The sequence below is a fragment of the Pinus tabuliformis genome, chromosome 3_2, assembly GCF_031772625.1.
Source record: "Pinus tabuliformis cultivar Carrire ecotype Pingquan chromosome 3_2, CPIR1, whole genome shotgun sequence".
NCBI lineage: Eukaryota > Viridiplantae > Streptophyta > Pinopsida > Pinales > Pinaceae > Pinus > Pinus tabuliformis.
In genome coordinates this window covers 521,281,885-521,353,973 of record NC_142302.1, presented here as the reverse complement: position 1 = coordinate 521,353,973, position 72,089 = coordinate 521,281,885, and positions in this window count along the sequence as shown.

The following is a 72,089-nucleotide window of genomic DNA, read 5'->3' as shown; positions in this document are numbered from 1 at the left end:
GTCCGGAATTGTTGAGCACATTCATATAGGTGCCTCGTGTTCAGATGATGAAATTCTAATGTCACCATGACTATTTGCAGTTAGTATGGCTCCATCAAATGTCATACTATCCTCCTTGGCAAGTCTCATACCTCTGCTCTCCATGTCAAACTCCAAGAAAGAGAGAAAGTCTTTAAAAATCTATATATCTCTGGGTACGTAGTTTCTCTTAGCCTTACCTGCGTGTACGCACCCCAAGTTCACAATACCTGCGTACTAGTACGCTCTGTTTGTAAAGGGGAGGGTGCGTACTCCTGTAAAGGTCAAAAGGCGCAAGTTTCACTCCAAAAAAGTTACTTGTGGTCATTTCTAGAGCATTCTAGAAGCTTGTTTGACATGTATGGAGCGCCTCGAGATGGTTCATGTATCCCTATGAAAGAGGAACTTATCCCATCAAGAGGGGAGCTATCCCATCCAAAGAGGGGCTTATCCCATTGATGGTGGACCTGATTAACTTCCTCTAGAGCACTATAAATACAGGCATTGGACCAAAGGGAGGGGAGGTTGAAAGCTGAACATTCCTAAGGGTAGATGCTGCTAGAATTAGGACTCCCTTGTAAGGCTTGAGAGGAGAGATTCCCATCCTTTCCTAGCCTTATTTGGAAGTGGGTGAGCTGATCAAAGTAAAGGAAAACTCTTGCTGGACCCTAGGAGGGACCTGCACAACACCAAGGCTCAGGTTGTAATGGTTTCTTTTGTTTCCACTTAATACAAATGAACTCATTTTTCTCAACAGATTGTTATTCATGGTTTGTTTCATATACTCCTTGGTCTGTATGATGGATATGTGTTATTTTATAAGTTTATCAGGTGTTATTTAAACTTTTGGCTTGTTAGTGAATGCAGGTTTCGAAGAGAAGGAGGAGCTCATCCGGATCGGCGAGGCTAGACTACTACAAAGCATTGGACTAAAGGTATGTTACAATCACCTGATTACTTGTATTCTAAATGCATGTTTAGAGAAAGGTAGTGTTTATTTGTCTTGTTTGTCACTAGAAAGCCTTAGCTTCTAGGGAGGTCGGTTTTGTCCGCAAAATCGACTCTTTCCGCGTGACACTATGTAATTTTCTATTTTGATAATGAGAATGAGCATTTCCTTGATCCAGCAGTGAGTTAAATCATAGAGTTGAAGCTCTTGGGTTAGGGCCCAACCCTAAAAGCAAAGGCTCCTCTTCTTGTATTTGTATGCTTAGATTTATTTCATAACTCAATGGTTGAACTGTCTTTAGGATTGTTCCATTGCAAATAGTGTAGATTTGATTAGGTTGCTTATTAGTTTTCTTCCATTTTTGCTTTACTTCAACAATAGTTTAGAAGAGATAAAGGAACATAAAAAAGTTGTCAATAGGTGTTTTGGCGTCACTTCTTTGCTCAGGGATCATGATTTGTGGAAAGAACTCCTATGCAGCCCCAAAAAGAAAAAATTCTAGTTTCCCATTGAATTTAGGGTTTTTTGTACTTAGGCCAGCATTTGATCAATTTGCAAGAGTAGGATTTAGTTATAATTTCTTCCATATTTAGCCTTACATTAGATCTCATCAATGATTCCATCTTACTTTGTAAGTTTTCTTCATGCACGAAGTAGACAGTTAGCTAATTAAACTCTGTTTTCCTATATCATTGAAATTCTTCTTGCTTACATGATTTTTGTGTAAATGTCAATGTTTGATGCAGTGCGGGTGTTTCAAAAGTATAGAGAGATCTCATAATGAACAACCTCCTTCCAACTTCATCCATCCATGATCTTTCCTTGCTTTCACTAAAACCCTCGCCAATTTCATCATTTCACAAGGAAACTTATTCAAACTTGTTGAGAAAATCCAACCATCTTCCAACTTTGGTTTTGAGTTCTAGAGTGATCCTACATATTTCCTTGCCTAATTCCATCCACCAACCACCTTCCCTAAGCCTTCCATCTCCTTCAACACCTATCCTTTTTCTCTCGGTTGTATCCTGTACAAATACAAGGAATCTTGTAGTTTTTAGGACATCCTATAGGTTTTCCTATAGTGGCCTGTTTTGAGGCCGAATTGTGGGAGAAGCCTCTAGGAAGATAGAAAAGGTCACCTGCTGGTCTCCCTAATCTTCTAACCATTCACCAGCATCCCCAAGCCACCTGCCACATTACCAAAAGGGATTAGCTTTCACATTTTTCCATAAAAAAGACAAAAAGAAAAACATATTTATTTTAGTCATTTACATGCATAGTGGTAGAATGTTTGATGTTTTGAATTTACCTGCTTAGGACAGTAGGATTTCATACATGTTAACTTAGCATTCTTTTTGAAGCATAGTCTCTTAGCAGTTAGTTAGGAAAATGATGTGTTTTTAGAAATTGATTTCAGTTTTCTTCCTTACTGCAGTAGACAAGATTTCTCTTAGAGGAGATTTCTCTTTCTCTCATGAGTAATCAAGCTTCCTTGAATCCATAGAAGTTTGGCTCGAAAAACCCTAGTGGTCTATCACTAGGTGAGCAGTGAAAAAGAGTAGACCCATCACTTTTACTTGTGTATACAACATTGTTACCTCCAAGTTTGTATGAATCTCGGGTTGATAAAGTAAAGTTGGTAGCCCCAGAAGTTGCAACATTCTTGCTACAATACTGGTGCTCACCACCATGGAACCTTGTTTAATCATAATTATCCCTTAATTTCATCACTCACTTCTTTGGAGTCTCCATACCATGGTTTTGATACCATGTGAGTTTTACACAACATGAACAATAATACATACAAGAATGATAAAGAGTAGATTAAATCCTATGTATTAGATGATGTAATGTCTCATTACATAGTAGGAGGAGGAATATAATACTACCTAACTATTAATTACTACAATAATAATTACTCTAAATGTCTCGTAATTACATTACTTTATTAGTGAAACTTTATCACATGCCAAAGTACTAATTAAGATGCTGAAGTTCTAAATATGACCTTTATCTCTAATGAAATTTAGTTTGAAGAGTCCACAAAAAAATTAGAACTTCAACATTTATCACCATAAGATAAAACTCAATCACTTGTACAAGCTTGTCTAAGTGGTTAACATCAACAACTAGGGATGTATAGGTGGATGAATCCTTCACAAAAAATGGTTTGAAGAGAAACTTTTGGGTATTTTTCATGTCATTTCCTTGCAACCTTGATTGAAATCTCTAATTATGAGATCATAATAAGATCTACCCAAGAAATATAAGAGGGAGTTTAACTAAGGAATACATTTCATATGGAGCTCGATGAACTGATTATATATATCAATATTAAGCAATGTAAATCATTGTCAACTGACTGCACCAATTAAGACTACCAAGATCCTAATCTTTTAGTCCAAATTTTTGGTCATGTTGACACAAATTTTTTTCACTATGCCAACAATGGGAACTAACCCGATCGTAGGCCCTGATTAGATCTGCTTTCGTTTGGAGTGGCTAGTTCCAACGGGTTTTAAAGGATCCCGTAAACTGTTATAGGTGTTGAAATATTGCTCCCCAGAGGAAGACTTCAGTTAAATCAAGAAAAGAAAGAACTAACCTATATGTATTAAGTCCTATCTATACTAATTCTACCTACTTATACTAATCTTAACTATTGTAATCTATCCTGCAGGAGCATAATAAAAGAGATTAAACATCATATATAGATTCCAAGTCCAAACGAATCAATTATTGAGTTCACATATGAACAAGGTTGTATTAAAGCTTAACTGTAGTCTAATTATTCATACAAGAATTCACATTACTATTTGTACAAATAAACTTGCAACTAATTTTTAATATAGTTTTGAATCGGGGACCGCTCATGAGTTAACCATGATAAAGAATTACATTCAAATAACCAAGAGTAGTCATAAGCTGTATCATTATCAATCTGCACAAAACAAAACACATTTATATTTATGCCAGCAACAACACCCTGATTCTAAACACATCAAAGAAGAGGAAAATAAATCTGAAAAAGGCTCCTTCTTGACCCAAACAGTCTTCTTTATTAACACAATAAATCAAAATCCATTCTGCACAAAAAAAGGTCCTCTACCCATATCCGAAGGTAATACTTATGCAAAAAAGACTGACCCTCCGTCTTCCCCCTTGACTTTCCACCTTCCTACTCTTTTGCATATACACATTAAAATATACAGACGTAGAATCGATCGGTGAAACAGCTGACACATAGGGGGAATATCTGCTAGAGCTCTTCATTTCCCAGGGAAATGAATAGATGTTGATTAAAAGAGAATGACTACATGTCATCTCTTCGCACCTATATTGAGCAGATGTTATAACCTATTATTTCCTTAAGGAAACTGAAGACACTGCACTCATCATCCCACATCTAGCATGATTGAAGGTGTGTTTGGAGGTAATAACATCTTGATGGATCAATGCTGTCACAAGTGATTCTTCTTCACATAGAGCATGCTTCCATTATGCACTATGGCAGTTTGTATCCCTTTCTTGCAAAGTATGTCTTTACAATATCAACATTGGTGGTGCAGAGGTGTCGTTTTGATATAAATCGCATTTATCCATTACCAGGTCCACTCGAACTCACCTTTCTTCTCTCAGTCCTTGCCTACAGAAATAGTTCATATTAGCTATGATTATGAGAAATATGACAAACATGCCCACAAACAAACCTTGCATTCAGTCAAAGTTTCTATTTAATCTTGCAACACAAAGCAACTATAATTATTAAACCACTGAACCTATTGTAACATGTATTCTCATTGCCCATAATATTCATTTTTATTCAAGAATCGCTTGACAATGCTTCAAAAGAAAACCATTCACTCTATCGGATTTTCTTTTAAAAACCTAGAACAAAACACTTTATCAGAACAAATGGGAATACATAGGATAAGTCGCAGGTGAACCATAAGGCCGGACTTCGAATACTATGCACCCAGATCTATAATTATCGGTAGGTCCGCTCATTGCCCATTCGCATATCGCATGTCGCTTCACTTTCTCTGACTTCCGATTGCGATTTTTGATTGGCCAGACCCGAAAATATATAAGTTGTGTTTAATAGTCCCAACGAGTCTGCCATATCGCATCGTGCCTTATGTATAAGCCTTGGGCTCCACTGATTGTGATTTGTGATAGGTTGGACTAAAAAAATATATGCATTGCGGTTAATAATTCCGGTGGGTCTCCCATATTGCATCGTGCTTTATGTATAAACACTGAACTCTGCTGATTGCGATTTGTGATTGGGGAAGCGGACCTAAAAAAAATATCTGTTATGTTTAATAATCCCAGTGGGTCCGACATATCGCGGTGCGCCTTATGTATCAACGTTGAAAGTACCAATTTGTGATATCCGATGTGATCAGAGACTTGATAGCATCGTAGTAACTCATGGGAGATAGAACTTAGCCCTTTACCAATAAGAAAAGCGATATGCAATGGAGGAGTGGTCAAGCGATTGCAATAAGTGATGAAGGCATGCATCGAGAGAAGTGTAAAGGTTGAGGAAGCGTGAAAAGGGTAAGTTATTCATATTTGTATAGTATTTCTATTATCAAAGCATTGATATAGAAATAAGGACGCGATAGAAGGTTTTGAGGGTTGAGTCCATATACACCCATAGTAAAGAGTAGGGGTTGGTTATATGTGTTGGAATAGAGCACCATGAAGGTTTATGAGGACTGAAAAAGTCCCGATGAAGGACATGAATGAAGGGCTAGACTAGGTTATAAACGAATCATGCCACAGAGACTTATTCAGGGGGTCTTAACCATTAAGAATTGAAGATTTAACTCGACCAAGAGTTAAAATCCTTGGGAGAAAAAATAGATCATTTCAAGAGTTATCATTCGGAGAAATGAAAGATCAAAATTCTAGGGGACCCATTCAAATTTGCTACCAGAGCAGGTTTTAATATGGTGGTGGTTGTGGCCACAAAAAATGGCGAACTGCTGGGTGAACCAGTTATTTTTGTTGCCAAATAAACTTTGGATCAGTAGAACATAGAGATGTTAAGATAAACTTGAAATGCAAACTAGATAGATGGATAGGCATGGGTTCCACTTCAACATTAATATCTTTACGTAGGATAAATACAAATAGCTTCTATTTATTGATAGGGTTTTAACAGGAATTCTCCAGTGGTCGTATTATGGGATTTACTGACCTTCCTTTACCTATTTTCTACTTTCAAAATCCTTTCAGGGCCATCACCAGTTTGTCAATACCTATTTAGGTGTGTACCTCAACTCTTTATCACTCGTCAAACTTGATGTAGATATGTTTATCTACACTTTATGTAATAATTTTAGTGCTATACTTTCGTATGATTGAATGGGGTGCAGTCATGGATCATGCCATATTTTTAAATTGCTTAAGCAAGGTTGGGCTTGCTGTGTCAGCCAATACTCTAAGTCTAGCAACAGTCCCTACTCCAACTGGCTTCCCAAACAACCTGTCCTTCCAGATTGGCACAAGGACCCAACATTTCATTTTCTTTTACATAAGTCCTTCTAGTTTCAGGCACAAGGACTAGAGCACAATTAAATTTGCCACATGATTTACAACAGCGAGCTTATCCCATGAGAGGAGGTTTATTTGCGGATGACAGATATTGGAAATTTTAGTGTGGTGGATGGAACCAATGGAGAATGACTGCAAACCTCATAGGAAAGTATAGACTAGGTCTAGATGGGATTTTAAAAATGCAACGTTCCACCATGCCAGTCCAGCTATGGTTACACATTTTTCATTTTATAAAGATGCCCCTACATGCTCTGGGTATCCAGGTTATCAATAGATTCTACCTAGTTCACAATAGATGCCAATGAGTGGCTTTGATTTGAATTTCCCTGCTGATTTTCCAATTCCCATAGGCTCATTGAAAGTTTGCTTGATTTGCAAGGTAACAATGAATTTAGGATTGGCATACTCATCAGCAGCTTACTGGGGGAGGAAAAAAGTTGAAGGTGGGGAATGAGGGCAATTTGAAGAGAGTTATAAAGGTGAAAATGAGACTGAAGGACCAAAATCAATTGGCTAAAAAGGATTGAAATTCAAAACAGAAGGAAAATGAACTTTGCGAAAAAACAAGAATGGACGGGACAAAAATATAACTTAAGCTGACAGCAAAATAAAATGAATCCTAACCTACTCACGAGGTATGCACCATGTGGTGGCTACTAGAAATATCTCTTAAGATGTTGGCCATTAACAGGGAGTTTTTCAGTTTCTCCTTGTAAAGTTTTCAATCTATAAGTTCCCTGGCCAAATTTTTCCTCAACTTGGAATGGGCTTAGCCATAAGTGTTGGAATTTCATGTTCTTACCTTTTGGCTCACTCAACTTGTCCCATTTCAAGACTATATATGCTACATGGAAATCTTTATCTCCTGCCAGATGGTGATCAAACAATCTCCTCACAATCATTTGGTGATTTCTAAATTTATTCCTATCTTTATCTCTCAATTCCTCCAACCTCACCAGTTGGTTGATCCTTTTTTGAAGTAACGCTGAAGGGGTCCCTCTCAAAGCTTGGGAGAGCGGTAAAGAGGGAAGTGTAACATTAGGAGGCAAGATGACTTCCTATCCATAGATGAGGAAGTATGGGGAGTTTCATAATACTACTTTTGGGGTGACCCTATCAGCGAAAAGGGCGTTTGTCAGAGCGTTGTGCCAATTCATTTGGTTGTCGGCGACATATTTACGGATTATGTGTATGAGGTTTTTGTTTTAGGACTCTGCAACTAAATTTACTTGGGGCTAATAGTTTGATGCATACATTATGCGAATTGATTTATCGATAGCAAATTCAGTCAATTTTAGTGATGAAAAGTAAGAAACATTATCAAATATGAGAGCGTTAGGGATGCCAAACCTATTGATAATAAATTTCTCAATAAAAGATATTACCTCATCTTCTTTAACCTTCCAAAGCAGGATGGATTTTTTCTATTTGGTGCAGTAGTTGGTTGCCATGAGTATATACTTATGTTGTTGTGAAGAGTTCAAAGTGATCTCACCTATGACATCTAGGCCCCATTGCTGGAACAAGCAATAAATCATAATGGGCCTCAAGGGAATGACTGGCTTTCTTTCTTGTCTTGCGGCAGTTTGACATACCTTGCATTTCCAAGTGTAGGCATGCGAGTCTCTGAACAATGTGGGCCAATAATATCCAACTCTTAATATTTTGTGTGCAGTGGTCTCTCCTCCATAGTGAGCACCTGCTGGGTCGTCGTGCATTTCTTTCAAGACATGATCGACACCATCCTTTTCCAAAAACCTCAGCCAAACTCCATCATAATTTTTTCTATATAATGTGTCATTGGCCAAGTGATACTGATTAGATTTCAATCTAAGCACTCTCCTTTGTGATGTGTCGATGTGCTCAAGACATGATCCCTGTGTTAAATAAAAACGTATGTCGCAATACCACGACTCAGGGTCCAAAGGGACTTTTGACATTTGGTGCTCACACATCAGTGTCTCATTAATCCATAGAACTCCTCCTTGAATTCTACTTGTGGATTTTCTATGCTCTGTGTTTCTGGTTCTTCAGACACCCCTTCTTTATCTACCAAGGCTTTTGTCACGAGCTCACACAATCCCTGCCCTAGAACTATCTTCGCCGGCTTAATCTCGAGGTCATATTCTTAAAGGTTGGTTATCCAATTCCCTCTCCATTCACCCATTTCTTTCTACATGAAGATCACTCTTACAGCAGGGTGGGGAACGATTACTTTAATCCTAGCCTTTAATAAATAAGGGAGGAAATGTTTTACAGCTTTAAAAACTGCAAAACCTTGTTTCTCCACGTCTGGCTAGTTTAGTTTTTCTCCCTAAAGATTAGAGCTCATATAAGAAATAGGTACTTCGTTGCCATCATCATTTTTTTGGGTGACGATTGCGGCATATGAAACATTAGAAGCGAAAGTGTAAAAGAAGAATTCCTTGTCGAAATTGGGGTTAACCAATGTAGGAGCTTCTGCGATGGCCTCCTTAATTTGCTGAAATGATTTCTTAGATTCATCTCTCCACCTATACACAATGTCTTTCTTCATCATTAGCTACATGGGATGCACTATTTATGCGAAACCTGAAATGAATTTCCTAACGAAATTAATTTTCCAGAAGAAAGATTGCATGCCATTTTATTTGCAAGGGGTTGTATTCTCATGATGGTCTCTATTCTTTCAGGATCAATAAAAATCCCTTCTTTAGAAAGGATATGACTGAGTAGTTTCCCTTCTATAACCGAGAAGACGCTATTCTTGGGATTCAGTGATATTCCATATCTTCAGAATCTTTCGAAAATCTTCCAGGTGATAAATATGATCCCTTTTGCAATACACATACACAATAATGTCATCCATGTACACTACTACTGATCTGTTAATCAATCCTTGGAAAGCTATGTCCATATCTCTTTGAGATGTGGCGCCGACATTAATAAGTCCAAACAGCATTTTACGATATGTGTAAGTGCCGCATTTAGTGTTGAAGGTTGCCTTAAGCTGATCTCCATTGGATACCAACACTTGATTATATCTCGAAAAACCATCCAATAGGGACAACATTTCAGAAACATAAACACACTGAAGAATGTGTTCCATAGAAGGGACAAGATAGTTATCTTTTTGTGATGCTTTGTTCAGGTTTATGAAATCGATACATAACTTGATGTCTCCATTTTTCTTTCATACTGGCACGAGATTGGCTACCCAGTGGGTGTGCTTGATAGGAAAAATGATTCGGCATCCAACATTTTCTTTAATTCTTTCTTCATCAATAGTTCTAGGCTTCGATGCATCTTGTGAAGCTTTTGTTGGTATGGCTAACATCCTTCTCCAATGGAATCACATGTCGCATAACGCTAGTGTCGAAAGTATTTAAGTCACCATATGTCCATGCAAATACGTCCTTGTACTCTTTAAACAGCTTAACAAATGTAGCCTTTTCTCGTGGAGAGCATCCCAAGCCAAAATTAACAAATTTTGGGTCTTCTTTGGTTCCAAGGTTGACCGATTCATACTTTTTTGCAGTTAGTCGGCTTCTTAAATTTATCATGCAGGTCATACAAGTACTCCATCTTGACAACTAACTTGGGAGTTATATTGAGCTCCTCCTTTTCCTCATCTTCACTCCCTTTCATAAGCTTGTCATGCTCTTTTTCATCAATGAATGCATTTTTGAATGTTTTTTCACCATGTAGGAACTCAAGGTTTTGCTCATCACCTTCAGACACCTACCAATTCGAGATGTTATCAGGCATGGATGGTCTGAAAATCAATTCAACGTAACATTTATTCTTGTTTAGTCTAAGATCAGGCAAAGGTTTCGCAGCCATACCAACCATCAGATCGACATATTGGTTTTTCCCTCGAGGTATGTATGTGATATTAAAAGAATCAAAATTGTCAATTAAGCTCCATACCTTAGGTTGGTATCTTACTAGGTGTGGCGAATTGCAGTGTTTCCTTTTCCCTACCTAGTCCACAATTATCTGTTAGTCACCAAAAAATTTAAGATTTTTTACCTTCCTATCAATGGCCTTTTTCAGGCCCTGCAGCAAGCCTTCATATTCTGCCATGTTATTGGTGCATGTTAACTCCAACCGGCTAGCCATCAAATGTTGGTTCCCTTGTGGCTCAATGAGAATGCTCCCAGCTCCTGCATCTTCAAGGTAGTTAGAGCCATCAAAGTAGAGTGTCGAGAAAATAGAACCTGATGTTACATTAAATGAAATGCTTCCTACGAAATTGGTTCTATCATCTACTATATTACAGGGTGGCTCATCAATTGGACTATGGGGGAGAGCTTCCAACTATGTGTTTATCACAGTTTCTTCAACTCTCTCTGTATGTAATTCTCTGAAACAAGTTTCGATGGCACAAATGTCGAAACTATAATTCCCAAGGATAGATTTGGTAAACATTACAGGTTCAGTGGGGCCGTTTAGTTCCGTCACCACATACTTCATGTATCTTTCTCGATCAACTCTCAGCATATCACCTTTTCCCTTCTGAGGCAGCAAGAGATGGGACCAATCAGTTGAGAAATATCCATTCAGTTTCGTTGACCAGTCCCTACTAAGCAACATTCCTTAAGCCTCGGGTATGTCGACTACCACTATGTCAATGGATTGTGTGTACTGTGGTTTGGTAGCCATCCGAATCAACACATCTTTCAATTCCCCATTAACTTTCACATTCGTTATATCCAATTGAATAATTTTAGTTCGAGTTTTCTCGGGTATCGCATGAAGTCTTTTAGCGCAACATAAGGCATAACGGTGGATGAGGCACTGAAATCACCCAAGAAATTGTGTACGTCCATGTTGAAGATTTCAAATGTGATAAGGAAAGGTGGAGTCATGGATTTTGATTTCCTTCCTATCATGGCCACACTCACATCTTGGGGGGTTCGATTCATTTTTGATAGAGTGGCTTCCATAGCTGATGGTGTTTGGGTTGTACTGGGGGTACTAACAGTTCTGGACGCTGAATTCTTGGTTTGGCTTCTCGGAATATAGGGAGATTTGTAATTTCATTCATTCATAGCTTTCAAGAGTAGATCTCTTTGTTGCGTTAATTTTAGCAAATCGAAGTATGTGATATTAGCTCGATATTTCTTAAGATCATCCACAATATTGTAATCAATGTTATAAACAGGGTAGGGCAGAGTAAACATACTAGTTTTTCCATTCTTAGGTGGGAGTGTACCATTTTGAGTCACCTTCATTGTAGTCGAAGCTGTATTATCTTTCTCTTGATAGTTTGCAACTAGAGTACTCTTGGAATCACCACTAGGTCTACCCTTCTCAGCAGGAGCTTTGGGAGTGGATACCTTCAAAGGGCGAACATCTTTCTTTTTCTGGTCTACGGGCTTCATCACGCCCACAAGTGGCCCTTTACTTCGTGTGTGGATTTCATTAGTGTGGATTTCTGCCATACTATCTCCTTTGTCGTCATCATTCTCATTTGTATAGAGATCCCACAATACATTGATTTGGGATTCCTCATCCAAAGGCTCTTCTACTTGGTATTCTTCCTCATTTTCTTGTTCTAGCTCCAGCTCCACTATAGGTTCTTCTTTGGTAAGGAGCGATCCAATAAGAGCCAGCTCTTCTGTATTTAAAATCCCTTCATTGGGTGGAGCAGGTAGCACAAGTTGGCCATGACCACCTTCTATCTTCTTACGATAGAAAGTTTGAAGGATTTTCTGTTTTTATAATCTCCTCCATTCCCATATGTACTTTATCTAGAGTTCCTTTTCATATCGATGACTGTGTTTGTCAATTTCTTAATTTTCTGATGCAAACCTTCCACATATGTAGTATCCTTTTCTTTGATCTTAGCCACTTTGTTATCACTCCCATTATTCTTCTTGGATGATTGAAAGGCTTTCTTTTCTTCAGTTGTATGATGACATTTTGTGAGACCGATAATTTCATTCTTGAATTTTACTGCTTCATTGATAGCACCATGTAAGGTTTGTGCATTACTCCTTTTGACCCAAATCGCAGTAGGGATAGGGAGAGCAGTGATGTAGAATTCCATGAGCACCTCATTAGTAGGTCTAGCATTAACCAGGATTCTGTTGAACAAAGTGTTGAACCAGATGTTAAAATCCTTGACCTTCTGTTTGGTTTCCATTTTCAGATGGGATAGTTCTAAAACTAAGGCCACAGGTGTTTTGTCATCGCCAAACTTATCTAAAAAGACCTGTTGAAAGGCACCCCATGAGGTGACTGATCCTATTCTCAAGCTAAAGTACCATGTGGAGTCCGCACCAATCAGAGTAGAAGGGAATAAGTGACATACTACATCTTCATTAACTACCCCCAACATGTGCACGACTAGGAAGAAAGAGTGAATATGGTTATCAACAGTGTCTCCCCGCTCAGGGTCGAATTTAGGCAATACTCTTTTTGCATTCTATGGTAAGGCATGCTGCTGCCCGGGTACCGCTACGACATCCTGAGCAAGCCAGGGAGTGTTGTGGGGAAAAATGCCTATGCAGGATGATCCTATCCACCTAAGGTATGACAACGCCTTAGCAACAAACGAATACAGCTATTATGATTTCTTCCTTTATGAAATGTGAAAGAGGGGGAGATCGGCAGACTTACCGTTGTCTTCCGGTTGTCCCTCGAACTAGATCCTCTTCTCTTTGTGTGTCCACAACTACTTGAATCCCACGAGATCACAAGAGAACAGCTACCTGTGACAAGAGAACAGCTACTTGCGACAAGAGAAGAACACAATACAAAGGCAAATATACATATTCATAAATGATTCAGGATTAGAGGCAAATCAAATATACTAATGCAATCATACAAAATACACCAGCATATAGGAAAGAATCAAGATAGCTTTATTGAAAGTAACAGGGTTCAGGAAGAGATACAACCCATGGGGCTCCAATCCAGCATCTCCTTCCCAGCAGAATGGAATTCCTTCTTCAGCTCCCTTCAAAGCATTACACACCCAATGTTCCAGCCACAAACCAACAACAATTCTTTGCAAATACCAAATTCCAGCCTCCCTGATCTCATGTAGGAGAGATCTATATATAGGGATATTGGAGAGAGGATGAATCAGCTTGAGGCTGGTATGAAACTGACTAGTGTCCTCTCCCTCTCTCAGTTCTTGAGTCCACTTGGAGGTTCTTGCTTCCACTTGGAGATTTGGAACCTCTTACTCATCACCAGTCGAATTCCTTGATGCAAGTGTCATTTTGGAAGCTTCCTGGGCATTGACACCTTGAGGAATGACTCTGCCACATGTCCAAACTCGCTCAGTGCAGGTAGCCTTTGTTGGAGTTGACATTCAACGCAGGTAGACAGTGGAGCAGTTGACATTCAGCGCAGATGCTCAGTGGAGCAGTTGACATGATCCAGAATTGCCTTGTTTTTGAGTGTTTTCAGGTGGAGAACTTCTGTGAATTGCTGTGGTTTGCTGGCCTTGTTCCTCTAGGGGTAGGAACAACATGTTTAGGGACTTTGGATCCCTTGATTATTGACATTTCATGCTCAGTGATGCAAGGCACAAAAATTTCTATAATAGTTGCCCCCTAAAGTATGAGGCCGTTTATCAGGTGAAATGCTTTATCCAGGAGGGTCCGAAGTTCATCCATCTGCTGGGAGGAGACCTGTAATAAAATACAATACAATACATTATGATTCATACTGCTTTCATGATCTAGCTGAGGTGGGCATTCCCATGCTCAGCTTTATAAATTCATTTTTGTACATAGAACAGACGATCGTCTGATGGTAGACTGATAATTTTGGTGAAATTATCATCCTTTGAGTAGGATGATCATCTGCTGCAATGATGTACATGTCAAATGTCTTTATTTTTCCTGAATATATATCGCAGCCCGGATGGATGAAACTAGATCCGGGGTCTTCAAAACTCGTTCGATCTTCACTCTAAGTACAAGTCAATCCATGTGAGAAATGCGCTGAAGTCGAACATGGAAAGACATCGCTTGATTACCGGTCAATGATGTAAACCGTTAACAAGCGCGAGAGGAATCACCGATAATGATAATGACCCTCAAGGTACTGCAGTACAATTCACGTGGTTTGAATAAAGGACTTGGCGTCGAACACCATGCAACATCTTCTGGTCGAAGGTCATTGATGTATACCTGTCGCCGGAAGTGAGAAACTTGCCATTGAGGCATGCAAGCTTCAAAGTACTAAAGGGGTTGTTCCTAGATCAACTTCTTGGATAATGAGCTGATGTCGACAAGAAGCAATCTGTCAAAGGAGGGCCTTGATGAATCCCACATCAGTGACACAGAACGGAGCTAATGATTTTAATGGAGGTGAAAACGATCTGTGACATATGATTCAGGGTGGCGGTCATGAATGGATGAAGGATAATGTATGGCAGTGGATGGGACCCGGTTGACTCTTTCTGAACGACTTCTCTTGAACATATGGCGAGACTGATGCGATGGATCGGTAGCATTACCCCAAATATGGATGGTATGGCGAGACCATGGTGATGTGACCGGTGAATGAAACAACCCAACCCGAATGTGGTACGGAGGAAAAGTGTCATGTTCAAGAGCGACCTGCTACCATCAAAGTTTTCTTTAGTTTCTCCCAATTTTTCCCCAGTCATTGCTGACCAGTCCCTCTTTATTTTTGTCAAGCTTGAGGAGGATAACATATGCTTGTTCTATAACCTGCCCTTCGGGCAAGCCCATCGCTATGTTTTAACGAGCCTAGCGATTGGGAAACTCGTTCTCGTCTAAAGACAAGTTTGTCGCTATTTAATAATTTTAACGAGTCTAACGACAAGGATAACTCGGTCCTTTTCATTTTTAGAGAGTCTGAAAAGGTACATAAAGTCAACTCCAAAATTCCTTTTTCGTCATCTAATCCCTTAAGTCCGAAAAAGTATAAAACAATACAGAAGGGATGAGTTTTCGATAGTTTTAACGAGCCGAACAAAACAAGCGCTCGATCTTTTTGTGCAATAATCCCTCAGGTCCAAAAAGATTAAAATCTAGAGGAGGGATAGCTTTTCCGGTTGCTTTAACGAGCTGGAAGGCCAAAACTCGACAATCTTTTCACATTTTACGAGTCAATCGAAAAGAGCTTAAAGAAGACTCGTCTTTTGAGGAACGAGTGATGAACAGGGATAGCAGCTGATTCTAGGTACAGGTTGGAATTTTCCAATCACGGCAGTGTCACAAGGATGGCTAGGTGAAATCACTCTTCGCAGCTGTTCCTCAAAATGCGTAAACAATCATATGGAGGTGAACGATCGGCCAAATGAAAAGTGGACGTGACGGTGCAAAACACGACCAAGGCTTTTATGGCTGATAAATTTACGATCACAGCGGTTATTTACCAGTTCATTTTTTCTGGATGAGTTTGAACTCTAGGGGAAAGCTTTGCTCACTGCTTATATTTATTTTTTAACGAGCATGAAGACCACGTTAAAACTGCTCGGATCTTGCGTTTATTTTTTAACGAGCATGAACTTTGTGCTAAAACTGCTCGAAATAAGTTTGCATGCCCCCAGCATAATAATGCAAATCGAGGTGCATGCCCCCCAAGCTTCATTGCATTCAACTTGGTGGTTGGAATGAAGGTTTACCTCCGAGATCTTTGAAAGACTCTAGTGGAGTCGCCAATTTGTTGTGGGGAAAAATGCCTATGCAGGACAATCCTATCCACCTAAGGTGTGACAGCGCCTTAGCAACAAACGAATACAGCTATTATGATTTCTTCCTTTATGAAATGTGAAAGAGGGGAGATCGGCAGACTTACCGTTGTCTTCCGGTTGTCCCTCGAACTAGATCCTCTTCTCTTTGTGTGTCCACAGCTACTTTCCTCCTCGCTTGATCAAGAGAACAGCTGCTTGAATCCCACGAGATCACAAGAGAACAGCTACCTGTGACAAGAGAACAGCTACTTGCGACAAGAGAAGAACACAATACAAAGGCAAATATACATATTCATAAATGATTCAGGATTAGAGGCAAATCAAATATACTAATGCAATCATACAAAATACACCAGCATATAGGAAAGAATCTAGATAGCTTTATTGAAAGTAACAGGGTTCAGGAAGAGATACAACCCATGGGGCTCCAATCCAGCATCTCCTTCCCAGCAGAATGGAATTCCTTCTTCAGCTCCCTTCAAAGCATTACACACCCAATGTTCCAGCCACAAACCAACAACAATTCTTTGCAAATACCAAATTCCAGCCTCCTTGATCTCATGTAGGAGAGATCTATATATAGGGATATTGGAGAGAGGATGAGTCAGCTTGAGGCTGGTATGAAACTGACTAGTGTCCTCTCCCTCTCTCAGTTCTTGAGTCCACTTGGAGGTTCTTGCTTCCACTTGGAGATTTGGAACCTCTTACTCATCACCAGTCGAATTCCTTGATGCAAGTGTCATTTTGGAAGCTTCCTGGGCATTGACACCTTGAGGAATGACTCTGCCACATGTCCAAACTCGCTCAGCGCAGGTAGCCTTTGTTGGAGTTGACATTCAACGTAGGTAGACAGTGGAGCAGTTGACATTCAGCACAGATGCTCAGTGGAGCAGTTGACATGATCCAGAATTGCCTTGTTTTTGAGTGTTTTCAGGTGGAGAACTTCTGTGAATTGCTGGCCTTGTTCCTCTAGGGGTAGGAACAACATGTTTAGGGACTTTGGATCCCTTGATTATTGACATTTCATGCTCAGTGATGCAAGGCACAAAAATGTCTATAACAGGAGGGTGTGATCCCAATGGAGGTGGGGGTTGATTCCAACCTGGAGGAGGTGGTAGAGGCGGATTCCCACCTAGAGGGGGAACATTAGCCATATTATTGATAGGGAGGTTCTGGTTGAATGTTTCTTCGAGGCGTTCTTTGTTAGGATTTTCCAAATCAAGCCAGGGATTACCTTTAGAGGGGGAATCCTCATGAATTTCTTCCCAAGGAGTGTCGATACTTTTCAAGGACTCTAGCACAATATCTTCAAGGGAAGGGGATGCAAATGTCTCTTCACTTATAATAAAGATCCTTGGTCTTCCTTTAGTTGTTAGAGGTAAAGTGTGAAATATGGGGAGCTGAGAGAGGGAACGAGCATAAGCCCAAGTAAGTAATCTGACTGGTTGTACCTGAGTGACAAGATACTCCCACAGTCTCTCTTCTTTGGGTGACCCAAACACGGGACTGAGAGGGATCTCTGCTTCTTCGAAATGAGAATCTTCCAAATGTGCAGAAGGATCTTTCTGACCTTTGCAATCCATACATTAATCTTTTCAAATCCATGCGCAACATTTATAGATGAAATCCTGGAAAGCTATGGACAGTGGTTTAGGCCCTCCTTCTAGCACCACTTTGTTGATGTGGCGAATTTTCGTTATGCCAACAACGGGAACTAACCCGATTGCAGGCCCCGATTAGATTTGCTTTCTTTTGGAGTGACTACTTCCAACAGGTTTTAAAGGATCTCATAAACTGTTATAGGTGTTGAAAGATTTCTCCCCAGAGGAAGCCTTCAGTTAAATCAACAAAAGAAATAACTAACCTATATTTATTAATTCCTGTCTATACTAATTCTACCTACTCATACTAATCTTAACTATTCTAATCTATCCTCTAGGAGCATAATAAAAGAGATTAAACATCATATGTAGATTCCAAATCCAAATGAATCAATTACTGAGTTCATAGATGAACAAGGATGTATTAAAGCTTAATTGTAGTATAATTATTCATACAAGAATGCACATTCATGTTCCTACAAATAAACTTGCAACTGATGTTTAATATAGTTATGAATCGGGGACCGCTCATGAGTTAACCATGATAAATAATTACGTTCAAAAAACCAATACCAGTCATAAGCTATATCGTTATCAATCCGCATAAAACAAAACACATTTATATTTATGCCATCAACAACAGCATAATTATAAACAAATGAAAGAACAGGAAAATAAATTTGAAAAAGTCTCCTTCTTGACCCAATCAATCTTCTTTATTAGAACAATAAATCAAAAGTTATTTTGCCCAAAACAAGGTCCTCTACCCATCTCCAGAAGTAATAATTATGTAGAGAAGATTGACCATCCGTCTTCCCCCCCAACTTTCAACCTTCCTACTCTTTCGCATATACACATTAAAATATACGGACGTAGAATTGATCGGTGAAACTGCTGACACATAGAGGGCATATCTGCTGGAGCACTTCATTTCCCGGGGAAATGAATAGATGTTGATTAAAAGAGAATGACTATGTGTCATCTCTTCACATCTGTATTGAGCAGACATTATTCCCTATTATTTCCTTAAGGAAAATGAACAAGCTGAACTCATCATCCCACATCTGGCATGATTGAAGGTGTGTTTGGAGGTAATAACATCTTGATGGATCGGCATTGTCATGAGTGTTTCCTCTTGACATAGAGCATGTATCCATTATGCATTATGGTGGTTTGTGTCCCTTTCTTGTAGAGTATGTCTTTGCAATATCGACGTCGGTGGTGAAGAGGTGTCGTCTTGATATAAATCGCATTTATTCGTTACTGAGTCCACTCGAACTCGCCTTTCTTCTCTTGGTCCTCGCCTGCAGAAACACTTCATATTGGCTATGATTAAGAGAAATATGACAAACATGCCCACAAACAAACCTTGCATTAAGTCAGAGTTTCTATTTAATCTAACAATGTAGAGAAACTATAATTATTAAACCACTGAACCTGTTGTAACATGTATCTCATTGCCCATAACATTCATTTTTATTCAAGAATTGCTTGACAATGCTTCAAAATCGGACCATTCACTCTATCGGATTTTATTTTTAAAACCTGGACCACAACACTTTATCGGAACACATGGGAATACACGGGAAAAGTTGTAGCTGAACCATAAGGCCAGACTTCAGATACTATACACCCGGATCTATAATTATCGTCAGGTCCACTCATTGCCCCTTCGCATATTGCATGTTGCTTCACTTTATCTGACTACCGATTGTGATTTGCGATTGGCCGACCTGAAAATATATAAGTTTCATTTAATAGTCTGGGCAGGTCCACCATATTGCATCGCACCTTATTTATAAGCCTCGAGCTCTGCTGATTGTGATTTGTGATAGGTCGGACTCAAAAAATATATGCACTATGGTTAATAATATGGTTATGTATAAATACTGAACTCTGCCGATTGGGATTTCCGATTGGGGAAGCGGACCCAAAAAATATATGTGTTATGTTTAATAATCCTGGCAGATCTGGTGTATCGCAGTGTGCCTTATGTATCGATGTCGAAAGTGCCAATTGCGATAAACCGATGCGATCGTAGACTTGATAGCATCACAGTAACTCATGGGAGATATACCTTAGCCCTTTACCAATGAGAAAAGTGATATGCGATGGAGGAGTGGTCAAGAAATAACGATAAGCGATGAAGCCATGCATTGAGAGATGTGTAAGGACCAAGGAAGTGCGAAAAGGGTAAGTTATGCATATTTGTATAGTATTTCTATTATCAAAGCATTGATATAGAAATAAGGACGCGATAGAAGGTTTTGAGGGTTGAGTCCATATATACCCATAGTAAAGAGTGGGGGTTGGTTATATGTGTGGGAATAGAGCACCATAAAGGTTTATGAGGATTGAAAAAGTCTGGATGAAGGATATGAATGAAGGGCTAGACTAGGTTGTAAATGAATCATGCCGCAAAGACTTATTGAGGGGGTCTTAACCATTAAGAATTGAAGATTTAACTCGACAGAGAGTTAAAATCCCTGGGATAATAACAGATCATTCGAAGAGATATCATTTAGAGAAATGAAAGATCAAACTTCTAGGGGACTCGTGGGCTCCAGTATTGCACCAATGATGCTGCAACTCCTGGGACTCCCTTCTTTACTTTTATCAACCTCGTAGTTCGTAACAAACTTGGAAGGGACGGTGCTATATGCACAAGTACTAGCTTTTGCTGCAGGCTGTCACTTGATCAGCTGGCACAAGTCCACTAGGAGCTTAAGCCAAATTATATGAGCTCTTAGAAGAAGCTTTTAACTATCATGGATGAAAGATAACTCAAAGGAGGCTAATCTATTTGTAGAAAGAAGCTGAAATCTGAAAGGAAATGCAAACCCTAGGAAACCCTAATTTTACCGACTAACCCAACTGGTGCATGAAAAGAGATGAAAGCTATTGAAATGGATGCCATTGACTCTTGGAAAGTTGAAATGCATGTGACTAAGCTACTTCTAAAGTAAAATCTGGAAAAATCATCTTTTTGTGTTTTTGAGTAAGTTGGTAGAATTATTATGCATGTGCTTTAACAGTTTTTGACTATGTAGAGGTTGATTGGCGAAAGGAAATGGAGTGGGCACTTGCAGGAGGTTGGGAAGGTAAGAAGAGGGTCTAAGGGGTCCCTAGCACCCTTCCAGAGAGTTTCACAACGATCAAATCTCGAGAAACTGCTCACGTGACCTTCTACAGGAAGTCTGCAGGGGTTCTACAGGATGTTCTACAAGATGTTCTACAGGAAGATTTGAAAGAGGATTTTGGAGGGCTGATGATGGGAAAACGGTGCGAAAGTGGAAATGGAGGTTGGATGAGGATGTGGAGGGTCTAGGACCTGGTGAATGAAGCTAATGAGTGATTAAGGTGATTGGATTTGTTCAAGGATAGAGGGAGCAATGTTGCACAAGAATGTAGAAATTAGGGCAAAGTGGGAAAATGTGGCAAATGAAGGGAATGAATCTTGTATTAGGGGTTGGAGCAGGTTGTATGATGGAGGATGGGTAGGCAGGGAGGTATCATAGGTGTTCTACACAATATTTTCCAAGACTGATCAAACAAAGACTAGGAAAACCAAAGATCTAGCTATTTTGATCTAATTTGACCTAAAAACCAAAAACATGATGAACAAAAGTTTATTGGCAGAAAATAATGCAAGATAACTATGGAAACTAAGCAAGAACATATTCTAAACATGCAAGTACAACTGGTATCAACTTTCCTAACTAAAAATCTAACACTAGAAATTGCATGAAGAGGCAAAAACAATGTTTTTGTGGCAGCAAGTACGCCTTGGTCTTAGCTCATGGTCCCAAGGAGGAAGAGATGAGATCAAGGATTTATTGATGGCCTTTTTTTAGGTTTTTTTCTTTACCAAACTATCAAATCAACCTGAAGCATGAAAAGCTATTTCAATAATAAAAAACAACCTAAGTAACAAAGCAAGATTTTAATCTAAATAGCAAACATTATTCTATGAATGTAGCAAAAACACATAAAAGTAAACAAAGGAGGTACTGGCCTTTGGGTTGGGCCCAACCCCAAGAGCTACAACCTCCTAAGAAATATCAGAGCTGGTGCAAGGCTGGATTCATCTTTATTGATCAAGAAATAATAGTTACATCCCAAAAACTATCTATAAGAAAAAGCTCGAAAATGTGCTGAAATGCAGAGCTAACCTATTGACTAAAATCTAACTAACATCTGACTAACTCTTGCCTAAAAAATGACTAACTCAAATGAGGCCCTAAGCCTTCTTATTTATACAAATTGAGGACCCCAATAGTCCTCCTAAACTTTAGGAACTCGGCTGCCAAAACTTGCAATTAACAACAACTTTACTAGCCCTGCTCAGCTTCCCTTGTGATCATTGATGTGGTGGCCCTTGGATTCCAAGCTGCTGGTGGAGAATTCAAGTTAAGGGCTCATAACTGAAGGGGACACCTTCCTACAAATCCTCTACCTTGTTCTTCCACGAATTTGGCTGCCAGGCTCATTAAAACCTTTGATTTTGTCTCAAAATTGACCAAAAGTCTGCATAAAGCACACATTAGACATTTTGGCATAATGACTAACCCAATTCACTCTATTATCATAAATATAATAAAAAACATGCAATAAACTAATGAGGATGGTGGATTAAGTCGAATTAGGAGGCTAAATGAGCCCATATAATAACCCATTTCTGGGGCTCATCAGGGACCCATTCAAATTTTCTTCCAGAGTAGGTTTTAATAGGGTGGTGGTCGTGGCCACAACAGGACCAAACAAATCCATCACCATTTCATTATTAAAGGATAAAAACATCAGGAAGAAACCATGCACAACTTTTGGTTCTTGAAATCGAGAGTAAGAAAAGACAAGAGTACCACTAAATAAGGAAGAAATGGTGGGCACAGTAAAATTTCTTTTGTTTTATGTAGGTGAGGGGCAAATATGTTGCTCCAAGTAGCGAGATGCAATAATCAATATAAGCTTGAATCCGAGGTGAATTTTGTAGTTTTTAGACACATAGGAAACATCAAATGTGATTCAAACAATGATTGGTTAAATGAATTAATACAAAAAATTTACAAGGAAGTAGTTTAGGATGACAAAATTTTGATAATTGACCAATTTCGAGGGATGTGAAAACCTTTTTTATACACCATTTTGAAGCAGAACACAAGAGTTTGTATATATATATATATATATATATATATATATATATATATATATATATATCTAGATATACTTAAAATATCAATATTTCAAAAATAAAATACCATATCAAAAATACTTAAAACCTATATATGACTACATTCTTAATTTGAAAATCATATCACATAAATAAAAGAACCACAAAATTAAAACCCTAAAATATCCAATTTTAGTGTCACCAAATTGGTATATGAGACCCCCTTGTTTATGGGACAAGTGACCCACGTCCACACATCGATAAATTAAAACTAACATATAACTACATCCTTAATTTGAAAATCATATCAGATAAATAAATAGCCACAAAATTAAGACCCTAAAATGTCCAATTTTAAGGTCACGAAATTGGTGTATAAGAAAATTCACATAGAACTACATTCTTAATTTGAAAATAATATCACATAAATATAATAAACACAAAATTAAAACCCTAAAATAGCTCACTACATTGGTGTATGAGATCCTGTTGTTCATGGGACAAGGGACCCACTGACCCTGTTGATCATGGGACAAGAGACCCACCTCCATGAAATGACTTGATTGCTAAAATCTATAAAGGCATACATACTCTACCTCTTCTAGTTTCAAAACCTGTGACTTCTTACAATGTAACACATGCTCTTAACCATTAGACACCATTAAACCCACTCAAACTATATAAATACTTTCTCAATTTAAAAATCATTCGTATAAACAAAGTAATATTTAAAACCCTAAACATATCATACAAATAAAATAAGAACTTTGTGGGAAAACAAGACTCATAAATGAATCCCCACCTAATTACTTTAAAAACCCTATAAGATGGCCCCACCCTTAATTCACATCATGAGTCAACTAAAACACACTCTCTTTAACATAATCAATCCTAGGAGGGTTGTTGGGAATGGGATCCTCCAAGGACAGTTTTGGGTCTAAAATCCCATCTTTTGGGTCAAATTTTGTAATAAAGTTATAAAGTCTCCACATTTTGTGGTCGCGGAGTGCGAAGGTGTCATGAGTCATAAAGGGTTGTCTGCCCTTATTTTGTAAAGTGTAAAGTCAGCTGTAAATATATACCCATGGTCCTCGGACCATGGGATTGTATAAGATGAGCTAAGTAAGATAGATCTAAGTAGCTTTAGAAGTAAGTAATATTAAGTGATAAAGAGGAAGTCTTTAGAGAAGTCTAAGTTTCGAGTCGTAGCATAGGTAGAGGCTCTACAGCTGAGTGCGCAGAGGCCTGGGGTGGAAGTCCACAGCTGAGTGCGCAGATCCCTATAGCTGTGTGCGCAGGGTGGATAGAGTTTGTAATAATTTGGAGATATCAATAAAGAAAGGAATTCTACAAATTATGTGTCTTTGTTTCCTGTTAATGCATGTTGTCATATTGTGTATGGATTTCATTTACAATGCTTATGTGATGAATAAATGTATGTAATTACGTTGGTTAATTGAATGCAAGTAAGGATATATATTTACACAGTGATAATTGTGATTATTTAGTAAGCTAAATAAACCACTTAAATATAACTTGGGAACTCGTACAATACTCTATCATAACAGCACAAAAGTACCTAAACTATAGGATAGGGTTGTGCAAAGGCCAATCGTACTCCTTCGTAGAGGTACTGAAGGGCAGAATAAAGGGATATATTGACAAAGCCATAGAACTTAATGACCTGCACGAAAGTAGGAAAAAAAGGAATAAACCGACCTCACGACCATCTCAGGGTGTGAAACATGGTTCCGGTATCCCCCCTTACTACTTCGAGTGAGATTTCGGTCTGCGCTCTATGCGCTAATGCCAAAGGGACCAGTAGTGTAGGGATTTGTTTGGCTAACTAATGGTGAACCTGAGTCAAGCCCCACACAGCCAACAAATGGTTCGATTGCCAGGACCAGAATCTACATAAGATATGTGTGATGTTGTATCACTGGAATCCAACTAACAAAGAGATTGGGTACTAGTTGGATAGGAAGATCCACAAATTCATGGCGCAGGAGAACAAAAATCCATGACTGATACAGGAACAGTGGCTAGATACATACCTATATACAGAGATCCACGAGATCTTTTTCTGGTCCTTACCGGTTGAGCTATATGAGTGGATCGTGAAGCTAGTAGATGGCCAAGGAAGGTGGAGACTTGACAGTCCTATTGTCTAGACCCCGGAGTTAGTATAGATATTGGAAGCCTCTGAGGATAAGATCACCCGCATTTTCAATCATTGGTTCGATCGCACCATAGGAGGATTTGTGACTGAATTCGCGGTCGATACCTCAGTTATTTATAGCGAGACGGAGCAGCTCTTTTTCAAAGGTCTACGAGGTAAGTACTTGAAGTCTTTGAATACCTGGATTAAGATGTTATTGTGAAAAAATGGGTTATGCAGCTACGTTAATGTTTGGAGCTACCCAAAGCGGAAAGACTTATAGGAATGAAGGGAGAAAGGGGCCTGAATATAGTCCATTGGTGTCACCTCCATTGGGTGACGAAGAGGGAGTATCACAGGCTTCTTTGCAAAGTATAATTCAGTTCATAAGACAAGGATTTCCGAAACTACCACCTCCACCTAGACCACCTCCAACTTCGCTGGAAAGATGTGTGTGAAGCTCAGGGTGTTACAAATGATCACATGAAGAAGGAAACATTGGTTAGTTCTCCGCAGGATCACACACTAACCTGGTACATTAAATACTCTAATGATAATTGAAATGCTAGAGTGGCAGACATCCAGACCATGCTAAATAAAGAATTCAGTAGGCCTAAATCTGAGGCACAGTTGATTGTGAGTTTCAAGGAAATCGCGATGAAACTAAGGGAGAGACCTTGGAAATTAGATCAAACATTGAAGTGTAAAATCCACGAAGCTAATATGATCTTAACAAATGGACAACACCACGAATGGTTCGTGGCTTCGCTCTTGCCACGCCTAAGGGTTGCGTTGTCACAACAGAAGGTAACGACTCAGGTAGAGGCCTTGGAGTTTGCAATGAGACTGCATTAAACACCAATGCAGGATCCAAATCTAGGGGTTCAGTAGATCCATGCATAGTTGAAAAATGTTTTCCTTGAAATCCTAAGTTTGAAGTAGGATAGAACAGTTGGACCAAAGGTGCATGAAGAGGTATGGCACCTGAAATGCAAGGGTCAGGGGCATGACAAAGACCATTGCCTGGTCTTTGTGAACTATATTGCAGGAGGAGGACCAATTCTTGTGAGTCTAGAAGCTCAAGCAGGACCAAGCACCTAGCCTGCATTGTGGTACGCTATTTGTCAGGTAGCAGGAAAACATATGATGGATAATTGTCATTTACTATAGAACTTTGTACAAACACCGCAACAACTGTTGTGCAACTTCTGTAGGTCGGTAGGGCATGATGAGCGCAACTGCAGAAGTTATGAATTGATGATGGACAAAACACCTGCCTATAGGGTTCAGGTAGAAACACAGCCCCTTAACCAAAGCACAGGGATAGCGTGAACAAGCTTTTAGGGGCGTGGACTAGGACGAGGCAGAGGAGGACCTGGCAGAGGTTGGGGATAGCTAATCTACTAGAATTTTGGAGGACCGGGACACTACGCCCGTGATTGGACTAACCCAATGCGTCCGTCGTGAAAATATTGCACCTTGTTTGATCATGAAATGGAGGATTGTCCTATGCTAATAGCAAGGCTACATGAGAAATGCGTGCTACCACCTCAACCGAATCATAACCTGAAGATGATGAGGTATGATCCTCACGAAGAGGATCTGAATGTGAATATAGTTTTCCGAAGTGGAATTGCAACAGGGGATGATAAGGGGAAACATCCCGAAGAAAGTGAATGGATTTGCAAAGCTCCAATGAAGGAGGCTAATTTTGATTTGGAGCACGCACACAAAACTTTCATGGAATCAAAGAAGAGCTTCGCTAAGGCCTCCACCTCAGTTAGAAAGGATAAGCCTAATAAGGAAATGGACCCTTCTATGCTTATGACCTTTCTAGAGACCTGCATGAAGTTGTTGCACGATATCAAGGCTGTGATAGGGTTACAAGATCTTATAAATAAATGTGCCGGAAACACTCTGGGTGAATCACGCGTGGTATGAAAGATTGGTAAGAATCAAACAAGGATAGGATGAGAGATGAGGCTGACCGTGCAGATAGGAGAATACAAAATGGATCAGGTCATTTTGGATCTATGGTAAGATGTGAACATCCTACCAAAGAAGACTTAGGAATGGATGCGAAGACCCATGCTGTAGTGGTCTTCGATTTAGTTAAGGATGGAAAATCAAGAAAAGATCATCCCCATGGGGTGGCTACAAGGGGTGACTATAGATATTGAAGGCGCGAGCACGTTGGTTGACTTTAAAATAATAGAAATTGTGGATGAAAACAAACCATACCTTACACTCCTTGGCATTGATTGGGCTACTGATATGAATGGGGTAATCAACCTAAAGAAGCGAAAGATGATATTTGAAAAGAAATCGCTCCACATAATAATACCCCTAGATATTGTTGAAGGATCGCACTATACTGAACTAGTCTGGGATTATTAGAGGGATGACGATCTAGATTGTATCTATAAGATAACAGCGCGAGACCAAGATTGCTAGGTGAATCCAACAACAGATGGATGAATTGCGTGGGATCGCGAGAGTTCCTACACCTCAAACTCTGATGAAGAATTAGAGTGCTTGAAGAATCAATTACATGAAGTAACCACACTGAACTGTAACATGATGACCCAGTGACTATGCCGTGTGTCATCAGAAGTAAGAAATCTACCCACTTATGATGGCCTGAATGATGTAGATATATTCTTGGATGCATTTGAGAGGGAGGTACCAGAGAAGTAGCGCTTCTAGGCTTTGGACTGGGCACTCCGCGCTATGCTCGCAAGATGGTGGGGTACGCACAAGGGTAGCTTTGATGACTGGCATGAATGTAGGAGGATGATGAAAACATGCTTTTGGAAGCTGGAGGTACGAATGACAGACATGTTTTATGGGAAGGACGATCCGCATGCACACTTGGCCAAATGGGCTGAGGCTTACGGAGCGAAGCCCCAACCTGAATGGGTGCACTTGTTTTGTCACACCTTGGATGTCATCTTGATAAACTGGTACTTGGAAATAGAGCTCTGTCATGGTACAAGTGAATGGGATATTCTGCGCGAAGGATTCATATTGACATTCAACTTTGAAGATGGGTTTTACTGTATTGATGAGGCACTACAAGAGGTGAAAGCAATAGCCTTTAGGATATCACAGGATCCTTTGCACCTAATTCAACCCGATTGGACTACTCAAATGAGCCACACGTTGGAATTCTATAATGCCACTGCTGAAGAAGAAGATGAGAATCCGCGAAAGGTTAACATCCCTGAAGCAGAGGGTCACCGCGAGGTTGAGGGACCGCAGATTGAGAATCCTGATATAACCACGCCACTGAAAACAAAGCAGGTAAATATTGGTATGGAGGCAGAGCCCAAATTCGCGAAGATTAGAGATGACTGGGATGACGTGACGGTGGATAAGGTCACTGAATTGCTCCGCAAATACCATGATTTGTTCCCTACCAAGTTTATGGATCTAAAAGGGATAATAGGAGACCCGGGTGTTATGAAGATCACGTTGAAGCCTGACACAATGCCGGTTAAGCAGAGACCCTACTGTCTCAATCCGAAGTATAAGGAGAAGGTCTGCTTAGAGCTAGACAAGATGTTCACGACAAGCATCATTGAGCCTGTAGAAGAATCCGATTAGGTAATCCTTATGGTGGTATAGGAAAAGAAGCATAAGGATGAAATAAGTATATGCGTAGATCTCAGGAAGTTGAAAGATGCTTGTGTACATGATCCTTTCCCGACTCCATTCACTAATGAAGTGTTGGACAATGTAGGTGGCGAGGAAGCATATTCCTTCATTGATGGGTTCTCTGGGTACCATCAGATCAAAATTGCACCGAAGGACAGAAGCAAGACGACCTTCGCGACTAAGTGGGGATGTTTTCAGTACACTATAATGCCATTCAAATTGAAGTGAATTTGCCTGCGATTTTTTCGCACGTAGTTATTGCTATGTTTAAGGAATTCATTCACAAGTTTCTGAAATTGTACTTTGATCACTGGACTATGTTTGGGTTGGTGAAATGCCATGTGGAAATTTTGCGCCTGATGCTAGATACCTGTCGAACATACTAGATCACGCTCAACCTGAAGAAGTTCCTGTTTTTTGTTCCTTTTGGGACCTTGTTGGGTCATGTGGTTTTTAGATAGGGACTGATGGTAGATCCCATCAAGATCGCAGTGATACTTAACTTGGAAGTGCCGATAAGTGTGAAGCAGTTGTGCGCCACCCTGGGACATACTAGATATTACAGAATGTTTGTCAAGGGCTATGCCTAGATCACCACACCTATGGAAAAGTTGTTGAAAAAGGATGTCACATTGTGCTGGAAGAAGGAATGTAAGAAAAGCTTGGATATATTGAAAGAAAACATGGTCACCGTGCCAATTCTAGTCTTCCTGAAATGGAAGAAGGAGTTTCATGTACATGTTGATGCATCATGTATAGCGCTGGGAGCAGTACTAACACAAGCTGTTGGAGGAGACTTGGAACATTCTATAATGTTCGTAAGCAGAAGGTTATACAAGGTGGAGAAGAACTATTCCACCACCAAGTGCGAAGGGTTGGCCATGGTATACACACTCTAGAAGTTTAGACACTAGTTGTTGGGTGGCCATTTTAAGATGTATATGGATCATTCCATGTTGAAGTACCTAGTCAATAAGCCTGTGTTGGGGTGGGGGGGGGGGGAATCTGTAGGTGGTTGTTATTGTTCCAGGAGTATGATTTTGAAGTTATTGTGAAGCCTGGATGGCTGAACGCGGGACCAGACCATCTGTCATGCATTGAAAAAGGGGAAGAGCCCACTAATTTCGAGGAAGGATTTCCTAATGCGAAATTATTTGTAACGCGTGTTACAGATGGTCATTTTTAATATATCATACACTTCCTAATGATAGGAACTACCCTGAAAGGTTACACTGTCCAGTAGAAGAAGGAGTTGGTGGTGCAAGTAGTAGATTTTTCCTGTCATTCCTGGTCATTTGTACAAAGTGGGGTCCGATGAGATATTGTGAGTATATGTACCAGAGTTTGAAAGGAATAGTATCCTCACGGATGCTCATGGGGGCACCGCGGGAGGTCATTATGTAGGAAGAGTGATTGCGTAGAAGATTCTATGTGCAAGGTTGTGGTGGGAAAATCTCCATCAAGATTCAAAAGCTTACTGCAAGGAATGCGATGTATGTCAAAGGACGGGTAGGCCATCATAGAGGGATGAGCTCCCTCTGAATCTATAGATGATGTTACAACCCTTTGAGAAATGCGCAATAGATTTTGTGAGACCAATTCAACCCCAGGGGAAGAAGACGGGAGCGATACATTATCACCGTGATAGAATATTTGACTCGATGGGTGGAGGCACATCCTGTGAAGGATTACATAGGTTCGACTGTTGCAAAATTCCTATTTGAGTGTGTACTAATGCAATTTGGGTGTCCAAAGATTTTGATGAGTGATCACAATATGCACTTTCTGAATGAAACGATCAGTGTGTTGAAGGAGGAATTTCAGGTATATCACCAGAAGAGTAGGATTTATCACCCACAAGCTAACGAGACAGTGGAAGCATTCAATAAAGTGTTGGAGAACACACTGACCAAGGCTTGCAATGCTCAGCAAAGTGATTGGGACCTCTGCATACCCATAGTACTATGGGTCTATCGGATGACATGCAAGAATTTGACTGGACAGACACCCCTTAGGCTTGTATATGGTGTTGAAGAAGTGATGCCCATGGAATAGATTGTGCCTAGTCTATGCATAGTAGCACTCACAGGTATGATGGATCAGGGAGCCCTGGAAGAGAGGCTCACGCAACTGGTTGAGCTTGAGGAAGAAAGATTTCTAGCTTGATCTCACCAACAAGTCCAAAAGCAACGTGAAAAAGCATGGCATGATCGACACATTAAGTTATGCACGTTTAAGGAAAATGACATGGTTTTTTTATATGAAAGTAAATTTGATAAATTTCCAAGCAAATTCAGAATGCACTCGTTAGGGCCCTATATCATTAACGAGATTACTGACGGTGGAGCAGTTCAGATAGTCAAATTGAATGGAGATCCCTTCCCAGGAAATGTGAATGGCAACCGATTGCGGCCATACACCGGTGGTCTATCCATGTGACTATACGAAGGTAGCACAGTCTTAGTGCTCCAAGCAGCTAAAAGGAGGTGTGGGACTATAAACTATACTGCCTCGGTTGGGGAGCTGTGTGATTGGAGGATTTTGTGAAGCAAGGAATTGTCACAGGGTTCGTGACAACATGAAGGGAGCTATGCTATCGAGGGAGAAATCATGCAAGTCAGCCGTGAAGTGATCATTAAAGTCACTATTCAAGACTTGATGATAGAAATGCGGCCAAATAGAGTGGACAACTCACATTTAAGACGAAATTTATGGATCAAATCCTTGAAAATATGCTGCCAATCTGACATTAATGAACCGAATGTGGGGGGAATGGTCGAATTTGAATTCAAAATTCCTTATAAATTACAGGTGGTTTCCCAATGAAAAACACTTGGCATTTTGAGAGTTGATTTGTTGAGCTCTCAGGCACACATGAACTATGAGAAATTTGAAGCTCTAATAGCCAGTTAAGTATTTAAGACATTGCCAAAGGTGACAAAAGAGTTATTGCAGAACATCATGTCGACACCCACAAAAGCTATGGATACTAAAGTAATGACAGTAGAGGAGTCGGTGCTAGAAATTGTTATGGAGGCATAAGAAGCTACTCCAGAGGTTGCTAAAGTATTAGTGGAAGTCCCGAAATCACCAAGGACATTGAGCCCAAAGTCGACCCCAACCAAGGAGAGTGCAAAGGATAAGAAGGGCAAGCGGCCTGCAATAATGCTGCCTAAATCGCTGAGAAGAAGCCCACTGAAGGACAAGCCCACTGCACAGGAAAAGGGCAAAGCCATCAATTTGGAGCCAGAGGAGGAAGAAATCAAAGACATCTTAATGGATGATGAGGTCGTGGGAATAAACATGGAGGAAGTTGAAGTCTAAGGTGCTGACCCTATCACTTGATTACTTGAGTATGTGCCTTCGCTCAAGGTCAAGACCAAGGTGCCAAAAGATATCGATGAGAGCAAGGTCCCCTTGAAAACCCCTCTACTGCCAGATGAGATTGTCTTTGAAGGACCTCGCTTGGGGTAGGTTCCTCTGTTAAAGCTCGAAGACTAACACTTAACTAACCATGAGAAGTTCCCGCACTTGGAAACCAAGCAGCTGATGTGCTGCATTATTGACACAACCTGGGTTAAAGGCACAACGCGAATCGTCATGCTCACAGAGAGACTGGCAAAGCTGTAGGAGGCCAAGCAGTTGAAAGCATAGGTAGATGCAATACATCACAAGGGGGAAGTGCTGAAGGTGCGACTGAAGCCCTGGATGGATGATGCTTATGTGGTCAAAAACTCTATTGAAGGAAACCTTGCGAATCTTCAAGCAACTCAAAAAAAGCTTCAGGTCGACAGTTTAGGAGCAGTGACCGAGCAAATGGTTGAAGAAGTAAATCAGGCGGCCACACAATGCACTACCGAGGTTGCGGTCATACAGGTAGGTTTGGGAGGTCTTCACGCTAAGATCTTCGCACCCATAGAGTGACTCAAGGGCGAGTCACGATGTTTGTTTTGGGCGCTTGTTGGGAACGAGATCACCCAAGGAGAGTTTTGGGGTAAAAGACCATGTTTTGGGTCAAATTTTATAAAGAAAGTTGTAAAGTCTCCACATTTTGTGGTCATAGAGTGTGAAGGTGTCATGAGTCATAAAGGGTTATCTGCCATTATTTTGTAAAGTGTAAAGCCAGATGTAAAGATATACCCATGGTCCACGGACCATGGGATTAAATAACTAAGTAAGTAAGCTCTAAGTAGCTTTATAGGTAAGAATTCTTAAGCGATAAATAGGAAGTCTTTAGAGAAGTCTAAGTTTCATGTCATGAGAAAGGTAGAGGCTCTGGAGCTGACTGCACAGAAGACTAGGGTGGAAGTCTGCAGCTGAGTGTGCGGACCCCTGTAGCTATGTGCGCAAGGTGGATAGAGTTTGTAATCATCTAAAGATATCAATCAAGAGAAGCATTCTACAAATTTTGTGTATTTGTTTCCTATTAATGCATGTTCTCATATTGTTTATGGATTTCATTTACAATGCTTATGTGATGTGTGAATGTATGTAATTACGTTGGTTAATTGAACACATGTAAAAATATTTGTTTACACGGTGCTAACTATGATTTTTAAGTAAGATAAATAAACCACTTAAAGATTACTTGGGAACTTGTACAATACTCTAGCATAGAAGCACGAAAGTACCTGAACTGCAGGATAGGGTTGTGTGAAGGCCAATCATACTCCTTCACGGAGGTACTAAAGGGTAGAATAAAGGGCTAGAATGACAGAGCCCTAGAACTTAACGAATTGTGTGAAAGCAGGAACATAATGAATAAACTGACATCACGACCATCTCAGGGTGCAAAAACTTGGGTCTAGCATCCCCCCATACTGCTTCGGGTGAGACTTTGGTCCGCGCTCCACTGGGTGATGCGGAAAGGGCCAGTAGTGTAGGGATTTGTTTGGCTAACTAACGATGAACCTGGGTCATGCCCCATGTAGCCAACACGGGCATAAATTTTGAAGAATGTGAAATAAAAATGAAAGTGAATTGGATAGTTCGTGGGAAAGGCGGGAAGAGCGTGAGCGTGGTATTACTATTATTAAACAAATAACGAAGGGAAGAGGGTACAAAACAGAGAGCATAGCAACCATGGCATATGCTTCCCAAATCATTAATTAACTGCACATGCTTGTTTTGGATCACGCACAAGTGGTAAATAACCCATTCCCATCCCACGTTTCTCATTTCATCTCTTGCAGACAATGGTCTTTTTTCCTCTAATGTCTAATACAAAATGATTTATTTTGGAAGAATCTAAACACATGGTGGCCTGCGATTAGAGGGTTAACAACATTTCTGATGTAATAATGTAAATTTTCCTTCCATCGTATATCCTTTGATTTTTTCATGACTAAGGATAACTTCAAGATTGATTGGCATCATTTCATTGCATTTAAGAAAAGGATTGAAAACAATCACAATATGGGTTTGCAATCGAGTCCAAAGAATTCATATCAAAACAAGAATGATGGGTTTCTTAGTCTCGTCACCTAAATTAAAGGTTTTAAAACATTTTAAAATACGATCACTAAATTACTTCATGTACCTTTTCAAGAAATTTCTACCTTGTGAATATGGATTGATCAAGGAATTTTCATTTTTATGTGGTGGAAATTAGAGAAATGTTTAATAAAATGAATTTATTATTGTGTTTCACTAGATCTATAAGGTTTGTCTAAAGTCTTTAGGCATTTATATTGTGGTAGGGGGACCAAGACCTTACCTTCAATGGTTAAATAGATTTCCAACTTTTTGATTTCATAAGGGATGGAGTATTAAGACAAGATAAAACTACAAAAATAGGTCACGGGGACTAAAATAGTATATCCAATGTCAAAATAAAGTGGGAGTGCCAACACATCTCCTAAAGCAATGCTAAAAGTAGAAAGGAAATGAGATTCAGTAGTAGACTAGAGAATAGATAGTAAATGCCAGCTAAAGAGAGCTAAAAGAGATAACATAAAATAAGGTGTTGGTACAATAGAAATTTTAGGGATTGTAATTTTCTGGAAATATTGGGATTGAGAAAAAATGGTGAAGATGTTGAATCCCTCTAGAGATGGTAGTAAAGGAAGGGAGAAAATATTGAAAGGAAATTACATCAATGGTGGCTTCAAACATTGTGAAAATGCCAATTCACGAGTAGATGAAAGGCTAGTTAAAAAAAAGTTTTGTCCTCTCTAAATGATATGGATCTATTTGCTTACCAGTGACCCAACTGATTGTAAATTCTCTTTATGCATATGAATTTACAATTATAAAAAAAATATAGAGTTGATTTGTTCCAATGAACATGACTAATCATTTCCCAATAGGGGTGTTTAATCTTTCTTTTGAGATGGTCAATAATTAAATTTGAAATGCACAAAATATAATTCTTTTGATTCAATTTTTTGGCTATTCTTTAGTGTCCCCAATTAGAGCTATCCTTTTGGCTAGGTTATTTTTTTTCAATACTATAGTTAGTAAAAGATTCTTTTTATGCATCCTTTATGGTTTTTGAAAGCCTCATCTATGTTGGAAAAGGCCTCAATTGCCTTTGCAATCTACATCAAAATTAAACTTAATCCATTCTTTTGGGGGGTTCCATGACTATTAGCTAGTCTATGATATTACCTAATGTCATTTGATCATTAGTAAAAGGATAATTTATGGTTGAAATTACGAAAATAATGATGATTTTACCATTGAATATTTGACAATTTACTTTTGAATTACCTTCTGCTCTCTTGAAAATTTTTCAAAGTCACCTAGTACTTAATTCAATGTTTTAATGTTCTTATAGCTTAATTGTTGTAAAGCTAAGTGTTACAAACTTCTTGACTTTATGCTTCCTTAAATGTTTCAAGTTAGCTTTTGCAGGTTAGTCCATCACAATTTTCACGTACCACTTTGTAATATTTTTGGCCTTGGGTGAGTCCTTTCACTGCTAGCTTTTTTGACACACACTGCAAGATCATCAACTATCTATTGAATTCTTCCTTGCTAAGTTGGTTTATTTTTTCTGTTATCCTCTCATTTGATTTGTGTTTGATATATCATTACACTCAGAATATACAAAGCTTTCAAACTTACAATTCTGTAAATGAATCTCTTTCAAAATTACACCCTTTCTATTTCATATTTACATTTCGCATTTGGATGAACTCTCAGCTAGACATGGTCTCATTCTTGGTAAATAAATCTATCCTGTTTATGATTGCAGATCTTTACATTTAGGCATGTTGATTCATGATTTTGGTTAGCGCAATGTGAGAATTTTTTCATACCAATGTGTTTTGAATCTTGAGTGAACACTTCATCCTCATTACCAAGGAAAATAGTGAGAAGAAGAAGAACGTTACAATTTTTGTATGTGATAAGGTGCCTCCATGAATATTAACAATGAGGGAAAATAGAGGAGAATTGTCATTTATGTGATGAAATGGTATAAATAAAAATAATCTTTAAAAATATATCAATAAGGAAATGAGAAATTAAACAATAATAACAATGGAAAAATAAGGGGGATATGCATAAGGAGAAAGAGAAAATCGTGGAAGAATAATTTGAGAGTGTGGTAAACCATAATATGAGGTGATATTGATGGTATTAGCAAAACCCAAAAAGGGAAACAAAGTTTTTTGAAGTGGTAGAAAATGTAAGAGAAAAGGAAGGATTTGAGAGAAGGAGGTAAGCAAGGAAGGTAGAAAGGAGGAGGAATTTATAATTGCTTACCATCATAGACATACTCATTCTCTTCATATTTTCATCCTCTTTTGTATTTGTGAAGGCAGCTATCCACATCTGCAACACTGTTCTTCGTACTAGTTACATTGATCATGTGATGTTTCTACGAAAAACTTAACACAAAGTGTTAACAAAAACATGTATAAATAAATATGTCCCATTTGATCGAATTTGAGTTGACACAGTCTCATTTCCTTATTTAAGAAGTAGTTATGGTTAATGAATTCATTTTACAATAGATTACAGTCAATAGGTTGCCTTTGTAGAAAAGGAAAATAAGCTTGTAGAGGTAAACATGTAAAAGAAAGAAACACATTAGAATGTTAAGACAACATCATGGGAAGATTACTGACCTAAATGAGGTATTTGATGTGAATAATAAAGCATATGGGTTACAAAAATTTCTAAACATGTAGTTGTTGAAGCCAACCATTCGAGGAGCAGCTGAAAGTAAAGTTCTTAAATAGTATTGCCTAAGTATTTAAGGGGAAGCATTTGTCCTTGTAATTCCTTGCTTTCTAGTCAGAGGAATATATGCTCTTAGAAATTTTAACTAAGAAATGTCTAACTAGTTTTATTTTCTGCCATATATTTATTCATCAGAGTGAAAAGATGGGTTGCTTAATTGAATCTATAAAAATCCATTGTTACATAAAAAATATGGTCCTAATGCACTTTGGGAGAAACATGATCACCCATTTTCACAGAAGTACACAAAATAAATGGATGTCAGTTAATAAATTCTACTTTGATATTTTCATATTTCTAAAATTTAATATTATTTTTTAGGTATCTTATAAGTGGCTCAATCAAAATTTCTTAGTTTCCTCCAATGTAGTTAAAATATATTTAGTACTAACAATTGTTTGTTAATTAGTGATTGATGTTCTTAGCTTAGCATTCAAATGATGATTTTCTTATGTATCTTGTATGTATGTGTCAATTTGAATAGGTTTCTTTAGGAATTTGTGAAAGGACATGGGGATGGTATTGATATTATATATGCCATTTATGGGTGGTCAAAAGTGGAACATGGGTGCTACTCTGCACAACTTGTCATGAAAGCTAAGCTTGAAGGTTAAGATCCTAAACATAATTTTGATGTAGGGTAAACACATGTGCATGTTAAAATATTTGGAATCTTGAATGAATGATATGTCATGCAATTTACAATGTTTAATATGCCAAACAATAGTGCAAGTGTCTTCCATTTTTTGAATGGAAAGTTTCTACAATTATTCTTCATTTGTTCGAAAATATTTTATACTAGAGAAACAATCAAGTAAAATATAGAGTAGGATTTAGGCCTGCACTTAGAAAAACATCATCATTTTGATGTCAATGTAGATAATAAAACATTACATCAACTTTTTAAATAGAAAAACATTAACTTTTAAAATACTTGAGGCAGATGCCATTTCCTTGGAAAACATTGATGTAATCTTTCAGTGGAGGGTGGAGTCCAAGATGCATATTACAGAGTTGGCACTTGAATGGTTAGAGGAACAACACATGTAGGGGGTAACGTTGAATGATATACCACAGTTATTGGGGGGGGGGGGGGGGGGGGGGTATTTGAGATTGAGGAAAATGATGTGGTAGCCTCAACACCACCTTCTACCTAGATTAATACTCATACACCTAGCAATAGTCATTAGGAATATCACTCTTCCACTTACTTTGCATTGTTATCTGTAGAGGGATACATTTATTCATTGTCAATGTTTGTGTTTGTCTAGCACAATATACAATCCCTCATTGATGAGAGTGGCACCTCTCAATTGAAACTAGAAACCATTTTTACAACGATGAGGAAAGCCAATAACATTTCCTCCACGAGAGAAGTCAACAATTGAACATGAGTGATATTATTTTCTTGATCAACAACTTAGTTGTCTGACGCATACCCAATATCTATTGCCCAAAAAATGCCAAGTTAATATCTAGGAGCAATACCACCTACAAAGTTACTAACAGATATGTCCACGATGTACATACTAAATGATGTTTTAGTCATGTTCCTCCTCATGTACCTATACATTTGACCTTTAAACTTTTTGTTTTGTAGGACATTTTGGAGTCCTAAATATTATAAATCATCTCCATATTTTGACACTCTTCAACTATGCCAACTAATCATTCTCGAAGATCAAGTATAGTTGGTTTATTGAGTATATTGGATCAAGTATTCACAACTCTTCAGCAATGACTCGTAGCCTAACAAAGACTTAGCTTAAGGAGGGGAGAGTTGTGGACATTATCTAGAAATTAAGGACATTTTCTCTTATGTTGGTAGAAAATGATGAGCCCCCGTGTTAGTCCTCATCATCTATGTACATATAAAACTGTTTTTAATTTATTTTTTTGTTTTCTAGTACAAATACAAGGATAGTATTTCATCTTTTTCATGTCCACAAGGATTTGTATCTCCCATTGCATCGATTTGTAACTTTCATCATGTTTTGTCTTTTATGGATTCTTAGCTATTAGGAAGAATTAAATTAGTTTATCCAAGAAAACAGGTGTATATGAAGTGTTTCTCAACCATGAGATGTATTTTATATGTAAATGATGTCCCTTGTCATTGTGCATTTAACTTTGTTGTTGGGGAATGCTAAGGTCATTTTTCCCGGATAAAGTCCTCTTTTTTGTTTCTAGATCTCTTCTTGTGGCCATCATGTTTTGTCCAACTAGGCCATATGAAGTAAGAAAACACTTGTATTTGTGTTCTCTGTCTCAACTTTTCTCACCTTGCTCTATCTATGTACATGTTAATTACTTCTTGTGTAATCTGATAATTTTAAGCCAGTAATGTTGGTGACTGGAGAGAAACTAAGCTAGGCAATATATAGATTTTAGAGATAATTTGCAGTACGCATAGAATGGTTCATGAGGTAGGATTTACGTGAAATGCGATTATGATCCAAATATCACTCTTGGAGAATATAAATTGAGCACTAGTTTAGCACTCAAGTCCTTTTGCAAATGTAGCTCCATGATGATAACATTAAAGTTATAAACAAACAAGTGTATATTCTAGCAAGACAAGTCTTAAGTTCTTAACAATGGAAAGGTAATGTTTACAACTTTCCTTTTCTTATTTTTTGTGTGTTTGGTATCTCTTCTCAAACTTTCCTAATAACCTTTGACAGAGCCAAAAAACTAGGTCTGAGGTGTCTTCAAGGCAATTGTTCAAGAGGCCGAGGACTGGTCTATAAAGAGGCTAAAATACTAGTAAAAAGAAGCCCAATCACAGGCCTATAATCCACTTCAAAGGAAGGCCAAAACTATGTTGAAAGGTGCCAAATATACTTGTTCAAATGGTCTAAGAACTCATAGACAAATTTCCCAACCTAAAATACCAAATATACTTCTCATTTTCCTTCTTTGATTAGCCTCTTGGTTCACAAGTTGTGAACATCTTGCCTCCGATCGAACTCTTCTATGCCTTCATTAACCGAGTGGTTAAGATAAAATGAAGAACCATGACTTTATTTATACATATTTAACCTAATTCTGTACCGACGTGTCCTTTGGGAGAGCCGATCTGTGTAGGTTGACCTCAAACTTTATGAATTAGTTTGAAGGGTGTTCAACAGAGTTAAGTAACCAATATTTTTTGCAGCAATTGAAGGTGTGAGGGCACAATAATTTCAAGGGTATTTGCACGTACGTGTAAGGAGGAAATACATATTTGAAGAACCAAACTTATTATTACCATTTGCATTGAAGAGATCTTAACATCAATAGTAATTTCAAGGGTATTTTATTACATGTATGTTTATTGTCATTTTCATTGAAGATACCTTAGCATCATTTGCTAAGAAAGTGTTTTCAGGAAATTTCAATTTTTTTATTGATACACAAATGGTTAGAGTGTTAGGGACAAACTGTAAACCATTTCCATGACAATTCAACCTTTTAATTTATACAGGACTAGTTAGAGTGTTAGGGGCAGATTGTAAACCATTTCCATGACAGTTTAATTAATTCATTAATACAAGATTGGTTAGGGATAAAATTTTACCAATAAATAATTGACCCTCATTGATACATAGTATTAGGGACTTGAGCCATCAATAAAAACCATCATGACATCTCAACACCACCAAACTATTCCTTCTCCAGAACTTAGTTCTCCTACAACTAAAGTGCTTCCTTTGAGAGGGTATTTGTTGTCCTATTAAATTCTCGGAACACATGAGAGATTTTGATCATCTAGAACTGTGTAGAGAGCTCTTTCAATTGAGCATCGAAGTGATATAAGCAATTATTCTGAATCTGAACCTCTACATTAATCCAATAAATTTCTAGTGATGAGTCCTCAAAGACCTATAGATGACCAATATCCTTGTCAAAGCCATATATTAATAAGGAAAACAAAGCCTTCAACTTCCCCAAGTTATTTTTACCTTTTTCCATGTTTTCCTTAGTTTGGAAATAACAAGTGTCTGAAAAACAAAGCACAAATGCATGACTACAAATCTGATGAGGGTCTTGGCAAGAAATTCTACATGTAGTAAAATTTGTGTTTGTTTTTTAGATGTATTGCTTTTAAGTTATCAAACTGTAGTGTTATGAAAGGACAATAGATAGATGTGTTGATGATACTTATCGAAATTATAAGATATTCAACTGTAAAATTTTAAAACCCTTATTATGAGGAATGTGTTCATTTAGTTTCATTTGTCTTATTGTTTTCTATGAGATAGATAGATGAAAATTACAAATTTAGGGAAAAATCAAAAAATGAAAATCATTATTTTCCAAATTATCAATTATGGTATTCTAGGATTATCTTGAAACAAGAAGAGATATTCAATTTCAAGTGTGCTAATAGGATTCATCATGCTTTCGTTCAATAAGTATATTGTTTTTTAATTTTTAATTTTTGCTTGTAGAATGTGGTACTGACCCTGTTTCATGTGAAAGGGTTTTTATTCATGGGTTATGCCAATGCTAGTAAGATGTATGCCTTTTGTACCCCATGATCATTTTTGCAAGATGCATGTCCTACGTGGATAGAAATAATAATTCTTTAATTAGGTGCCAACAATGTATGTTAGGTTATTGCAAGGTTATGATGTGATCGATCCTCACTCTCAAAAGGTTGTTGCATTAGTTTCACATGAATTTCATATTATGGTGAAGAAGCTCTTTTTGATGTATGAACTGTGTTGCCCTTTATTTCACACCCGTATATTGAAATGGAGAAATAATCCTTTTTCCAGTTGAAGTACTTGTGGGATGACATAGTTATGATTAAAACAGTGAAATATTAAAACCCTACAAATCTGGTTTCCAAACTTTCAAAGACTAAATCTTTTAATCCAACATTAGATAAGGCAACACCCATTAACATAGTGTGTTATTATTGTTGACTTATGTTTAATGTAATATCAAATGTTATGCACTACGTAGTAGTTAGAAACTGATGTGCCATTTAAATGTTTGGTGTCACGTGTTAAGAATTTTTTTTCAACCAGTTGTTCGCGAGGTCAAATTTCAACCACCTAAAGATTGTGAAATTCTGAGCGAACTTAGAATAAAGTTAATTTTAAAGGTCAAACCACATTTGTTAATATGCATTTCCACATTGGTCCAATAATGCACCACAAGAGAACCATTTTGGGTATAAACACAGGTTCGTCTTGCTTTTCATGTCATCTAGATCTTGTATCCTTAATATTTCCTACTTATAGGAGAGCTCCTGAATAGCTTCCTTCTTGAATAAGATAAGTTGACATTCTTTAATCTTTCTCAAATTTTCGAACACTATAAGAGACATTTTCCACTAATTACCATTATCATTTGGCAACACCTTTCGAATTTAGTCTCCACTATTTTTTATTACATCCAACTAATGGTGCATGGTAACTAGTGTAGATTACACATTATGATGAATCTCTATTACAAAATTATGCACAAGGTTGACCTTACCTAGAGATGTTTAAACTAGCACCATATTGTGAGTCTTGGTTCATCTAAAGACTATTGAAAGACGTTTGAAATGGTGTAATTCCTTTATGAACAAAGGCATAAGAGACTTTGAGAGCACCCACATGGTATGAGAATAAACCTATTGATTGATAATTTCCATTACTATTCTGTTTTCCCTAAGGAAAATATGACAGGAAAACCCATTGTATGCTTTCTGAAATCATGGATGGCATACCTAGTAAAATTGTTATAGACTAGTGAACCTCACCAAGGGATATTTTGACTCGACACTTGCTCAAATGGAACTTGACAAAGGTCAAGCAACATTGGTATTAAATGGTTGATCTAACCCCTTGGGCTAATTTCCATGGTACTTGATGACAAGTTAAAAAATATCTTTAAAATGGTTACCTTCGTGATGTTATGGACCAATTTTCCTTTCAACTTGCAAACTTGACTTTATATATGTACCAGAGAGGAAGCATTATGATGCAATGGAATGTATATGACCTACTCAAGCTCTAGGGATGATTTGTGAATTATCATTTTCATTTGGGTATCTTAAGTGAGTTGCTAGGATATGAGCATCAATAAACCTCCATGCAACTAAAATACACATAGTCAAATCCATTTTACATCCATTTTACTGGAAAATTTGCATGATCAACTCGTTTTCCATGTCTCTTATCCCACATCAAAAAAATGTCTTGTTATTTGAATGACTTCATCTCAGACTTATTTTCAAAATGCTTCTTGATTTTGCCTCGAGTATCTGTGGGTTTTTCAAAATACTTCCTCCTTTGCTCATCCAATTCAACCAGTTGTTTTATCCTCTCATGCTTTGGCTCCTGATTTAAAGTGAAATGTTGTAGCAGTTTGTATAGAGGAATCTTCAAATTGATGGGTAGGGTCATCATCATTTCATATACTAGTTCAAAAGGATTTCTACTTGTATTTCTTTTCCTGGTGGTGCAATCTACCGAAAGGGAAAGCTTAAGTTTGTTGTCCCAGCATTCCTTGTTGTCTTTGAAAGTCTTCTTTAAAATCTTAATCAGGCTCTTGTTGCTACATTTGGCTAAGATATTCCCTTGGGGATAATAATTTGATGAGTGGGATAATTTTCCATAATTCAAACAAAACCTCATCAGTTCAATGGATATGAATGCTTTGGCATTATCTGTACTGATTTTAGCAGGAACTCCAAGTCTTGCGATGATATTTTCTTTTATGAAGAGAATTATCATTTTGTTGTTTTCTTTATTTGCAGGGGATTCTTCAACCCGCCTGGAGAAATAGTTAGTGGCAGTGACGATCCATTTACACATGTTACTTGAATTCTCATGGAATTTATTAATAAATTCCAACCCCCATTGTTAGAAAGGTGATTCAACCAACATAGGCTATAAAAACAAGGTTGTCACCTTCTCTTTTGTTGTAAATTGTTGAAAATACTAAGGTGAACTCACAAATGTATGCATGTTAGAAAATTTAGTAGGTGAATAGTAACATTCTCTCAAAATTTGTGCAGAGTCATCTTTTCTAAATAGTTTCCACCATAGAACTGACTGTGCATCTTCATCTTTTTTTTGTACTTCGAGAGGATACATAAATATGACGATTAGAGCATCTAGATTCTTCCATCCTAATGTTATATGGATTAGGCAATATTTTGTTGCAAGTAACCTCAATGATCTGTCTGTCACTAGGGAAGTGACTAGGGCATGATAAATTATGCAAAAGAGAAAATATAAAAACATGTATAGGGCTTATCAACACTACTGCTAAAGACATTTCCTCTCCATAATTTCTTGAAAATCCTACTTGGTTTCTTTATTTTATTTGACCTCTTGATCTTTGTTCAACATGTCTGAAATGGTTTGATAATTTCAGAAATTTTGGTATGAACCTCTTTACGAAGTTGATTTTACCAATAAATTATCGAATTTCCATATTACTGGGTGGTAAGGTTAGATGTTGAATACCTTCCACCCTTGTTGGATAACTCCTCACACCATATGTTGGTGTATTATGGCCCATGATTTTACTTCATTCAAATCAAAAATTGATTTCTTTAGATTAAGTCAGATCACATATTATCAACATCTTCTATAACACCTACCTGAGATGCTAGACATATGCATTCATATATTTAGAGAAAATTGTCAGGTTTCTTGTTAAATGGAAATAGTCTTCATGATGATGTCCTTTAATGCATAATAGATACCTATTTCAAATATAGAAGCAATGTTAAACAATATGAATGTCATCCTCATGTGCATGAAGGTTTTTCATGGTGTAGTGAAAGTACTCAGATGTTGAATTTCTTGTTCTACCAAAATGTGACTATATCCTCAAAATGAATCAAAGATAGGCATGACAGTTTCCCCATGAATTCTGTAGCACATGGTCCTTGTTTTCTAGTAGGTAGTTGTGTTTGAGAGACAACTGATCATATTTTCTAAACTCAACACGCATGCACACATGATTTTTCCATTCTTTTTTCTGCCCCTAAATTATTACCCATGATGAACCTCTTGTAGGAATAATTGTCTTAGTCTCTAACTTTCTTTATAGTTCACTTTATATAATTGGAGCTAGGTTCTCATCTCTAGAGCTATGTTTTTTTCGAGAAGGCTTAGCCCTCTTTTTCACTGGAATAGTGTGTTGATGATGTCTTCACACCCCTTTGCTAGTTGAAGTACTTGTGGGAGGACATAGTTATCATTGAGAGGTAGAGAGTTATTTCCTTGTACCCATGCAATCGCGTCATTGGATACTCGTGCTTGATGTGGATTTGGAAGTGTTTGAATTCCCCTTGGATATTTTGTTGGTGTAACAAATATTAGTCAAACTTTTTTCTTACAATTTTAACATCTTTTTAGTGGTTACATTTCATGATCATTGTATTTTGACATCTTGAATTAATTAATAATTAGAAGGACTCCCAATTAGTTTTCTCAAGCATATAGCTCATTATTCATTATTAGATCATATATACTCATTGTTTTTTAATTAGTCTTTTAGAGGCATATTTTTATCATGTGAAAATAGATTTACATGATTCACAAGGTGAGAAATCATTCTTTGGTGTAATTATATATTTTATGTTTGATAATGATTTTTAGGCTGTAAATGTCTTCAAAGTTTCACTTCTAATTGAGTATTCAACTGAACATATTGAGTGACATATACGTAACCATTTTTCCCTCCACCCACTTTTCATAACATCTATAAGAATTAGGTAGGGACCTATAGCTTTTATGTTATTTTTCTTGTTTAGTAAAATATTTGCAAAGACTCTACAAAGTTTTATAATTTATTGAAAGTTGTAGAATTTACAATTTATAAAGTTTCAAGGTCCAATTTTTAAAGTCTAATTCTTTAAAGGGTGCTAGCTCAATAGAATATAACCTTCTTTACAAGAAAGAGGTTGGTGGTTCGATTCTATCATGTCTTGATATTCATATGGAATGGTCATGGTTAGTTTTTGGTGACAAAGACACTTTTGACCATCACCAATGAGCTTATGGTGACATCTTTTTATCATCACCAAATATGAAATCGTGACAGTCAACTAACGCCACCATATATATGCATCAATAATGATGGCCATCAAAGGTCCATCACAATAAATCGTTGTTGCTCATATGAAATGGTGGTGGTCACTATCCCTCATTATAATCATTATTCGTGATAGACCTTCAATTTCATCACAAAAGCTATACTTTTGGTGACACCACCATTGTTGACATTCAATTTTTTGGTGATGGAGGCTAAGGTCTATCACCATTGCTCATATGAAATGGTGACGATCATTATCCATCATTATAAATAATTATTGGTGACAGACCTTGAATGCCACCACAACACCTATAATTTTGGCGACACTCAATTTTTGCTTATGGAGGGTCTTTTGACCGTCACCAATGAGCTTATGATGACATTTTTCAACCCTCACCAATGACCTTTTTGTTGTACTAACCTGTATCCAACTACACCATCAAAGACTCTACATGAATTTATTTTCAAATCACACTTATCCACCTGGTCAATGTTAACATAACTACAGTTAGCTCCAAGTTTAATCAAAATCGAGACTACTTGATCACAAATCTTACCATCCATCTCAGAAATAGATGCCTGATGATAAGACTGCCTATTAGCCAATTCTTCATAAATATAAGGAATACTCTATCTAACATCCCCCACTATTTGTGCCTCATGAGCATTGTAAATCTACCACCTTGATGTTGTGGGAAATATCTTCTGTGATGATCTTTGGGACAAGTCCAACACTGTAAAGGCCTCTTTCCATCACCCTTGGTCTTCTCCTCAGATTGAAGTCCCCATCCTCCGTAAGATGCATTTAACTTCTTGTGTGGCATTGAATTTTCTTTGTTACCTATATCTAGTGGTCTTCCTCGCTTCTCATCCTATTTCCCCTTAGTATTGTCATTACTTTTCTAATCATGTTTGGTTTTAGACTTGCACTTCAATTTCTCATAACAATGCTTCAACATTACGATGGATTCCTCCAACAACCTGGGCTCATCAAAGTCATTCTTGTCTTTGAATGATACCAACAACCCATTGATGAATCTTTGATTCTTCGCTTTCTCCTCCTTAAGATAAGGCACATACCTCAAAAACTACAAAAATCTACTAGTATACTCGTCATTAGTCATAGATCCCATATTCAACTCATAGAATTCCTTTTCCTTGTCATCATAATACCTTTCTGATAGATACATGTTCCTGAAGAGTCTCTCGAACTCACTCTATCTCAACTCCTCTTCCTGAATGTCTTTGAAATTCTTCACATATTCCTATTAAATGTCTACTTTACCTTTAAGACTAATGGAAACTATTCTATATGTAACATTTATTGAATAGCCATGCAATCTGATGAATTTAACATTCCAAAGAACCCACGCTTTTGAATCCTATGACTTCTTCATTTCTCCATCAAATGTAGGTGGCTTTTATTTCTTGAACTCTTATGGAAAATAATTCTTCTCACTCCTCCTATATGGTTGGTGAGAGTGATGATCATAATGTCTCTCTAAACCACAACTAGGATAGAACCCATCATCACTACCCCTCTAATCACGTGTATCTAGAAATGTACCATCTCTGAATGTATCCTCTTTATCCAGCTTGTGTTCTGATCGAGACCTACTGACATATGTGCCATTTGTCATTTTGTATTGCCTATGCAAATATGATCAAATTTGAAGGATTAGTGTGTTGAGCTCTACATGCTACTCCTGTTCCCTAGAAATTATTTCCTATGACTAAATTATCCTATCATTATCTTCCTTACAACTATTGATCTCTTTCAAAATTCTCAATGTATCTGCTATGTGAGGGGAGGCTATCTTGTGTACAAAATAAATCCATATTAGCACAATACATGTGTATATATACATAATCATATCAATATATCGACATTATGCATGAAAACACCAACTTCATACCATGACCTCATGCATGACAATCATAACCATAACAATACATGCATAACAAACATATAGACACTGACATGCATACTAAACACATATACAACCAACAGGCATGCATCACAAACACATTACACCCATCCAGTCCAAGTGTTCGACCTGAGAGTTCGGATACCACTCTATAACCACCCCTCCCATATATACCCAAACTCATTGCCCTACAAGGGAAAACATGAGACAAGGAGATACTATTGCATGACTTGATCTCCTAGATGACAAAATTACTCCTTACTGATCTTCTTCAGGAGCTACAGGACCCACAAGAGCTCAACAACCACTATAGGTGCCAAAACCCTGAGCTAACTTGCATTTTTAGTGATTTGGTATCCTAGATGCTTACATAAAAAGGAAATCTAGTGGTTGTAACCCTACAGTCGCATGGATAAACATACCTCCTAATGATTACAGTCTAGATTTCTTAGTTTTGAGCATGCAACCTTGGAATCTGAGCCACTTTTTCAGGGCCAGTATATAGACCTCTGCCTAGAACATGATAGAAATTTCTATAATTATCAATGACACAAGGAAAAATCCATTAATGAAAAACATAGTCAATAACTTAACCTGCCCAGGCCTAACCATGGCAGGCGTTTCGTCAAACACATTGTGAACATGTAATTTGTAGGTCATAAATACATATTTGAACATAGGGTCTAATACTTATCTGATAATCATAAAGGAGGTGTAATTACATCTCATAATATCTGTAGTAACATCTATTAGGTTGTAAACTAAATAACCATTTATTTACGAATCAAAACATGTTAAGATCCATAGCTAAAATTGTCATGAAACCATTCTTATAACCATAATTTAACAAGAATAGTAACAATGATAGAACAACCATCAAAGCCACATAATAACAAGCATAAATACTCATGAAATATAAGACGAAAATAGATCTTATTAACATATGAAAAATCTAACCAAGTCAAGGACTTCCACGTACCACCCGACCATAGATTGGGCTAAACCAAATATTTCTTTCAGTCATGGCACCTTAGTGACATATTCCAATCATGAATTTGGGATCTCATGGAATAAATGAAGAAAAATGAAACCAGGGCTTCTAGAGGCCAAACCACCTCAACCCTCAGTTAGTGATTCCACCTCATGGTCGAACATCACTAACCATCACCAGATTGGTCTCTACCCAAGTTGTTTAGGGCTCTAGAGAATTTGTTCCAACCCAGCTCTAGGAATAGTAACTTAACCCACAACTACAAAAGGGCTCTAGAAAACTTGTCCAGCCAAGGCTCCATGACTATTATTTCGACCCAGAAAGGGCTCCAGAGCATTTGTACAACCAAGGATTCTAGGATTAGAAATTCAACCCAATTTTTTCTAGCGCTTCCAGAGCATTTGTCCAACCAAGGCTTCAGGAACTAGTAATTCAACCTACAACCATAAGGATCATGAGTACCAATCATAAATAATCAAGTGGGAAACCCATAGCACTAAGGTTATCTAGGAAATGGAAAGGCTAGTCAAACCACTGTCAATCTAAGTAATCTTCCTTGCTAATGACATATCATAACCAAATAACCACATGCATATAACATGCATGCAAAAACTATCAAGGAAATCATACATGCAACTCGATATCTGCAAAGAAATCTAGTTGTAGTTGTTGATCTCACTGCCCCCTTGAGCTTTTTTGCTTTTGCTTTTCCTTATTTCTCCAATCCAATGAAAACTAGAGTGCTCCAAGCATGCTCCAAAATGTTTCTAAGTGTGCACCAGTATGAGAGAGACAAAGAGGGAGAATAGAATGAGAGTTCCAAAGAATGAACCGACAAAATCTTCAACTAACAAAAGTTGTGAACTAATCCTAATAATCCTTTTTATCATTGAGGAATTTATTTTCTTTTTCCTTCATTTTCCTACAATTTTCCTCTAATGAAATTATGTGACCTTTCACCTTTATTTTCTTCTATTTTCCATTATTTTCATAAATAAAATGCCAAATAATGCCTCTTTGTATTTTCCAATGTCTTTCCCAATTTCCATAGTCATTAATTAATCATAAGAGATCCCCATCACTATGTTTTTTCCCAACATTTAGCTTGGAATACGTGTGCGGTGACCTTGGTTATTATTTTTCCATTAATAACTTTATTACATTTTATTTTAAACCTAGGTTGTTACAAAGGATGTCCTTAATAAGTTGAAATGAAAATTCGTATGACCATAGGGGGGCTCAAATATCAAAGCATGGGTAAAATTTTGGAGGGGGGTCATAACAACTACAATACTTGGCGACATACTCATAGAACTCCAACTTTTATTTTTGGTTGTAAATTTGAGCTTCGTTACTAAATTTCAAGAAGTATTTTTTCAAACTATAGATCACCATAGCTTGTGTACTTTCTTGATTACAAATGAAGTATCTTCCATTCATTTTGTTAGCTTAACACCTTCATATTACTAGTCAAATTTTAGTTGTTTCAATTAGAGGTTAGGAGTATGTAAAAAATGAGTATAAGTTGCTAGAGTTTTAATGTCATCTTTGGTGTTTCTACACTACCAACAAGCCTATTCAATACCTTGACAGAGTCAATTGAAGGAATCACAAGAATTGCTTCACTGCCAGCAAGTTTGTTTGGTACCCTAGTGAACTTGTTTGTTGCACTTCTTAGCACAAGACGCCTTTCTCTTCTTTCAGCCATCGTTTATTTTATAACTTTATTATTATTGGAATTTTATCAGTTTTTGTATCACCATGAGTGTAAGATGGATCACGACTTATCTAACGAGCAAGAGAGGTCGTTCCTTGTTTTACAGAGACTCTTAAGTATATACCTCTGAAGTAGATTATCTCGATTGGGTTTCCTCCTTCCCTTCTCTTCTTGACTGAGTTGTCATGAAAGAAACATTAAAACATATAAATGACTAACCCAAGGAAGAAGATTTTGTTATAGACATTATCACTGTAAATCTTCTAAGGCTTCCTTTGCGTAAGAAATGTATTTTTCGTCTAAGTATCATAGACGATTAAGGATATAAGGCCCTATCAATGAAGGGGGATTGACAATTTACAAAGCGCAAATAGTTTTTTATAGTGTCCTTTTGAATTTTAGACACACCCTTTTTCAAAGCCAACTCAAAGGAAAAGTTTGAAAGAAAAGGTGAAAAGAAGAAATGCGAGTCAAAAGAAAACAACAAAGAAAACTAAACTAAACATACTCCTAAACTAACAAGAGGGGATGTCAGGATTTCATAAAATGAAATTTCCACTATAGCCATAGAAGTGATTCTTGACCTACGAAGGCAGGGGTAGGAGCGATAAGGAACATTTTTAAGCACATTGTAAATGAGAAAAGATAAAACGATAAGAATTTCTCCAAAACATGAAGGCCAGACAAAATAGTAGAGAAATATAACAAGAAATCTTGAGATAAATAATCTACCAATGTGCCTTGATGATTACACAAATATTGACATCTTCCTATGGAACTATATTCATTCATAACTTTAATATTGGCAAAGATCAAGAAAGGTCGAAGCTTGTTACTAGAAAAAAAGCTTTCCAGGTAAGATTCTTCTTAACATTCAATAATTAGATCATGATATGAAAAACAAATAAATGAATAATCTTGAAATGGAAAAGGGGGTAGATTTTCAAGATTTTTGGTTGAATCATGTATATTATCCTGCAAAAATATTTTGATTTGACCTTGTTTGGAAAGCTTACCCAGATCATGAGATCTTGATATAACCACCAATAAGGGTTGAAGTGCATCGAATTCTTTGAAATTTTCCAAAATTTTGAATGGAGAATCATCAAATATCGGGGGCTTAGAAAGATAAAGTGGTGAATATGCAAAATCATCACTAGATGTATCAATAAAAACATTAGGAGTGCCACTAGCTAGATCAGATTTCAAATTTAAGTCTAGGGACTCTTCATGGTTGCATGAAACAAATGGACAATTGACTTGTGAAAAATGAGTTATAAACTCTTATTCACATATGAAATATGAGGAATAAGATAACTTATGAACAATGGATTTAATAATTTCCTCCTTTAATTGAAAACCAACACTACGCCGCCCTTAATTATGATTGAAATCATTAAAAGGGAAAACCGATGTAGTGGATTCATTAAACAAATTGTGAAATGATGAATGATGTGTTAATGGAGGAGAGGGGAAGGAATAATAATAAAAAATATCATATGTAGTGGAAATTTCTTGTTCACAACATGAGGCCCACACATGACCACCATATGGCATATCATGAGCCTCTTATTCCTCTACTTGAACAACATCATCATCTTGTACCTGATCACTATGAGAATCAAGATACACTAGTAAAACAAGTTGATAGGGTGGATTAATAAAAACAGGATCATGAGCAAAGGTTAATGAAGAAAAAGAGATGTATATTGAATATGTAATATCATCAACCAAATCAGATTCAAGATTTATCAAACATGGATTCACTCTTGATTATGAGGGGAATATGGAGATGGGACAGGCAGGTCAACAATCTAATCTCTAGGTTTTCTAACTTGAACATTGGTACATGGGACCATTTCATGCGATAAAAGAATAAGAGACGGAGAAGGAACACAAGAAATACTATATTCTTCCTTTGCAATTTTAAGTGATCCATTTCCAAGGACAACGAGAAGACTCATAAGAGATTCAAATTCAAGGGGTTCCAAAGAAATCCGCAGTAGATATTGAAACTTTTCATTCATAAAATCCCAATCCATGTCTTCCTCAGAAAACTAATAATGAAAGTGAAGAAAGTGGTCAAGAAAATTTTCCAAAGATTCATCAAATTTCATTCTAAGTCTAATAATATTCATATAAACACTCTAGTAATCATACCTATCAAAATCTTGATGGAGCTCCATGAAATTTTGTTCAAAGGAGTGAATGGAAGTGGTCGACAATGTATCACATCATTTTTTAACATGACCTTCAAGAGTGAGAACAAACAACCTACAAGAAACATCTTCACAATTATCTTCAAAAGAATGACAAAATTCAAGAAAGTGAAAGGTGTTCTCAAGAATGATTGTTTCACCCTTGCCATTTAAATTTAAATTTGACAAGTTATTAATTATTCTCACTCGAAATTTCAGATTTACAATCTTATAAAAACATTCTAGGATTATGATTTGGGAGGAAGCCATCTAAGACGAAAGATTGAAACCATAATTCATTGGCTTAACATTTCATATGGTCCTGCTTCTAGTGCCAAATCCTATTGATGCTGTTGGATACCAACAACAGGGAGGGTTTCTCCCTAATATGAAGTCTTAATTAGACTTAACACCATTTGGAGTAGGATCCCCGACCAGAAAATAAGGTGGGTTTCCATAATTGGTGATCTTAAAGATGTGCCTTGGATGGAATAAACAACATGAGAAGTTATAAACATAAATTTAGGGACAACAAGTGAGTAAAATTTGTGGAACGTCAGTTGTAATATATAAGAGATCGTTTAACGTAAGAAGAAAAAAGAGTGAGGCTATAGAAGAAAAAGTGATAGTATTGTCCTAAAAGAGATGCACACAGATATGAAATAATCATTAATTAACCTACAAAATATTTCACAATTTAATAACGATCATGAAAGTAAATACAACACATGTTCAATAAGATAGATATTAAAGCTAATCAAGTAGTTCATTGACCTTATCATGTATGAAATAACATATACTGTAAACATTTAAATAATAGTCTTACAAAATCCATGATACATGCATGGAAGTGTGGTTTCTCTTAGAGCGTCTAATAATTGAGTTAAAGTTACAAGTACACAATATAATGATATGACACTAGCTCCAATAGTAGAACATGAAGTTACTGCTTACTTCTCCAAAGAATGATATTCACTCCTATACTAAGCTATAGAATCCAAGGCTACGAATTCTAAGTTCCAAGCCTTTTACTTGAGTTATGAGGATTTATTTATATCATACGAGGTGAAATTTCACCTCCTCTTATGACCTTTGATCTTCCTTGTGACTCTTGAGTTTCTTTTGTCCTTAATCTACATAATGACTCTTTATATTCCCTATGTGACTCTTGGATTTCCACTTACATTTACATTTCTTATTATTTTTGAAATATAAAATTATATAAGAAAAAATGTGGCTACAACCTAATAAGGCAAAACTAATACATCATGGTTGAACTTGAGTAAACTGTAGCTTGACAACTTCTACATGTAGTTCTGATGTGACATATCAATACCAAGCCTTGTAATGTGTTGTTATGTTTTGAAACTTTGATGGAAGATCTAGATTATGCCTATCTCTTACCTCTATTGCATCTGGATAGATGGTTTTGGAGCCGGTATAAACTTTGTTCCATAATAAGAGCAACCTCATATTCAATTTGTTGGGTTCAACTACAAATTGTAGAACATTATCTTTTGTAAGTTCTAAATCTTCCTTAGTGGTCACTTGTCTCAGTTTACTCAAGAATTATTTTATATCTAATTTCCTGATAAAATTTATACCCTTTATTTCTGTAAGTGTCCTGAAAAAGGGTATCTTGTGAACTCTTACTAAGGAGTCCAACGCATGATACAGTTGAGAGTAGGTGGATATGGTGTTAGCCACATAAGTGTTGAGTTGTTTATTCACCTGTATAAGCATCCTGACCTCGGTTCTATCCAACTCAACATCCTACCTTGTCTTCCTAGAAAACTTTGATGGTTCATTCCTATACTTAATGCCCAATTCTTGGATCACATCAATGGTGCATAAATTATCTTTAGAACTTTCACATTGTCTCACGATTACTTTTATATTGCATGTAAGGGCACTATCGCCTTATGAAGGGTGACCATTTCCTCCTATAGTTGTCACATAGTGTCTTCCAATGATTGAATCTCCTCAAATATTGTTTCTTGTAGGAAGACAACCTTTGATTCTCAATGAGGAGATGATCAATCTATTTCCCCATAGAGGCCAACTCCTTCGCTAAGTGTTTATCCTCTTTCATCAATAAAGCAATGTTTACTTTTGTAGCTTCTGCAAAATCTATATTTTTTGTTGTGACTATTCTTATATTCTTCGTAGTATTTGGCACTATTAAATTCTTTGTGTGGGTGGAAATAACATTAACAAGGTCATTTGGATAGTACCTTCTCCTCTCCTACACTATTATATTCTTCAATTGGTCAAAGGTAAGATTGGAAATATCCATGACTAAGTCATCTTATGGAGGAGATATTCCCATATTACCGAATGGGATGTTTCCAGTAGTAAGAGGAGGTGTTGGTTGATAGTTGGTATGTTCTGCATTGGGCATGGTGCTTTCCTCCTCCTGTTCATCCTCTCTGTCCTCAGATTGCATATATTCCTCTATCTCTCTTACAATATGTTCATCTTGCTCTTTCCTAATTTCTTCTTCTTATAAATATTTTTTTATGCTCTTGTTCTCCAAACTTATTCTTTCATTCTTCTTCTTCTCTCTACTTCTCCCATATTTCTTCATTGCTCTTCTTCTTTCTTTCCTAAATCTTCTTGTCTTCTCTACATCTCTTCACTTTCCTTCTATTCATGTTCTTCTTTCCACTTCCACTCCTCTTCCTTTTTCTTCTCTTCCTCTAGTCTCCGTTCTTCTTCATACTAATTATTCTTTGATTCCTCAAGATCCTTCCCCCCCTTTTCTCCTTCAATGGCCATTTTCGTGACGATAATATCTACTCTAAAATTTTACCTCTTTTGTACTTTGAGATCATGCACAAATTCACTCTTAGACTTGACATTTTTGATTGAAGTAGGAACTTCCTACTAATTCCCTTCGTAGAAAACATCTTGTTCAAGAGGTGCATGGGAAGGGCCAAGCTAAATGTATCTTGGAACACTATGATTTATATACACTCCTGGGATCATATCTATGAAAAATCATCTAACCAAGCTTAAGGAAAATAATCTCTTCAACTTATGTTGTTACAACCTTTAAGCTCTTGAGTTCATAGGATACCCCTTGCAAAGAAAGAAATCCTAGCGTGCCTTCTTCTTCTTCTACGATAATTGAGATAAAACTATCCTAAGTTGATATATAACCTCCTGCATGAACACTTTATCAGTCAGATACCTTGGCATGAGATGTGGTGGAATCTGAGAAACGAACACTCTAAGGTATGTCCCTTGAGGTGAGGCAACCCAATATGCTATCTCTACAACTGGTGTTCTATCCTCATTAGACATGCAAGGGGTCTCCACCTCAAGTATCATCTGATATAGTACCATGAATAAGTGCTCAACAATATTTTCATAAACACCTCTATAGTTATACTCTAACAATAGTATGCAATGAACATTGATAGGGACTTCTCATAGGCTCCACTCCTAGCTTAAACTTGGGAACTCATGGCAAGAACAAATACCATCTAGTAAGTAAGAAGTCATGTAAAATTGTGTTTTCTTGCCATATTTCTATTCTTTTGCCTTAGTCACATTATTATTCATCTGATAGGCCAACATATTTGACCAATTAAAATCTTTTCCTTATGTGACAAGTGGATAAACAATGAAGATATCGCCTTCATCATAGAATATAGTGTTATTCCACCCATATATCTTGCAGCACATAACCATCACATACTAATAAAATTTCTTTAGAGACTTGGTCCTTTAGACTCCATGTTTATTTTGGTGAAACTTAGTTAGTTCCTGCTAAGCTCTTGGGTTAATAGGATACCACTTGCGAAGGAAATGAAGGCTACAATGCCTTCTTCTTCTTCTTCTATAATAACTGAGATAAAAATGTGCTAAGATGATATATGACCTCCTGCATGACTATTTAATTGGTCATATACCTTGGTATGTGATGTGGGGGCATATGAGAACCAAACACTCTGTGGTATGTGCCTTGAGGTGAGGCAAACCAGCCTTCTATCTCTACAACTATTGTTCTAACCTCACTAGACATGTAAGGGGCTTCCACTTGAAGTATCATCTAATATAGTACCAAGAAGAAGTTTTTAGCAAGACTTTTAATGACACCTCTATATTTGTACTCCGAGAATACTCTGCAATGAATATTGATAGGGAGTTATCTTGGGGTCCACTTCTAGCCTAGACCTAGGAACTCATGGCAGGAACAAATATCATCTAGCAAGTAGGAAGACATGTAAAAATATGTTTTTTTCCCTATGGTGCTTCTTTTTCCCGAGTCATATTAGTCTTCAACTATTTGACCAATTTAATACTTTTTCTTCTGTGAAAAGTCGATAAAGCATGAATATCCAACCTTCGTCATATAGTTCATTATTATTCCACCCATATACCTTGCAGTAAATATCCATGAAGTATTGATAAAATTTCCTAAGACACTTCATCCCATAGATACCATTTGGCTTCTTGCGAAACTTAGTCAATTCCTACCACCATGACTCAAACACTTCCTTTCTATCCAAGTATCTCGAAGTTACATAAAATTGGGAATTCAAATGTCTCTCAAGCTCGTACAACTTGTAGTACTAGTGTAAGTCATGTGGTTGGTAAGAGGTAGGTTATTTCTTACTAACGTTGTTGAGAATTGTGTTCTTAGTGACTAGACCCGACAATATCCATTTGATCGAATTGGCACAATGTGAAATAAGATACGTGCAGGAAACTTTGTGGAATCATGATATCTTGACATTGTCATAAACTTCTCTATATTCAAGATCCGTTGAGAAATCCTTTTTGTTGAAGACATATTTAATGGTAAACCATGTGATGATGGAAGATATATTAATAAAGCCTTGAGTGTCTGACAAGATGGATGCTCCTATCAAGGTACTTTCGATGGCATCTTTGGTACTATCCGCTTAGTGTTTTAGATATGTCGACAATACAACCTACATTTGAACCATCTCAAGTGTGTCTTCTACATCAATGGAGGAAGACTACTAGGATTCATTGTTTCCCAACATGCTATTAGAGTCGACCCTCTCAAGGTCTAGGCCATGCAAGAAGTGCCTCCTCCGAAATAATTAAAGCACTTACAAAGCTTACAGGGTAACGCCAATTTCTTACACTGCTTTGTACCGAACTACACAACTTGTGCATATGAATTCTTGTACCTCCTTCATGAGGATATTTTCTTCCACTAGGATGAGCATTCACAAAAATCATTTGAAGCCCTAAAAGATGCCTTATCTCAAGCTCCATTGATTATCCCCCCTGACGACAATAAGGACTACACTCTTTACCTATCAGCATATGACATCGCAATCGCTAGGGTATTAGTTCAAGAAGGACCTGATAGTAGAGAGCATGTAACCTATTCCATCATCAAGAACCTCTTTAGGTCTTCCTTGAAGTATTAGTCAGCCGAAAAGACAACCTTAGCCCTAGTACACTCCATATAGAAGCTTCAACATTACATCATCTTACGAACCACCACCGTAATAGAAAATATCAATCCCATGTCATATTTTCTCACTCATCATATGATGAACCACAAATAAACTCGATGGGTAGTTATCCCACAATAACTTGACCTACAATTTACTTCCCCCAAGAGCAAGAAGGCTCTTATTCTTTCAGATTTCATCACAAATCTCCCTACAGAGACCAAAGGGTCTCATGTTAATGATGTTTTCCTTGACAAACACTTGTTCTCTGTATCAACAAATGACCCCTGGTACAATGACATGCTCCCCTTTCTATGAACTCAAACGTCTAGACCTCATCTCACTCGCGATGATTGAAGGTATATTCACCACCAAGCCCTCTGTTACCTCCTTATGAGGGAATTCCTTTATCCTTGAGGTATCAACACCATCCTTGGTCAATGCCTTACTCTTGAACAAACTGAGTAGGTCTTAAATGATTCCCAAAGTGGAGTTTGTGGTGGCCAACTATCATGGATGGCTACCACTCAGAAATTCCTCTGTACTGATTTTTTTTGTCCCACCCTATTCCGTGATTGCATTCAAGTAGTCAAGAGATGTGAGCGGTGCCAAAAATATGCTCATAAAGTGTGATATCCACTGACTCCCATACACCCGTACATCATTTCTAGCCTCTTCTATAAATGGGGCATATAATTCATGACTTGAAGCTCTCCATCTTCAGGGAGTGATAGGTACACTCTGGTGGTCATCGAGTACTTCATCAAATGGGCAGAGGCCATGCCCACATATAATAAAACCACTGACACTTTTGCACGATTTTTCTTTAACCATATCATAACACAATCTTGTGTTCCCAAGGAGTTGGTCTCTGATCATGGTAAACACTTTGAGAACAATATATTGTAGGAGTTATCCCAACACGTTAGTTTCTCTCATGAGTTTGCTTCTCTATAATAACCTCAATCTAATGACCATGTAGAAGCTGTCAGCAAAGCCCTAAAAATAATGCTGCAGCATATGGTGAACAACCATAAAACCAATTGGCACCACATTGTGTTTTTAGCCTTATGGTCTTACCTCACCATGGTCAAAGCATTCGAGGGTTTCACAACCTTCTAATTATTCTACCGGGTTGAAGATATTCTCCCCATTGAGTGTGAGATCCCTAACTTACACTCAGCCATCGAACTTCTCTCTGAGGTCACACCTTTAGAGAAAAGATTGGTGCAGTTAGGACACATCGATGAAGGTTAGAGAGATTCTCTCCAGCATAATGAAGCACACAAAAACAGGACTAAAGCCTCTTTCGACTACAATGTCACCTCCCAATCACTCACCGAAAAGGAGTTATTCCTTGCTAAGATGTAGCCAAAGAAGAATTAGGACTGAGGAAGTCCAAGACATTCTAGAAGGCTCCATACATTATTAAACATCATCTATTCAATTGGGGATACATCTTCATAGAGCTGGATGGGACATGCCTACAAAATCCCGTCAATGGGCTCTACCTCAAAAAAAAATATTCATAACACTAAACCCAACCCTAGAATGTAAATGTGTGCACCATGACTTATTTTTATGATGACCACCTCATCATGGATGAAGACTAAAATCACTCTCTCATTAAGTGTTGCAAATGGATCATGTGCCAACCTATCATCATGGGTTCATCGATGGTGCTTCTCGATGGTTGCAAAACCTTGCAGCAACAGTCTAGGCCATATACTCTCTCGACCTGACACCCTTTTACCAAAATGGGTTATGTATTGGTTCAACTACCAATAATCAAGCTGAATATGATGATGCCATAGGCCTTTTGGCTGATGCCTCCCATCTAGGTATTAATCACCTACATGTGCTCCTTGATTCATAGCTTATTGTTTCATAGTTGAATAAAACCTTAAAGATATGTGATCCATGCATTTTTCAGAAATCCATGCATGCACAAATGTTAGCTCGTGGTTTTGATCATATCACATTTTCACATATACCAAGAGATCAAAATCATACTACTGACTGCATAGCTAATAAAAACCTAGACTGGAATGCATCACATATATATCATCAACAAGGCACATAAATCATGAGCATCATATCTATAAAATAAATGCAACATACATCACATGTATATATGAATACATATAAAACACATCACGAGAGTCACAAAAATCACCATCTCATATATATGTGTGTGTGTATATACAAAAAATACACATATGCTAGTACGAGCCAGAAAAATAAGTCATTAGCAGGGGAGGATCACCATAATGGGTGCTTTCCCTAGTACATACATAAAAAATACATCTAGGGCTGAGACCAAACATTCTCTGCACCCCTTTCTTGAGGCTCCCTAGCCTCATCTGGAGCGAAATAGGATGAGAAGTTTCCACTCCCATCACAAGATGATACAGGATAGGGAACCACGCTCTATCACAACCCATAACACTCTCCACTATATCCTCCCCTAGACCTGCCCAACCATCCTTAGGCGTCCCATGAAGTAAGGTAGGTGCATGATCACACACATCCTCCACATCTCTAGCGCAAGCCTCAGCAAACTCCACACGCTCACAAAACCTATCCAACTTATCTTGTGTAGATGAGCTACTGCCGTCTCCGGAGGGACCCCCTATCTCAATCTGGTAGCACTGAGCTAGTCTTACAGTATCCTTCTACAACCTATCATCTCTCTGTCGATGTGGTACAACTGTCACACCTACTATACTTAATTGATTAGTATTCTTTCCCACTAGGTAGGCCAATAGATGTCCTCAAGGACCCACATCTCCAAGAAAACATACACGTTATCAGTATAATCATACATATACATTATAAATACATGAAAATAAGCAAAAATGCAGAATACAAAAACCACATACCTGCTAGTTCCCAAGCATCTTCAGGAGCTAGTCCCATATCTTGATCTCTCCTTAAGTCTACACCAACATAGGGGTACTCAAGAATCATCTGAGGGTTGGACATGAACCAACCCTCCATAGTGGGGTTCCAATATCACCCCACCTTGCCCCCACCTACTCGAGGCATTACCAGATCCCACCACCATATATGTCGGTCTCTTGCAGGTCCTTGTGGCACTACTAATATATGACATAGTATCAAAACCCTCTTATATAGGATGCTACAAAGGATGTTGGCATAATAGTAAATCTGGTACTAACCTCTAAGCACCTGTGTGAGCTATGATTTCATCCCCTCTTAAACAAAACCAACCCAATAATAGAATATTCCCTCTTGAAGTCATTGAAGGATGGTGATTTGTGGCCCGAAAAGTCATTGAGGGGAAACTAACAAAAAAAATGCACAATCATTACTAAAGTAACTTGCTAGGTCAAACTGAAAATGCGCTCAATACAAACACATCCCCGATCAATAGACTGGGGCCCATAGTGGCCCGTCACCCACTTAGGTAGGTCCACCCAACCTTATGGGAGTGGCATTAACAGTACCTCTCTAAGAGGCACCAACTCTTTAACAAAGTAAACATCTACTGCAGCAATGAATGTCAAATCTCGAACCTCGATCCTGAACGCCTCTCGACCTGGATACCACTGTCACATCAGCAAATGTATGAATTCATCCTACAACCTTAGTAAGGAGTTATGAACATACTTTAGAAACCCCCACATGTCCAACATAGCACTAGCCTCAGCATTTCCATCCATCTCTATCGAGAGGTGATCCCAATCATGCTCCGTCCATGTCATGCCCATCCCACCAAAAAGTTGTAAAAAACCAAAAGTAGCCTCAAAGGCTTACAAAAAATTATCTTTTAGTAAGCCCGCACACCTATTTTTACAGGAAGCACGCGGTCATACATTTGTCCCTCATACAAATGCGCGGTACCAGGTGAATCAAACCTGGATAGACTTGCAGTCATCGTGTCTATTAGATATTAACTCATGGAGATGTCGTTTCAACTACCGCACATCTATTCCGCATACAAATGCGAACAACACATGACTGTTTCATAAGCAGTCACACTAGTTGTGTGTCTCTCATCTTAAAATCCACGAGGTCATCATGTAGAATACCCTGTAGTTGTTTTACCCATAACTGTACCTTTCATGCGACTATATCCACTGAACCCATAGGGGGTGCGTGACTATTTATCAGTCACCTGTGGGGACTACGTGATTATCTCATAGTCTCATGTGCAGTTATTCCTTTTCCCCTTAAAAGAGGAGAATATTGGCCACCTTGAATGGTATGCCTACCCTACCCTACCAAAATTACAAAGCACAGGTTATGAACTCTCACTTGTCTATCCTTGTGCACTTTCCGGGTACATAAGCTAACCACAATGGAAGAAAATAGGTCCTAGATCTTCTTTGTACTCCAAGTCAGTAAGTACAAATGAGGTGGCATATTGCCCACTTTGCCCCCTATATTTCCCTCTTTGTCCTCTTATAGAGCCAAGTACAGGATCTCAGTACCTCTGTTCTCAAAACTATTAGAGACATAAGGATCATTAACATGTCATCTTCATCATGGTACAATGATTGTTCCATTTCAACCTCAGACTCACTTTTGGGCCAATCTCATGCTCAGAGTACCCCTTCAGGCCCACCTTACCATGTTCTTCGATTCATATTACTTTGCAAATTTTAGCTTATATATTTTTTCATCAAGGTTATTTCACTTGGGGTATTGGTTTGTCATAGATGTAGGTACACCAGCAACTTCCCATCTGAATTAGTCCTCCGGTGGTCGTCGACAGTGAAGGTATCGTTCTCCACCGAGCATGATAGGATTCCAACAAAGATTTGCGTATCTTGACATCATTTCTCTGAAATTCACCATAGGGTCCATCATCTCGACCATATTTACCATCACCTCTCTTTACACACGATAAACATGCATGTTGGTCGATAGTACCTTCCCATCCATGGATCACCCCATTTTATAAAATACCTATACATTATTGGGATCCATGACTATCCACTCAAGTCCAGAAGCCATTTTGTTTTCATATCTTGGGTATTAACCTCATTCTCCTCTTCTTTATCTATTGCTTACGAACCCTAGTCATAGACCACCTCATTTATTTTTAGTGGATCAAGTCGAATATACTCCTTCATTTTTCATTTGGCCTATCATCCCTCCATATGACATAGATCACTTACGTTGCTTCATCTACCTCATCAACCCCACACTGAGACCAACCAATGGGGCCCCTACCCTCTGCAAGAACACCTTACCTCCATCATCATGCAAACCACCAGTTTGATGGGGAACCCATCTCCATCTATGTACATCCAAAACCACCTTTACATTCTTTTGGCAAGTGCACAATTATTCTTTAAGAGAATGGTTCCCACCCATATTTTCATGCCTCATACTTGGCATAAGTCCCTAGTTGCCTTTAGTTGGAGATCTCTAATCACCACACCATTCATTAATCACTCATTCCTCTAGTCAGAACAAGCTTACACCTACCCTAGATGTCCTCCCAACTCCGGGGGCATTCCCCCTAGAAGAATTATTTTGACTGTTGCCACTCGCATTACAAATATAAACTCAGGTTGTTTTCCATATCCATTCTTATTGTCAACATTCATTATCATGCCTTGTTGACCCACCACATTACAATCATGTTTATGCTTCATCTTGATTCACTGAATCAACATTTTAGGCAGTTGGGGCTTCTTCGTTGTTGACTTCAACACACATCTTCCACGATCAAAGCAATACCTTGAGTCCCCCACCGCTCCCTTATGGGGCATGCTCAGGTGGCACAGTGGGAATCACTTTCACCTATTGATGTCATTGCTCTCCCTAACATGCGACACCAATGTACACTTTTCATGTCAAGGTATTGTAGTAAGTTGTGACTATTGTAGATCTCTCATTTAGTCAAGGACCCATACATGATTTATCACCTCATTTAATAATGCTTACATTTTGATATATGGGAGGTACCTAGATTGAAAGATCCATTCATCCATGAGCACCTCACTTAGCAGTGGTTCACTTTTTGATTCATAGGGGCACTGCATTCAAGCTATTTGTCAAAAGATCCCTTGAGGACGTCAACAATTATCATCATCAACCACCAGCATATCAGTCATTGCAACACTTACTTGACAAGAATACTTCATGTATGATTGTAATAAATCGTCACTAGTCATTATAACGAGTGTGGGACATGCCCACCTCATATAGAAACATTTTTAACAACATTCCTTGAGAGCATGGTTATCTTTCATCCTCGGTCAAGGTGTTTTCCTTACTCATCTATGCAACATGTTATTTTCTCTCTCAAGAAGTTGATCAAACTCCTAGTTATAAAAAAAATATGATGTATTTCGGCATTGCGTTTGATCCTAACCCCATACATCAGGGGGAAACTATTAACACAAGAAATGTATACACATTTGTACAATCTAGATGATGCCCAAAGTCATGCAACATAACGTACATGTGAATATTTTCCAATAGAAGACATCATGAAATATGAGAGTCAATAGTTCTCCAAAGGTCTTAATTATAAAATTTACCCGCGCGTCCCATCTAAAGGGTGAAATTAGTGACTGCACAACTTTTCCTTCGATAGCCTCATGGTTAAAGAAAAATCCGGCTCAACAATCTAAGACCACTTCAAACACTTGGAAAATGGGAATTCATGACATGTTTTGGTCAAGGATATCTAATTTTGATTTTCCCTGGAGATATGCAACCCCCAAGGGATCCTCTTATCCTACTCATAAGTCATTTTATCAGTAATGGGCCAAGAGAGAGAATAGGAATTCAAAATTCTATATAAACAGACCATTGGAAGACCAAAAACAATGAAATGTTATGGTGGAAAAATTACTTTCTAGCAATCTTGTATTCCATTGTTGAAAAGAAGAAGTAGAGCATTGTTATGCTAGCCAAATTATTTCTCCGCAATCCAACATTCTATTCAGAGGAGGATTTCACCATTGAGAGAGTTTTCATACTTATTTGAGAGAGAGGAAAATCTTGCAAAGAGATTGAGGAAAAGAACTTCCTTGTTAGGGATTTTTGAGCACGATAGCTCAAATAATTCACTCCAAGTGTTTTAGTATTCATCAATTTTATCTATTCTACATTCAGTTCTCAATAAAAGGAGCCCTTTTCCATTACTTTGTTGGCTTGTTTGCTTCATCAAGAATTTTCTATGTTTTTTTTAGTTTTTAGTTTTATGTATCCATTGTATTCACCATTTACAGTGCTTTGTTTACTCATACTTTCCCACAAACAAAAACCATCTATATTTTATTTTCAGGAAACAACTAATTGAAAAAAAAAGGTGTCTTTTGGTACTCCGTGGCTACAAATACACTACAGCAATAGGTTATAAGGTATGCCTATGATCAGATGCTATGCTATTATATATGTGAGAGGCTTACGTCTAGGATGTCGTTTTCTATAACATAAGTCCTTAATCGAATGCAAATAAGATGCAAAATAAAAAAATTAAAATACATAAACATAAAATTACTCTTAAAAACCCTTTTTTAATAGAATAATTTAAAAGAATATATTAAAATAGAGTAGTAAAGAAGGTATCATCGAGGGGAGTGTTGTTTTTCTCCTCCTTGCATGATGTGAGGAGGATGATAATTGTAAGGAAGTTATTCCAATTTTGAGTGTAATTCTTGAAGTAAATTTAATAGATGTAAAATTAAATTATTAGTAACAAAAATATTGTGTAGGTAAATAGACATTAAATGTGAAGGTAAGATAATATAATCATTTTTGAGAAGTCATTAAACACAATTTTTATTTTCAAAAATTTTTACAATATAAAAAATAGTTTAAAATAGTCCCTAAAATGTGGTCTAACATTTAGATGAGGAAATTTGGTCCACAAGTTTTGTAATCCAACTATGAACAAAATTATGTATGCTTCTACAATTGAAATAAAAAAAATGGTTTAAAAAGTTTCCTGCCTCTAACGTGATACTTCAAATAAGATAAACGGATGGAGGGCTATGGACAGCGTTATCAGGCTTTGATAAGAATATCAGGGTGAGAGAATTGGGCTAACGATGGATGTAACAAAATTTATAATAGGTGAAATATATTTTACAGGGGAAAAACAAATTTTACCTGGGCGGAAGCAATAAGCGCTAAATAATTGAAACAACAAAAGTCTTATTAAACCGAAATGCCATGGAACAGGGACAACCTCTCTACAGAGTGAGGAACGAATTAACATGACCCGACCTACCCCGTCGTTCACTTCTTCTCAAACTCATTAATAAGTGTTGATTATTTCGAGAATTAGACGTCCCTGTTAAAATAAAATTATTCTTAAAGAAAATTATAGACACTTGAATATGACAGCTATATTAAAACTCAATTATCTTTTTCATCTTTAAATCTAAGCAACCAATGAGTAATACGAATCACTCTAACACTGAATGGGAAATGTTGAACCTAATCTCTTCCTTTGCATTATCTCCATACAAGGGTTTATGTTGTTTTTAGTGGAAGAGATGAATGCCGGAGTCGAATCTCCTTATGAAACAGTAATTAGACCAAATCTAATTGCTTATGTGGAATTTTTCTTCGATATATTGTTCTCTGTCCTATAATAAATGCCATAAACAAATTCCTCAAACTCTAAAATCTCGTTGGCATAAAACTGAAACAGATTTCATGGCACAGTTCTCAATTCTCGTAGAATCCGCTCTCATAATAATTATCATTCAAGCAACTGACGTTTTTTTTCTTTAACCGAAGAAATCATCATGTTTGGAGCAACTATCAATGCTACTGGTTATTAGACCACAAAACCTATGGGACCAAAACTCCTCATCTAACAGTTAAACCGCATTCTCTCAACTTCTCTCTCAACTTCTGACCTACATAGTTGACACTACTACAGCAAGGACACTTTTAAGAGATTTTTTTAAGACAAAAGAAATCTCTGTCTTAAAAAATCACTTTTTGTTTTACTTTTTAATATCAATTGAATTATCTTAAATATAAAACTTGAGACAAAAATATTTTAAGACAACTTTATATTTAAGACAAAAAAATTAAGACAACTTTAAATTTAAGACAGAAAAATATTTTTGGACAAAACATGACAAAATTGGTTTATGATAAAAATATTTTAAAACATATATAAGACAAAAACAATTTGAGACAAAACTCTTTTAAGACAAAACTTTATATTTAAGACAAAATCAGTTTAAAGCAAATTTTGTTTAAGACAAATTTATTTTAAGACAAAATTTTATTTTTAAAACAAAAATAGTTTGAGACAAAATTTGACAATTAAGACAATAACCATTTAAAATGAAACTCATTTAAGACAATTAACAAGTAAGACAAAACATATCAGGTTAAGAAAATATTATGGGACAAATTCCTCTACTACTATCTCGCACTTATACAGATGTTGTTATTTTACTTACCATTCACATTATCTTATATAAAAACAAAGATTTGTCATTCTCTTCATTTTGTGGAGTAGCCAACTCTTAAAAAACTTCGACAACTTTTCCCAACAAAATCTTTTGCACATCGATTCCTATTCTCTCCCTTCCATCTCTACTTATACATTTAAAGAAAATTTGTGTATAGTTCCATTCAACGATAATATAAATATTCGAACAAACTACCTATCTAACTTACAAATAATATTAAAGCAGTTTTTAATTACTACAAATTATTCTAACAAGCTGCAATATTGCAATGCAAGGTAAATACAATGTAGAGGTTTAGTAATTACCCAATTTGATGAAAAGCTTAATGAGGTCGCCTGATGGAAGCTATGAGGTCGATCATTGTCTGAAAACATTGACGGAAGAATACAAGTATCGATCATGAACGGCTAACAAATAGTTAGAAGATGTTGATGGTTAGCTATTCGAAAACGGGAGGCTCTGCACATTTCAGTAATGTGAAAGGAGGAGACTGAAGAAAAAAATCTAAATAAAGAACCGATGGTGGAACACAATCGCTCACGCATTCAAACAACTTTCAAATTTCTTTATTCACGAAGCCACTCTGCTTTATATCGAACGCAGCCTTTTTGCTTTATATTGAACGGTTATACGTATCTGGCTTTTTGCTTTTTCAACGGCATAATATCTAAATGAACGGCTAATTTTCAAATTTTACCTGCCAACTCACAACACTTTTTTTTGGATTTATATTGCAATATATTTCATCAATATGTTCCATTTTTTCGGATATGGACACAAAAGTACAAAGTGGAAGAATATTTGTAATTGAATGGACAATTTAACTTTACTATTGTTTGAAATATTACACTTACAAGGACCGTTTGTAAACACCATTTTAAATTTCGGTCCTCAAAGTATGCTTATTTGGAATTGTTGGAGCAAATAATGTGTAGCAGAAATTTAAGAGGCATACACAACACATACAAAATCAGAAAAAACATAACACAAAGGTTTAATGTGGTTCACCCAACCAATCTGGGCTACATCCACCAAACAGAGGCATCGACAATCTTATTATTTAACAGGAGATTACAACAATTTAATTCTTCACACATACTCTCAGCTCACCCTATTTTCTACACTCATATCCTCTACGGGCTTACATTTCCTTTATAGTTGGAGTAGAAAACTGAATCATAAATTCTCTCACAACAAATATAGGATGCATTAACTCCTCCTCAAGAATAATGGAGCTAAGATAGCAACAAATCCTATTGTTTTACCTACATGAGATTTTTGCTAAATTAAATAAAACAGAAAATCTCAACAATCTCCACCTTGACAACAATTAGCCTGATACCCTGTTCATTTATTATTTTATCTTTTCTGCAAGCCAAGAGAAGCGAGACACCAACGTAGCTTCCCTAACAAAACTGGTTTCGTGAACATGTCTGCATAGTTTTCCTTCGTATGCACTTTTTCAAGAGAGACTCCCCTTTCAGTGATAATCTACTTGATAGGTATATGCTTTGATTTACTATGATAAGCCGGATTCTTAGCCAAATGAATTGCACTTTGACTATCACAAAATAACTTGATGTTGTCCTGCAACCTACCAAACTCACCAAACAAACCTTTCAACCAAACCGCTTCTTTGCAAGCATGTGAAGGAGCTATGTATTCTGTCTGCTTCAGTAGTGGATAACGCAACAATATTTTGTAGCTTTGAGATCCAGCTAATAGCTCCACCTGCAAGAGTAAAGACATACCCTGAAGTTGACCTTCTCTTATCCAAATCACCTGCAAAATCGGAATCAACATATCGCAAACAAATTCACTACTCCTGTTATAAGTGATACAATAATCACTTGTGCCTCTCAAATACCGAAGCGCCCATTTCACTGCTGACCAGTTTTCTTTTCCTGGATTTGCCATATACCCGCTGACAACCCCAACTGCATGTGAAATATCTGGTCGATTACAAACTATCGCATACATTAAACAACCTACTACATTGGCATATGGAATTCGAGACATATATTCCTTTTCTTCATTTGTATTAGGACATAAAGTAGAAGAAAGCTTAAAATGGGAAGCTAAAGGGACTGAAACAGGCTTCACATTGTTCATACCAAACCTCAAGAGCATTTTCTCAGTATACTTCTGTTTTGATAGCCACATCTTACCATTGTTCCCGTCTCTGAAAATCTCCATGCCCAAAATTTGTCTTGCTGCTCCTAGATCTTTCATATCAAATGTCCTAGCCATCTGAGCCTTTAACCTATTGATCTCTATTATGCTTTTGCTTGCTAAAAGCATATTGTCAACGTACAACACTAAGATAATGAACATGCCATTACTTAATTTCTTAAAGTAAACACAATGATCATATTCAATTCTTATATAATTTTGACTCATCATGAAAGAATCAAATTTCTTGTACCATTGTCGAGGCGACTGCTTCAGACCATACAATGATTTCTTGAGCCTGCAGACAAATTTCTTGTTGCGATTTTGAAAAAACCCTTCCAGTTGTTCCATGTAAATCTCCTCAATCTAAATCTCCATGTAAAAATGCAGTTTTAACATCTAGTTGTTGTAATTCTAAATCAAGCAAAGCAACTAATGCTAATACAATTCGAATTAAAACAATTTTTACAACTGGTGAAAATATCTCATGAAAATCAATGCCTGCTTTATGAGAAAAACCTTTTGCGACCAGCGTTGCTTTGTACTTGTCCTCTGTATCATCAACACCCCTTTTAAATCTGTAAACCCATTTACATCCCACATTTTTTCTGCCTTTAGGAAGTTCTACCAGACCCCATGTGCCATTCTTGTCTAATGCCATCATCTCGTCCTTCATAGCTTCTTTCCACTTTTCGCTTTTAGAACCTTCTACAGCTTCCTGATAGAACAAAGGTTCATCATCGTTACTAGTTAAAGCAACTGAGGTAACACAATCATCATACCTTTTAGGAGGACGTTTGATTCTCATGGACCTCCTTAAAGATGTTTCTGGTACTTCCACAATTTGCTGATTATCATCTGTAGGAACTTATTCATGATCTGCATCTGAAACATGTTCATGATCTACATCTAAATCTTGTTCATGATTTGCATCTGAAACTTGTTCATGACTCACATCTGAACCATGTTCATCTTGACTATCATCAGTATTTGAACTGGTTTCAAACTGAATGTGTTGAAGCTTAGATACATTATCCTGTTTCAATTTATCATCTACATTTGGATTTTCAAGTGAGGATTCATTAAATTTAATATCTTTGTTAATGATGATCTTGTGAGTAGTAGGATCCCACAATCTATATCCCTTAGTCCCTTCACCATATCCAACAAAGATATATCTTTTTTATTTAGGATCTAATTTAGAATGCTGATGTTTTGGAACTAGAGCATATGCATCACAACCAAAAACTTTTAGTTTAGAATAATCACAAGGATGACCTTTCCATACCTCTTGAGGAATTTTGCATCCTATTGCAGTTGATGGTGATTGATTTATCAAATAGCAAGCTGTTGAAACTGCTTCTATCCACAATTCCTTCTGCAAATTGGCGTTACTCAGCACACTTCTTGCTCTCTCTAAAAGAGTCTTGTTCATGCGTTCAACAACTCCATTTTGCTGAGGAGTATATACAGTGGTTTTATGTCTTTCGATCCCAGCGTCCTTGCAATAATTATCAAATTCCTTTGAAGTAAACTCACCACCATTGTCAGTTCTTAAACATTTAATGGTTCTTCCAGTGTTGTTTTCAACTAATGCTCTAAACTGTTTGAAAACTGTAAACACATCAGACTTCTTCTTTAACATGTAGACCAACACTTTTCTAGAGAAATCATCAATAAAAAATACAAAATATGATGATCCTCCATATGAGGTTGTAGGAGATGGACCCCAAACATCAGAATGGATATAATCAAGGATTCCCTTACTAGTATGTTTTCCAGTTTTAAACTTCTGCTTGCTTTGTTTTCCAAACAGACAATGTTTTCAGAAATCTAACTTACCAGACTTTAAATTAGGAAGTAACTTACGATCAGATAAAATATTTAAACCTCTTTCGCTCATATGGCCCAACCTTTGATGCCATAAACGAATAGAATTACTGTCATTTTCAGACACTATAGAAACATTATCTGACTCTGTTCTTCCTTCTAACTGAAAAATATTTCCAACCTTCTTTGCTTTCACTACTAGTAAAATTCCTTTATAAACTTTCATTATTCCACCTTGAATAAAAGTTTTATATCCATTAGTGTCTAGTACTCCTAGTGAAATGAGATTTTTCCTTAGTTCAGGTACATGTCTTACATCAGTTTTTGTCCCATCAAACATTTTAAGCTGGATGCTTCCAATTCCCACAATGTT